This window comes from Rhinoderma darwinii, chromosome 2 (assembly GCF_050947455.1).
Source record: "Rhinoderma darwinii isolate aRhiDar2 chromosome 2, aRhiDar2.hap1, whole genome shotgun sequence".
NCBI classification, from domain to species: domain Eukaryota; kingdom Metazoa; phylum Chordata; class Amphibia; order Anura; family Rhinodermatidae; genus Rhinoderma; species Rhinoderma darwinii.
In genome coordinates, this window is record NC_134688.1 from 116,474,703 (window position 1) to 116,546,791 (window position 72,089).

A 72,089-nucleotide genomic window follows, 5' to 3' on the forward strand; every position below is an offset into this window, starting at 1 on the left:
GAAATACGTCCGTCCATTACGGACGTTAATGTGCTCGTGTGAACCCAGCCTAACTGTCATTGTGACGTGACTGTCACACTGACAGGAAGCAGAGGAGGAACGGCCGGAGGCTGTTCCTCCGAGGCTTCCGTACATGGCAACCCGGAGGTCATTATCTGACCTCCGATTGCCGTGACAAGCATCGGTAGCCCCCACGATCACTTCGTGGGGGCTGCCGATGTGCTTCAAACCACTTAAATGCGGCGACGGCAATCCGTCGCCGCACTTAAGGGGTTAACTGCCGAAAGCAGCGGCGATGGTCCGCTGTCCGGCGAGACTGATGTCTCAGCTGTCTAGGACAGCTGTCAGCGCGCGTCTGTCACTCTGTGTTTACGCAGAGTGACAGTTTGAAATGCGGACGAAAATGTACGTCATGGTGCGGGAACTAGCAGCCGACCAGGACGTGCATTTTCGTCCTTGGTCGTGAAAGGGTTAAGGCTACATGCACATGTTGCGTATTTTGTGGCGGAAAATACACAGCAAAACCGCAGAAATACGCAAGAAATTTACAGGAAAAAAATGCACCTGAAGGTTGATGCGTTTTTCGGTGCGGTTTTTACGTTTTGCTGCGTAAATCGCTGCGTTTTCATACTGCGTATTTTTGTAGAACTACAAGAATACATTCCGCAAGCAGAATCGTGAGATAAATTGACATGCCGCGGTTTAAAAAATACGCACCGCGGGTCAATTTACGTCAAAAAGTACCACAGCGTGGACATGAGATTACCTGGAATCTCATTGTCTATGCTGGTACTGTATTACGCTACGGTTTTGCCGCACGCAAATACGCACGGCAAAACTGCACGTAATAGGCATCGTGTGCATTGACCCTCATGGCTCTTACTCCTAGTTATATTACTACAATTCTGTGATTTATTTTGGTTATGTTTTCATTTCGTTCTGTTCACATTCCCACGAATATAAGGGTTATGAACATGGCGGAGCAGAGTTCACATAGCCTTTTCTTCAGTCCGATAGAGCATGCCCTGATACGTACGGTATCTGACAGAAAAAGAACATCTAGGAATCTGACAGAAAAAAGCTGCATGGACCTCTATGGAAGGCCTATACAGCCGGGTGCATAGGCCCTTATTCACATATGGTCTTTGCAGTCAATGCATTATATTTCTTTACAAAGGGATAACAAAATGTGGGCTTTTCATGTCTTCTGCTCTCTTTTGATAAAAATTTTCATTAAAAACGTGACACATATAAATATATTTTATAGATGAGTGCCCCTAAAACATTCATGGTTGCCTATAACAGTAGTGTTCTGTGTAACCGTTCTGCTGCTAATGGATGTGTGGGTGATATTTTTTAGACATTAGTGCTTCATGTGAGGACCAGGCCTCCTGCCCACTCATTCCTGCAGCAGAATGGAAGAGAGCGGGGCTACATCCGTTACTGTGGAAACCAGATGAAATCTCGCGAGTGTGGCCTGCAGCGCCGACAGGGATGGATGGAATTCCCGCGATACTTGGACCGGGTTCTTCCGGTCGGAGAGGATAGAAGAGTCGCTGCGGTAGGTGAGAGAAGAAGAAGGTGAAGGTAGGTGCGACAATTGATGGATATGGGGGCGAATCATCAATATTCCAGTGTTCGGTATCTATTTATTCAATGACTTATTAGTAGGAATTGATGTATATGTCGCCCACGCATGGAGCACGAGCACCAACCTCCATCTTACGTTACCAGTAATGAGCACTAGCACCATTCATCACCAAGTCCCGCACGCGTAATCCTTCCGTATGTTTGTCAGGAGCATGATTGCTCCGTATACCACCCGCATGATAAAGCCTGTGCTGTATATACCTCCAGCTAGTATTCCACTCACTACAGATGCCACATCACATAGTCACCTGTGTCCCCTCTGGGCTGTCACTAGTGTCACATTGATCTGTACCTGTCATGTTTTGTATTCAGTCTTCTAATATTATCTCCCAGCCATGTATTTATTTAGGCACCTTAACATTTTTTGGGTACTTGACTATTGACGTCTGTGAACACTTGACCGGCCACTTGTCTCCTAAACACTTCCTTGCAGTCGTCTTTACTCTTGACATGACACTTACCTTATCTCTTTATTAACTGATCAATATATCAGCAGTGACAGATCCTCCCCGGGTGTTATAAAATGACACAGGTAGAACGTACGTCTTCAGTTACATGAAGCTTCATGGTTGATGCCCTGTTTACAGCTTCTTCTAGGAACATCTCATGTCCATCATATCATCTGTCATCTAGAGCAATGTTTCTGAGCTAAGTGCCCTCTACTCAAGTGACATCTAAGCCCCCCAACAGTATGATCATACACTGTGCTGCACAATGAAAGCATAGCACGGGGACAGTGCAAGTGCCCCCTAGTATACATGTACCAGAGGTCGAGACAGTAGCATCTAGAGGAGGAACAGCTGTAACAAAAAAAAGTGATGATGATTGCTCCCTGACATCATGACTGAAAAAAGTGATGATGATTGCTCCCTGACATCATGACTGAATAGTCCACACTGAAGTCCCCTTTAAGAACGCAGTCCCACGTAGGGATGTCACGATACCAGAATTTGGACTTCGATACCGATACTTCGTGTAATATTGCGATTTCGATACCAAAACGATACCTTGCCAACAGTAAGGCACGAGATGTGATCAATTTTGAATGTGCCTCACATTAATAGTAATTAACCCCATCATGTTTCTCAGTCATAATGGGTTAATGTGTGAGGTACATGATGGGGTTAATTACTATTAATGTGAGGCACATGGAGATTAAATTCATCATCGCACCTCGTGCCTCACAATAAGTGGTAGAAAGCAGTTTTCATTTTATTTTTTTACAGCGTACACATCATAAATGATGCAAACAAATTGTTGTGCAGGTTATTACGGCCGCGCCAAAACTGAATGTGTATATTTTATGTATTGAGACTTATTTTAAATGTTTATTGTAAAAAAGGTGTGTGTATTTTTTTTAAATGTAACATTACTTTATGTTTTTACTTTATTTTTAAACTGTAATGTCGTGGCATATATCAGATATGTGCCAGTACATTAGCCTGTGGACGGATAGTACACAGGCAGTTGTTAGGACATACCTAAGTATGCCCTAACAGAAGATATGGTAAGACAGCCCTGGGGTCCTTCAATGGACCCTGGGCTGTCTGCCCATATATGGTATGTCCCTCAATCGCGTCTCAGGGAATTTCTGTGACGCGATCCATGGGCATCCCCCCTTCTCACTTCCTCTTGAATGCCGCAGTCCGCTGTGATCGCAGCATTCACGGGAATAACGGCGGAGATGAGAGGTTTCTCTGATCTCCGCCGTCATAGAGCGGGGCAGCGGCTGCGTAATACAGTCATTGCCCCGCTTCTGACAGGAAGTGCATGCGCGGTCAGCATGAGGTGATGCGGCCGGCGCTGCAGTAATGAGCGGCGGTGCAAGCACTGAGGAAAGAACATGGGGGTGTTTTGCAGCACGCCCGCCATGTTCTGTCTTCAGTGCCGCCGCTCATTAGTGCTGTGCTGGCCGCATCACCTCATGCTGACCGCGCATGCACTTCCTGTCAGGAGCGGGGCAATGACTGTATTACACAGCCGCAGCCCCACTCTCATGCATTCATGTGTTACTGTACTGATCTGTGCGGCCGCACAGCTAAGTATCGGAATACATGAAATATTGGTATCGAAACAGTATCGAAGTTTCGATGCAACGTGCATCCCTAGTCCTACGTAGAGGTGGCCAAAGCCCGACACGCTTGTAGTGGCCAATGGCCACACAATCGTGCAGCTATTGGCCACTGAATTGAGGCCGGGTTTTGGATGCTGTTACGTGGGACCCTACCCTAGGACTTTTGACAAATATGAATAATTTGATTTTGGACATTCAAGCTGTCGACGTGAAAGTGGATCTGTATGTGCTGGATAGACTGACATCGTGTGTTTGGGTGATGAAGAATATTTGTGTGATGAGGGGTCATGCATTCAGCATGCACAGAGCCTGTACAGCGCACGCAATAAGAGAAGCCCATCTATCTGACAGTTATGGCATAGCATATGGATATACCATAAATATATTTGGCTGGAATACCCCTTTAATTTTGGGGTGGTACTATAGACCGTACTATCAAAGAGTGGGAACGCTTCATAAAACATAACCTTTATTCATTAATATTAAAACACTCTGGTAATTCTCCTGAATGCAAATACCCCTGACACAACCAGGGTTGACTCAAATAATACACAATAATCACCTGCAGTATCCAGAAAATGATATCTAGATGGCGTAGTACCATACACCACCGAGATTACGCTGTAGATGACAGGTTACAACGAGATCACGCTTCCTCTGCTGTAACTACCACAGACAGAGTAACGAAGTGCAGAGATTGTGAATAGACATCCCGTGGAATGTCTATTCACTGTCTAAACACTTCCCTTGAAAACAGCTCCGTATTTTGAGACGTTTTTGACTCTACGTGGGAACATACCCTGAGGGTATGTTCACACGAGGGCATTACGTCCGTAATTGACGGACGTATTTCGGCCACAAGTACCGGACCGAACACAGTGCAAGGAGCCGGGCTCCTAGCATCATAGTTCTGTACGACGCTAGGAGTCCCTGCCTCGCTGCCGGACAACTGTCCCGTACTGTAATCATGTTTTCAGTACGGGACAGTTGTCCGGCAGCGAGGCAGGGACTCCTAGCGTCGTACAGAACTATGATGCTAGGAGCCCGGCTCCTTGCACTGTGTTCGGTCCGGTACTTGTGGCCGAAATACGTCCGTCAATTACGGACGTAATGCCCTCGTGTGAACATACCCTCAGGGTATGTTCCCACGTAGAGTCAAAAACGTCTCAAAATACGGAGCTGTTTTCAAGGGAAAACAGACCCTGATTTTCAGATGGTTTTTGAGCTACTCACGTTTTTTCGCTGCGTTTTTTACGGCCATTTTTAGACCTGTTCTTCATTGGAGTCAATGAAAAACGGCTCCAATTACGTTCCAAGAAGTGTCCTGCACTTCTTTTGACGAGGCTGTAATTTTACGAGCCGTCTTTTGACAGCGACGCGTAAAATGACAGGTCGTCGGCACAGAACATCGTAAAGCCCATTGAAAGTAATGGGCAGATGTTTGCCGACGTATTGGAGCCGTTTTTTCAGACGTAATTTGAGGCGTAAAACGCCTCCAATACATCTGAAAATAGGTCATGTGAACCCAGCCTAAGGCCTCATGCACACGACCGTATTTTTGTCCACCCGTAAATACTGGCGTAAATACGGGTCCTTGGTCACACGTATTCGACCAGTATTGCACCAGTATTTACGGGCACGTTTTCTCTGCAAAATTACACTGCACTAATCGGCAGCCCCTTCTCTCTATCAGTGCAGGGTAGAGAGAAGGGACAGCCCTTTCCGTAATAAAAGTAAAAGAAATTCATACTTACCCGGCCGTTGCCTTGGTGACGCGTCCCTCTCTCGACATCCAGTCCGACCTCCCCGGATGACGCGCAGTCCATGTGACCGCTGCAGCCAGTGATTGGCCTGTGATTGGCTGCAGCGGTCACATGGGCTGTAACGTCATCCCAGGAGGCCGGACTGGAGGAAGAAGCAGGGAGTTCTGGGTAAGTATGAACGTCTTTTTTTTTTTTTTACAGCTTTATCTATATTGTGATCGGCAGTCACTGTCCCTGGTGCTGAAAGAGTTACTGCCGATCGTTTAACTCTTTCAGCACCCTGGACAGTGACTATACACTGACGTCGCCTAGCAACGCTCCCGTAATTTACGGGTGCACACACGTAGTCACCCGTAATTACGGGAGCCCCATAGACTTCTATGGGCTGCCCGTGCCGTAATTACGGCCTGAAATAGGACATGTTCTATCTTTTTCAACGGCACGGGCACCTTCCCGTAAGCATACGGGGAGGTACCCGTGGCCAATAGAAGTCTATGGGCCCGTAATTACGGGAGTTTTTACGGTCGTGTGCATGGGACCTAAGACAGCACATACTGATCTAAAAGGATCCCTATGCGCTGACTAAATGAATGGAGAGGAGTGCAGGACGCTGATTGGTCACTGATTGGTCACTGATTGGTCAGTGTCATGCACTCCTCTGTACAACGCCCACTAGGTCTAAAGTAAAAATACACCCACTTGGGCATTAAGAAACTCATTAGCATAAATCTAAAATCGCTAATAAAGTGGTGAAAACAGATAGTTTTTTTAAATAAAAAGCACTGCTGTCACCTACATTATAGCGCCCATCTCCTTATGTAGGCGATAGGACACTTATAATGTGGTGACAGAGAATCTTTAATATAAAATACCATGCTTACTTCCCTGGCGTTGCCATAGCGACGGCTCCTTGTTTCCCATGCTGCTGATTTTGTGCAGTCTTTGGGACGGAATTCCCTACGGGTTCTAGGTTGGATACGGTGAAAACTTTTCCACAGTGTATCTGACCTGTGTGAACGTACCTTAAAGTGGATCAGTTCGCTTAACTCCTTGAAGTCCAAGCCATTTTTAGTTTTTTCGTTTTCACTCCCCTCCTTCCAAGAGGCATAACTTTTAAATTTTTCTGTCAATGGAGTGGTGTGAAGGCATATTTTTTTGCAGGAGGAGTTGTAGAGCTTTTTTTTTTTTTTTTTTAGAGCTAAGGTGACAAAAAAAAACACAATATTGAAAGGGTATGTGCACACACAAAATAAAAAATGTCTCAAAATACGCAGTTGTTGTCATGGGATAACAGCTCCTGATTTTCAGACGTTCTTTTAATCAAAGTCGCGTTTTTCGTGCGGTTTTAACGGCCGTTTTTGGAGCTGTTTTTCTATAGAGTCTATGAAAAATGGCTCCAAAAACGGCTGAAGAAGTGACCTGCACCTTTTTTTTCGCGGCCTTTTTGAAAAACGGCCACGTAAAAAACGCCCCGTCGGAACAATGGGCAGATGTTTGTAGGTATTCTGCTTCCGATTTTTCAGCCGTTTTTCAGGACGTTTTTTAACAACTCGTGTTTTTCGCGGCGTATTTTACGAACGTTATTGCAGCTGTTTTTCAATGTAGTCAATGAAAAATGGCTCCAAAAACGTCCCAAGAAGGGACATTCACTTCTTTTTCGCGGGTGTCTATGTACGCGCCGTTTTATGACAGCGACGCGTAAAATTACACCTCGTGGGAACAGAACATCGTAAAATTCATTGAAAGCAATGGGCAGATGTTTGTAGGCGTAATGGAGACGTTTTTTCAGGCGTAATTTGAGGCATAAAACGCCCGAATTACGTCTGAAAACAGTGCGTGTGAACATACCCTAAACGAAAAGCCAAACGGAAACCATAGCTTCTGTTTGCATTACCAATGATTTATAGCAGTTGGTTTCCGTTTGTTACCGTTCCTTGAAGTAGACAACGGTATTGTTTCCACGAAAAAAAACGGAAACCAACTGCAACGGAAGCATTACCATTGAATTCAATGGTAATGCAAACGGAATCGAAAACGGAAGTCTGACGCTGATGTGAACACAACCTTATGGGCGCGGTGAAACCAATTACCCGGCTTCTTTCACAGCAGACCCACAGGTCCTTCGACCTTGTCGTCGGGAGTTGTAGTATTACAACTGATGGAGCAGCGAAGGTTGCTTTCCCCTGATCTAGGATATATTATAAATGCTTTATAGAGTATATGTCCGACTAATAGGGAGTCTATGGTTTTGAATGACATCTTGAAGCATACGGGGGGAGGGGGGGGGTGTTGAAATGAAGTGAGCTACACTACATATGGTAATGAGCATGAGGTGGCACTCTACCCCGATTCTATTAAAAAAAGATCATGCGAGTCGATTGAGGAATAAACACAGCACCGCTCCTGTCCATGTCAGGTGATCATCTCAGTGTGACTAAGCTGCAATACCAGACACCACCCATGCACAGGAGAGGCGCTGTTTCTGAATGAAAGCAGTCATATTTTTGGAAAACTCGAAACCCCCTTAACATATGCTGCTACCTTCCCGTCAGCCCCGTTCTGAAATTAAGGATTTCACTTACAGGGGGCATTGACGTCCTGATTTAAAGAGCTCTCTACTACTCTGAGTGGCTTCAATAAGAGAATACAGCAAATATGGCTGCCATCTCAGCTCCCACGGGGCTCTCCACAACTCTGAATGGCCACTCGACATTTAAAAATTGCCATGTATAGCATCACTATATAACTAAGTAGATTTGCTCTTCAGGACCCTAGAAAAGCTGGGTGACCGCTGTAATGTGGGTCATGTTGGGTATTTTTCATTTCCCCTTATATGACTTGGCCTCACAGACTCAGACAATCCACGGGGCTGAGATCTGATGATGGATTTGCAAAATATGAAACCACATCTGAGGTAAATGGATTTTCCGTATAAAGTAACAGTAAATGCGCCTTTAGGCTGGATTCACACGAGCGTGGCGTTTTTAGCATTGCACCCCGGTATCCCTATGTAAGGGCAGCTACAGGTTCATTTGGCTAGTAGCCAAAACGGTACAAAAGAATGTTGTGTAATTTGGCTATTAGAAGTAGTGAATGAATACAACGATTTCCTAGTTATAACTTAGCAGCCTCCCCGCGCTCTTCTCTGCAGTGACTGACAGGCTGCTGTGTATACATACTATGGGCTTGTCCACACGTAGCGGAATGTCAGCGTTTTTTCTGTTCGGAATTTCGGTCGGAAAAAACGCAGCAGAATACAGTAGCAGCAAAGTGGATGAGATTGAACAAATCTCACCCACGCGCTGCGTAAATAGTGAGTGGAAAAAAAACGCTCAGAAATGGACCTGCGGTGCGGAATTTTATTCCTCAGCATGTAAATTGTATTTGCGTAATTGCTGCTTATTTTATGCGGGTTCTCCCCCATTGAACGGGGAGGTAAAACCTGCAACAAATAGCAGTTCTAAAAAAAATTTGCGGCGGTTTCACAGCGATTCTGCCGCAAAAATCACAACTCTGGAAAAAAAACAACCCACTATACTTACCTAGGTCTGTGTTTCTTCCTCCAGGCCAGCCTCCTGGGATGACGCCTTATCCCGTGTGACCTCCACTGCAGCCAATCACATGGATGAAATCTCATCTGAGGAGGCTGGCCTGGATTACGTCAGAGGGCTTTTATTAATAAATTCCCTCCACAATGTGACTTCTATATAAAAATGAAGGGATAAGAGTAGAGGATTTGCCCATACCAACCAATAATCATTTTATTTAGCTTGCACTATTTTAACCCCTTAATGACCGGCCTATTTTGGACCTTAATGACCAAGCTATTTTTTACGTTTTTCAATCGTCGCATTCCAAGAGCTATAACCTACTTATTTTTGCGTCGACATAGCTGTATAAGGTCTTGTTTTTTGCGGGACAAGTTGCACTTTTTAATAGCACCATTTTTAGGTACATATTATTTATTGATTAACTTTTATTAACTTTTTTTGGGGGGGGGGGGGAATAGAAAAAAATCTGAAATTTCGCCACTCTTTTTTGCGTCCTAAATCTACGCCGTTTACCGTGTGGTATAAATAACACAATAACTTTATTCAGCGGGTTGTTACGATTGCAACGATGCCAAATTTGTATAGTTTTGTATGTTTTACTACTTTTACACAGTAAAAACGCTTTTTTTTCAAAATTATTTGTTTTTGCGTCTCCATATTTGAAGAGCCGTAACGTTTTAATTTTTTCGTCGATGCGGTCGTATGAGGGCTTTTTTTTGCGGGACGACTTGTAGTTTTTATTGGTACCATTTTGGAGTAGATGCGACTTTTTGATCACTTTTTATTACATTTTTTTAAAGTCAGTATTCACAGAAAACAGCAATTTTTCCATAGTTTTTTATTATTTTTTTTACGGCGTTCACCGTGCGGGTTAAATAATGTAATAGATTTATAGTCGGGGTCGTTACGGACGCGGTGATACCAAATATGTGTAACTTTTTAACTTTATTTTGTTTTTTTAATAGTAAAGCAGTTTGTAAGGGGAAAAGCTGGGTTTTTCATTTTTTTTCACATTTTTTTTTTCATTAACTTTATTAAACTTTTTTTTCACTTTTTTACTAGTCCCATTAGGGGACTATAATATGCGATTCTGCGATCGCATTTAGAATACACTGCAATAGTTTTGTATTGCAGTGTATTACTGCCTGTCCGTTTGACACGGACAGGCATCTGCTAGGTCATGCCTGCAGCATGATCTAGCAGGCATTCACTCCAGGCAGCCTGGGGGCCTTTATTAGACCCCCGGCTGCCATTACAGACACAGACACTCGGCGATCGTATCGCCGGGTGTCGGTGGGAGAGAGAGGGAGCTCCCTCCCTCTCTCCAAAACCACTCAGATGCGGTGCTCGCTATTGAGCACCGCATCTGAGGGGTTAAACGTGTGAGATCGATACTAATATCGATCTCACACGGCAGAGCAGGGACGCTCCCAGCCCTCAGCTGCCTCTAGCAGCTGAGAGCAGGGAGATCTGACAGTTCCCTGCTCTGTTTACTTATTCCGATGCCGCGATGTAAAAAGTCTATGGCATCGGAATAAGGCCCGTTAGTGACCGACGTAGAAACACGATGGGCCGGTCACTAACGGGTTAATACATAAGGCCCAAATGATTAAGGGAAACATACACTGGAATCAGAACACTGGGTTTTTTTTTATGCAGGAAAAACTTGATAAGAGAGGGTGATATTATAAAGCTGACCGAAAAGGCCAATTTAGACTTTTTTTCTTCTGACTGTTGGTGACTTGAAGGAGTGTCACAGATGATGACCGAAGTCTGTGGAAAATATGATCTGGCGTGTTGGATTTTATCGGCCATTGTCGGGTGCAATCTTTGTAAAGTCGTTCATTTAAAACGACAGATCTGCATCCTATCAATAGAAGCCCAGACCAGGCCACAGAGAGCGACCAGTGATATTTCATTTTATCTTATGGAGTTGTCGCCTTAGGGTATGTGCACACGACCTATTTTCAGACGTAATGGAGGCGTTTAACGCTTCGAATTACGCCTGAAAAGACGGCCCCAATACATCTGCCCACTGCGTGCAATGGGTATTACGATGTTCTGTGCAGACGAGGTGTAATTTTACGCGTCGCTTTCAAAGGACGGCGCGTAAAATTACGCCCGCGTCAAATAAGTGCAGGACACTTCTTGGGATGTTTTTGGAGCCGTTTTTCATTGACTCCAATGAAGAACAGCTCCAATTACGTCCGTAAAAAAAAACGCCGCGAAAAACGCGAGTACATGCAAAAACGTCTGAAATTCAGGAGCTGATTTCTCCTGAAAACAGCTCCGTAATTTCAGACGTAGTTTGTGCTGTCGTGTGAACATACCCTTACTATTATCAATATCACCAGGTTACATAGTAGTGCATAGGGCCTTTACTGTACCCCTGTGTGCCTCTGGTTTCAGATGGAGGCTCCCATAGCATTCAGGGAAAATTCCTAGCATTGCTTCTAAGGGCAGAATACCGTTTAATGGAAACTGTACAGCAACACGCGGAGGCCGCACAGTGCCGTATAGCTTCCAATAAACACGGCATTACATGTCCATAAGCAATTATTCTGGGACACCATGTATTTAAACTTTCTTTCATCTCATTCCGATAAAAGACATTATATGGAAAAGTTAAAATCACCGCTGGGGCCTTACAGTCTGCAGCCAATTGACCTCAATAAAAAGATAATATAATTAACAAGAAAAACTGATCATGCCGGATCTTGAAAAATAAAAAAATGCTCATGACAGATTTAACTAAAACTAATGCACCTCAGACCCTCTTAGGCCTCATTCACACGACAGGGTTTCCCGGCCGGGTGCCGGCCGTTCATAAATCGTCCGGCACCCGGCTGCATTAGGAATAATAGACCCCTAATGGGGCTATTCACACGACCGATTTTTTGACGGCCGGAAAAACCAGCCGTCAAAAAATAGTACCCGGCCGCCCGGCTCCCATAGAAGTCTATGGGGCCGGGTAATACACGGCCATCAACGGGATGTGTCCCGAGTGATGGCCGGGTTTTCCGGAGCCTGCGCTCTATCTCCTCCTCCTCACAGCGCAGAGTGCATGTGAGGAGGAGGAGTTGATGCCATTCTGACGAATGGCATCGCTGTACACGGTGTGGCAGGGCCGGGGTGTACAGCAGGTGGAAGGGAGCGCTGCGCTGGCTCCCTTCCCCTGCTTGAAAAGCACCCTGGCCCGGCGACACCTTCAATGGCGCCGCTAGCAGCTGCAGCTGCGGCTGCTACTACTGCAGCGACGCCACTATAGCAGAGCAGGGAGGTATCTCCCCGCTCTGCTATGTGCTAGCCGCACTTTAGCTCCTTGAAGGAGCGGAATCCCCGTGTTTTCGGGGATTCCGCTCCTGGACAGAGCGCTTGATGTCTCTGTCCATATCTGGGCAGTGACATCAGGGGAAACTCCTGAAGCGGAATCCCCGAACACATGGGGATTCCCCTTCAGGAGTTGCCGCTGATGTCACTGTCCGGATCTGCCCGGCCCGGCACGGATGCAAAACTGAATGCAAACCGGCCGGGCAAAATGGCCGATTTTACCGGCCGACACTCGGGCTCGGGAACGACCCGGTCGTGTGAATCCCGCCTTACACGGGCAAATGAGCGCTCATATGAACGCTCGTCCCCAATCATTGCTCTGTTTAGGATATGTTCACATGTAGTGTTTTCAGACGTTTTTCGGGCCGTAGACGTCCCGAAAAAAGGCTGAAAAATCGGAAGCAGAACACCTACAAACATCTGCCCATTGATTTCAATGGGAAATACGGCGTTCTGTTCCGACAGGGTGTTGTTTTACGCCTCATTCTCCGAAAACGGCACGTAAAAAGACGACCCACAAAAAAGAAGTGCAGGTCATTTCTTGGGACTTTTTTGGAGCCTTTTTTCATAGACTCTATAGAAAAACATCTCCAAAAACGGCCGTAAAAACCGCTGAGAAAATCGCGAGTTGCTCAAAAAACGACTGAAAATCAGGAGCTGTTTTCCCTTGAAAACAGCTCCGTATTTTCAGACGTTTTTGACTCCGCATGTGAACATACCCTTAGACAGGCCAACAATAAGTCTTGTCCATCAGCTGATTGTATCGTTTCAAAAGCAAGAAATATTTTCATTGTTGGCAGCACGTCCCTCTGTGTAAACAGGAAGATATGCTGCCGACATGAAGGAAAGGCACGGGGACGAGCGATCAGAGTAATTGTCTCGTTGATCGGCGCTCGTTTTTAAGGTCCATATTGGCCAGTGTAGAAGGACTCACAGGCATTAGTTTGACTCATGGAAATAAAAAGGATCTGTCCACCTATCTGTCACAATCAGATTTTGTTTTTTTTACGGTTTTTATAATAAAAAGCAAGTATGAACGCGCGGTCCTTGAATCCTTCTGCTGTATGGATATTTTCAGGAATTAAACTTAATTCTGCCAGATGCAGGTGGCATTTATGGCCAGAACTCAGCATTGAAAGCTTTCTCTCCATCCAGGTCTATAAATAATTGACTACCTGCCTCGATCTTACTGGATCAGGGCACAATTCACACCATCTGTGCTAGATCTTGAGATGCATAATTTACATCCTGACCAGGATATATAGATTACAAGTTTTTACAAGTTCCCTTAGGACATATTTACTCATTCATTTTTATTAATCCAGCAATAACAACTATTCCTTATCTACTAATCAATACAGAAATACCTGTCAATGCCAAAATGAATAGTAATTGTTATACAAAAAAATAGACATAGGCTCCATTCACATTAGCATGGCTTTCTTTCTAATGGAGCCATCATAGCTATGCTAGACCTGTTTTGAAAAGGAAAGTGTAGCAGACTGCGCTATCTTTTCGTCAAATACATAGTAAGGCCTCATGCCCACTTCAGTTTTTTTCTTCAGGGTGCTATCCGGTTTGGTCACTGATCGCACCCTGAACCCATTCATTTCAATGGGCCCATGCACACTTCCGTTATTTTGACGAATGCGTTGTTCCGTTCCGTCAAAAGTAGAACATGTCCTTCTTTGGTCAGTGATTCGGTGACCGTGGGGCCCATAGAAGTCAATGGGTACGTCAAAAAAATGGACGGCACGCAGAAGGCTTCCGTGTGCCGTCCGTTTTTGACGGATCCGTTACCCTAGCAACGGCAGGGCGTGCCAAAGTTCACAGACTGGGACATGTGACAAGTTCAAATAAAGTTCAATACCTTCGGAAGCGAAACGGAAGCACAATGTCCGGAACGGATAATGAGTACACACGGAAACCACAGGGATACCAAAACGGACAGACGGATCCATCAAAAACGGCTGAGAAAACGGTGATGGAAGTGTGCATGAGGCCTAAAGAGTGGGACCAACTGAGACTCTTAACACTAGTGTGAACATAGCCTAAGTGACACATTACCATATTGCTCTTCTTTCTTCCAGATATTTATATATCCTCCATTAGACATCCAAGTGACGTATAACCACTACACCTGGACGCCCCGTGGTTCATCATAGGTTTCTATAGTGATCTAAGTTGGACTAGTAGGTCTGTGTTCTGACCATAATATGGACCCTAAAATATAGTTATTTGAAAGAGATCTTATTCTTCATAAACTCTATTCTGCTCCCAATGCTACCTTCTGCCAGCGCTACATTTTACAGTATACAGTTATTGCTAGAACTAGTCTACACACTCATTGTTACCACATTGTAAATTCTACTGGCTCCTTCTTTTAGAAATGTTTATCTAGAATGTCTTGGAATACCGAGCAGATGTAAGTAATATCAGGACGCCTTACGGAAATTATTTATTCATTGGTAGCTGACAATCTTTCCCTATCAACTGACTAAATGGGAGACATACAGTGAAGGAAATAAGTATTTGATCCCTTGCTGATTTTGTAAGTTTGCCCACTGTCAAAGACATGAACAGTCTAGAATTTTTAGGCTAGGTTAATTTTACCAGTGAGAGATAGATTATATAAATAAAAAAAAAGAAAATCACATAGTCAAAATTATATATATTTATTTGTATTGTGCACAGAGAAATAAGTATTTGATCCCCTACCAACCATTAAGAGTTCAGCCTCCTCCAGACCAGTTACACGCTCCAAATCAACTTGGTGCCTGCATTAAAGACAGCTGTCTTACATGGTCACCTGTATAAAAGACTCCTGTCCACAGACTCAATTAATCAGTCTGACTCTAACCTCTACAACATGGGAAAGACCAAAGAGCTTTCTAAGGATGTCAGGGACAAGATCATAGACCTGCACAAGGCTGGAATGGGCTACAAAACCATAAGTAAGACGCTGGGTGAGAAGGAGACAACTGTTGGTGCAATAGTAAGAAAATGGAAGATATACAAAATGACTGTCAATCGACATCGATCTGGGGCTCCATGCAAAATCTCACCTCGTGGGGTATCCTTGATCCTGAGGAAGGTGAGAGCTCAGCCGAAAACTACACGGGGGGAACTTGTTAATGATCTCAAGGCAGCTGGGACCACAGTCACCAAGAAAACCATTGGTAACACATTACGCTGTAATGGATTAAAATCCTGCAGTGCCCGCACGGTCCCCCTGCTCAAGAAGGCACATGTACAGGCCCATCTGAAGTTTGAAATGAACATCTGGATGATTCTGAGAGTGATTGGGAGAAGGTACTGTGGTCAGATGAGACTAAAATTGAGCTCTTTGGCATTAACTCAACTCGCCGTGTTTGGAGGAAGAGAAATGCTGCCTATGACACAAAGAACACCGTCCCCACTGTCAAGCATGTAGGTGGAAACATTATGTTTTGGGGGTGTTTCTCTGCTAAGGGCACAGGACTACTTCACCGCATCAATGGGAGAATGGATGGAGCCATGTACCGTCAAATCCTGAGTGACAACCTCCTTCCCTCCACCAGGACATTAAAAATGTCTCGTGGCTGGGTCTTCCAGCACGACAATGACCCGAAACATACAGCCAAGGCAACAAAGGAGTGGCTCAAAAAGAAGCACATTAAGGTCATGGAGTGGCCTAGCCAGTCTCCACACCTTAATCCCATCGAAAACTTATGGAGGGAGCTGAAGATCTGAGTTGCCATGCGACAGCCTCGAAATCGTAATGAATTCCAGATGATCTGCAAAGAGGAGTGGGCCAAAATTCCATCTAACATGTGTGCAAACCTCATCATCAACTACAAAAAACGTCTGACTGCTGTGCTTGCCAACAAGGGTTTTGCCACCAAGTATTAACTCTTGTTTGCCAAAGGGATCAAATACTTATTTCTCTGTGCACAATGCAAATAAATATATATAATTTTGACAATGTGATTTTTTTTTTTTTTTTTAGATAATCTATCTCTCACTGGTAAAATTAATCTATCCTAAAAATTTTAGACTGTTCATGTCTTTGACAGTGGGCAAACTTACAAAATCAGCAAGGGATCAAATACTTATTTCCTTCACTGTATAACGTGTTCGCACCACCCACTTTTCGCCTGGGGGCATTGAAATACAGAGAAATTAGTTGTGGAAGGAGGGCTTCATTGGGGTGTAATCACACAATGCTGATTGGTGTGTTTACATATGTTTTTGCCCCGGGTTTACCACAATTGCGTTAATCAGATTGTGCCGCTGTTTACATGGCCCATTCCACATTGTGTTAATACACACTTGGGACAGGTCCACATGTAGCAGATTTGCTGTAAAAAAACTTTTGCAGCAAATTTGCTAACAGCCGCATGGAAATCTGCAGCTGCAAATCTGCACAGATCGCGCAGATATTCCTGCGGCAAGTATCTTACAAAAACAATACCGCTATAACTCCTTGAATTGCAATGAATGACCATTTCCTACAGCAGTATCAGCTGCGGAAAAGTATGCAGTGTACCTGATCTAGAACCTGCAGGGAATTCTGGCAGATTTTCGGCCAGTATTGCCGCTGCAGATAGCAGAGCAAAAAATGCCAAAATATTAATACTTACCTCACTGGTGTTGCCATAGAGACACGTCCCTGCTTCCCGCCTCTGGTATTCGTGCAGCCCAGCCTCCTGTAATGACGCTGCAGCCCATGTGATCGCTACAGCCTGTGATTGGCTGCAGCACTTCACATGGGATAAAACCTCATCCTAGGAGGCTAGCAGCACGGAGAACAGCCGGGGAACAAAGAGCCGTTGCTATGGAAATGCCAGGGAAGTAAGTATGGGCTTTTTTTTTAGTTAAATTTAAACAGGAAAAAAAATTCTTCTTCTTTTCTTTTTTATAACATGTCTTTTTATTTTTTTTCCAAATAAAAAGAAACAAATGTACAACAAAACGTTTGACAGTACAGTGTAACAGTCAGAAATGGCAATACAAGATCTTGCAAACTATACAGAATAATATGATATGGATCCATGACCAAATTTGCCTATTCAATTTAACAAAACCCCCTCCTCCCGCCCCATGACATCCAGATAATGCAATGTCAAGGTTATAGAAAAACCGTAGGTACATAAAAGCGAAGCAGGCTCAAAATCACCACCAGGATAACGCTTCCAACAAGTACTGCTTGAATTAACCCTTCAGAGCACCCAGCGTACCCGCCACATCCCTCGTCAAGTACTAAGAGATATAATAGAAAGGTGTCATCAGGTCCTTAATCTCAGTGGGCCGGAAATGTTTGCATATGAAAGTTTTCCATTTTTTGAAAAATTTAGAGGATCAGGATTCCGCCGTACGTTCAATTTCCAGCCGATCCACATATATGCATTTTTTCATTTGAGATATAACGTCAGTTATTGACGGTACCTGTGGCTTAAGCCAAAGAGTAAGTATGGATCTTTTGGTCACTAGAAGGAAGGCATGTAAAGTGTCTGGAAGGCTTGGGATAACGGGAAATACGTGGAACAGAAGAGGTAGCGGCTCCATAGCAAGAGATAAACCCCATGTATCCCTAATGACCCCTAATATACTCCTCCAATATGTAAATAATTTAGGACAAGCCCACAACCCATGGAACAAATTTGTCTTGGGTGTATGACATCTTGGGCACGCCACCAATCTATCTGGAAACTTAGGATGAGGGGTTATGTCAAAACCATAAATAGCTTTATGTATGAATTTAAAGTGTGTTTCTCGCCATTGTTCACAGATGACTGCTTTACGTACCCGTGTCCACCCCACTAAAAGTTTCTGGGTGAGATCCGGGTGAGGGATCTCCCTATTCCACGCTTTAAACATTGTGGAAGTGGTTGCTTTGGCAAGTGCTTCTCTCAGTTTGCAGTAGAGAAAGGACAAGGAGGATTTAACGTGTGGGGCAATAATTAAGGTATCTAATAGGTTCCTAGAGCATTCAGGGGCAATGTCATGCAACTTCGACTTAAAAAAAGACAGTAATTCGCATAAGCTAAATAATGACGTGAGGAGATGTTTTTTTTAAGACCTGTAATTCTTGGAAAGTCATATAGCGACTATCAGTGGAATGTAACAGATGGCTAAGCTTGGAGATGCCCAACAAGCTCCATTCACGAAAATGCGGGTTCTCCCTCCCCTGGGGAAACTCTGGATGACCCCATGAGTTCATATGTTTGGATATGTGCTGTGGAAGACCAAAAAGGGATCTAATAGATTTCCAAGCCATGATGGTATCACAAAGTAATAGACGATGCCTAACTGCCGGTGGGATATTCCCAAAAGAAGTATGTAATAAAGAAGACAAATGCAATGGAGCCACCACCCCCGCCTCTAGGGTGTAATTAGAGTAGAAATTCGAACCTTTCAACCAATCAAGGCCATGACGAGCCAAACAAGCTAAGTTGTAGCTGCGAAGGTCAGGAACATTAACTCCCCCGCCATCCTTAGGGACCATGAGTTTCTTAAGGGCAATTCTAGGCCGCTTTCTATTCCAGATATAGGAGGAGAACATTGAGTTCAATTTCATGATGTCAGTGTGCTTTAGAAGGAGAGGAATTGTCTGCATCGGGTAAAGTAATCTTGGGAAGCTAACCATTTTCAGAAGATGACCTCTTCCCATGAAGGAAAGGGGTAAATGTTGCCAACGTTGAAGGTCCCGATTAATTTTATTTATAACAAGTGGATAGTTGAGAGTATATAATGTGTCAGGTGTGCGACCAATATGTATTCCAAGGTATTTAATGGAAGACTTGGCTATAGTAACGGGAATATTCAATGAAGACAAAGTGGGTACGATACCTTTTTTGGACAAGTCTAACAATTCACAATTAGTAACATTTACTTTGAAGCCCGAGTGACATTAAAAGGCGTTTAAGAGGTCAAATATATGATCGTGGAGAGGATCAGATAAGAACACCAAGACATCATCAGCAAAGTAAGACGCCTTAATTATTTTGGTTCCCACTATAATTTCTTTAATGTTATCATCAACCTGCACTGTGCGAATAAAGGGTTCTAAAGCAAGATTAAAAAGGAGTGGCGAAAGTGGGCAACCCTGACACGTCCCTCTAGATAATGAGATGGAAGAGGAGAGAAAGTCTGGAGTATATAATTTCGCGGACGGCTCTGAATAAAGGGTTTGAATAAAAGAACGAAAAGGTCCCACTATGCTCATAGAGTCCAATGTTCTACCCAGCCAATTCCAATTAACCATATCAAAAGCTTGTTCAGCATCGATAGGATAGCTGGGGATGAGTGTGCAGAAGAATTGACTTTAATTTCGTCAAGGACAGTAAGTATTTTACGAATGTTAGACACGCAGAGCGTCCTTTTACAAAACCAACTTGACTGGGAGAAATGAATCTAGGGAGTATAGAGGCTAATCTATCCGCCATAATTTTAGAAATTAACTTTAGATCAGAGTTGATTAAAGATATCGGGCGATAGGAGGAGGCTAATTCAGGATCTTTTCCTGGTTCTGGTAAGACCTTTATGTATGCAACATTGGAGGAAGCAGGAATTTTTTGTCCGGACAGATAACCATTATAAACAAGGTGTAATCTGATCCCTCAGGATCTTCAAATATTCGCTTGTGTAACCATCCGGACCTGGCGCTTTCTGGAGTTTTAGGGAATTAATGCATTTTTTAAGTTCTATTTCTGTAATAGGAGAGTCTAGAAGTAATTTTTCCTCTTCCGTGAGGGCAGGCAGATTCAGGGACTCAAAAGCTGGAGGGATTGAGGAAGAAATATGTGTTTGCCTAGCATATAAATCATCATAGAATTGTCTTAAAATGGAGTTAATCTGTTGTGGATGTGCATGAGATTGTCCAGCTTTATCTTTCAAAGTGGAAATATGAGACTGTGAACCAGCAGGTCTGGACAAACGGGCTAGTAATCTCCCCGCTTTATTACCATAACGAAACAATTTAGCTTCAAAAACTTTTCGCCTTTGTCCAACTACAGTTCATATTCACCCTTTGCTTTCTGCCAAGCTTCCTTAGACGAAATTCACATGAACGTGTGCGTTTTTTGCGCGTTGCAGTTTCGTGTGTCATAAGTGTTTGATGCTTGGCTGCGTGATTTTTGCGCATATGCCATCCTTATGACACGCGGTTTTGTGGTTTAGAAAAAGAAATGATAGAGGAGGTTTTATTTTTCCCTTCATTTCTTGATCTACTGTTGCGCGAATCACGCGCAGCACACTTCAATGGGTGCGTGATGCACAAAAACGCTCAAGTATAGGACATGTCGTGACTTTCACGCAGCGGACACATGTCCCCATTGCCTTACATAGGTCCGTGCGACTTGCGTGATTTTCACTCGTGTATCACGGACGTGAACTACGCTCGTGTAAATAAGGCCTTATACTGAGGAGTTGGAGTAGCTTGGAAACGGGTGGAAGCCTGTCTGAGAGCGGGGCTAAACTCCTCTATTTTTAAGTATTGAGACATACGCTATAAGATGACCTCTCATGACCACTTTTGAGGTGTCCCAAAATAATTGAGAATCTTGTGAGTGAGCCCCATTAGTAGAGTCGAATTGTAGCCACCAGCCTTTAAGTAGAGTTTGGAACGATTCGTCCGATGCCAAATTACCTGGGAACCGCCACAAAAAAATCTGTGCCCCTAGGGAAGCACTCGTGTATATCTAGAGTCACCGGAGAATGGTCCGAAATAACCATAGGTTCAATTGCACAATGATGCACCCGCTGAAGGAAGGGGCCAATACTAAGGTGTAGTCAATACGTGACTCTTCTTTTCTTTTTCAGACTTAGGGCTTGTCCACAAGTAGCGGAATTGCTGCGTATTTTCCGTCCGGAATTGCGGACAGAAAATACTCAGCAGAATACAGTAGCAGCAAAGTGGGTGAGATTTAACATATCTCATCCACACGCTGCGTAAAATTTCCGAGCAGAAATTGACCTGCAGTGCGTATTTTCGTACCGCAGCATCTCAATTCCTGCTGTGGAAAGTGGACTGAATTGCTGCATCTCCTAACATTGAAAAAACATGCAGCAAAATCCGCACCATTTTCTGCAGTAAAAAGCGGAGGAAATGGTGCAGAATTGCTACTTTCAACAGAATTGCTGCAGAAATTCTGTTACGTGTGGACAAGCCCTTGCGATTTTTGTGGCGGATATGCAGTTTTTCCTTCGCAAAAATTGCAACACTTGCTATTTGTTGTGACTTTTTCCTCCCCATTGATCTCAATGCGGAAAAAAACGCAACAAAAGTGCAATGATTCTGCAGCATAAATTGCCATGCTGCGGATTACAAATCTATACTGCAAGTCAATTTCTGCACTTTTTCTCAGCGGATTTTTTCTGCAGTGTGTGGATGAGATTAGGTCCAAATCTCATCCACTCTGCAGCCACTGTCATACGCTGTGGATTTCCTGCAATGAAATCGGTTGTGAAAAATCTGCAGCTAATCCGCCCTTTGTCCACATACTTGGCAGAGGTCTGGGACAGGCTGAACGAATGTCACTTACAATGTCATGTCAATTTGGGTACTGTAAATTATTTGCTTAATATTGCCTGACAAATTTATGGTATCTGGTGACCCAATAAAACCATTATATATATGCATTGTAATTCAAGGAGTGTCGTGGATTTCTTTACTACGGTGATACGGATTAAAGAATCCTTCCAAGGGACATCCGGTTGTTAGTAAAAAATGAGAACTAAATATGCCTGCATGAAGTCAGCCTCGCCGGAGCTCAGTAACTTCTCACTAGCCTGTTTGCATATATGTGGAAAACAGAAAAACGAACCAGCGCTCAGGATACCAATGTAGCATATGTAAATAAGTAATAAAAACCTGAATAAAACAACGGTATCTCAACTTACTCCACAGTGGGGGGTGGGGGAACGATATATCATCTACTTACCCCCCTCCAGGACAGTGTATAGGAATTGCCAGAAAGGATGTTGTAGTTCATCTTATTCATACAGATAGTGTATAATGGTCCTCTTCTTCCTATTCATATATTCCTGATGGTGTTGGTATGTTTTTTTAGGCAGATTTTGACCTGCCTGCGCTTTTTTGCAGTGGTTTTTGCCTCGTTTTTCGCCCACGGCCATTGAGGACCGCAGGCAAAAAAACGCAGCGAAAATTTTTTGGAAACGAGCGCCGCAGGTTTTTTCTGCCTCCCATTCAAAGGTGGAACCGCGGAGGTCTTAGATTGCCTCCTTTCACAAGTAATATTTACACTCTTTTAAGGCCTAGTTCACAGAGTTGAGGATCGCAGGCAATAAAACGCTGCGAAAATGCTTGAAAGTCAAGTGCCGCAGGTTTTTTCTGCCTCCCAGGTCAGAGGTGGAACCCCGGCAAGTAAGGACATGCCGCTAAAAGCAGTCCAGGTAAAAAACGCCTCTGCCTCCTATTAAAATCAATGGCTATGTATGTATGTATGTGTATATAGGAGCTGCACCGTAGCGTAGAAATGTGGGTGCTATCCTCAGGGGAAACGTGACATGAGACCCCAAACAAGTTCAACCACAATCCAAAAGAAGAGGCCTTCAATTGGAAGGTGAAACGTTGCCTGTATGTTGGGTGAATAAACTTTGGATTTTTATACCACTGGAGTTCTGCCTCTTCTTCTTTTGGATTGTGTGTATATATATATACACTACCGTTCAAAAGTTTGGGGTCACCCAGACAATTTTGTGTTTTCCATGAAAACTCACACTTATATTTATCAAATGATTTGCAAAATGACTAGAAAATATAGTCAAGACCTTGACAAGGTTAGAAATAATGATTTTTATTTGAAATAATAATTTTCTCCTTCAAACTTTGCTTTCGTCAAAGAATGCTCCATTTGCAGCAATTACAGCATTGCAGACCTTTGGCATTCTAGCTGTTAATTTGCCGAGGTAATCGGGAGAAATTTCACCCCATGCTTCCAGAAGCCCCTCCCACAAGTTGGATTGGCTTGATGGGCACTTCTTGCGTACCATACGGTCAAGCTGCTCCCACAACAGCTCTATGGGGTTGAGATCTGGTGACTGCGCTGGCCACTCCATTACAGATAGAATACCAGCTGCCTGCTTCTTCCCTAAATAGTTCTTGCATAATTTGGAGCTGTGCTTTGGGTCATTGTCCTGTTGTAGGATGAAATTGGCTCCAATCAAGCGCTGTCCACAGGGTATGGCATGGCGTTGCAAAATGGAGTGATAGCCTTCCTTATTCAAAATCCCTTTTACCTTGTACAAATCTCCCACTTTACCAGCACCAAAGCAACCCCAGACCATCACATTACCTCCACCATGCTTGACAGATGGCGTCAGGCACTCTTCCAGCATCTTTTCAGTTGTTCTGCGTCTCACAAATGTACTTCTGTGTGATCCAAACACCTCAAACTTCGATTCGTCTGTCCATAACACTTTTTTCCAATCTTCCTCTGTCCAATGTCTGTGTGCTTTTGCCCATATTAATCTTTTCCTTTTTATTAGCCAGTCTCAGATATGGCTTTTTCTTTGCCACTCTGCCCTGAAGGCCAGCATCCCGGAGTCGCCTCTTCACTGTAGATGTTGACACTGGCGTTTTGCGGGTACTATTTAATGAAGCTGCCAGTTGAGGACCTGTGTGGCGTCTATTTCTCAAACTAGAGACTCTAATGAACTTCTCTTGTTGCTCAGTTGTGCAGCGGGGCCTCCCACTTCTCTTTCTACTCTGGTTAGAGCCTGTTTGTGCTGTCCTCTGAAGGGAGTAGTACACACCGTTGTAGGAAATCTTCAGTTTCTTGGCAATTTCTCGCATTGAATAGCCTTCATTTCTAAGAACAAGAATAGACTGTCGAGTTTCACATGAAAGCTCTCTTTTTCTATCCATTTTGAGAGTTTAATCGAACCCACAAATGTAATGCTCCAGATTCTCAACTAGCTCAAAGGAAGGTCAGTTTTATAGCTCCTCTAAACAGCAAAACTGTTTACAGCGGTGCTAACATAATTGCACAAGGGTTTTCAAGTGTTTTCTAATCATCCATTAGCCTTCTAACACAGTTAGCAAACACAATGTACTATTAGAACACTGGAGTGATGATTGCTGGAAATGGGCCTCTATACACCTATGTAGATATTGCATTAAAAACCAGACGTTTGCAGCTAGAATAGTCATTTAGCACATTAACAATGTATAGAGTGTATTTCTGATTAATTTAATGTTATCTTCATTGAAAAAAAACTGTGCTTTTCTTGCAAAAATAAGGAAATTTCTAAGTGACCCTAAACTTTTAAATGGTAGTGTATATATGTATATATATATATATATATATATATATATATATATATATATACACTAGTCCTTCTTAATGAATTAGAATATCATCAAAATTTAATTTATTTCAGTAATTCAATTCAAAAAGTGAAACTCGTATTCTATAGATTCATTACACACAGAGTGATCTATTTCCAGCTTTATTTTATTTTAATCTTGATGAGTATGTCTAACAGTTAATGAAAATCCAAAATTTAGTGTCTCAGAAAATTAGAATATTATAAGCCCAATTTCTAAAATGATTTCTAATACCGAATAGGGCTTCATAGGAGATGTAGATGAGGTAATAGAAATACTGCTGTCAATTTTCTTACCAAGCTTTTTATTAGTGAATTATCGTCTCTATTCTGGTCCACCCTTGTACCATTTGATTCTGACTCCGAATCATACAGGGTCTTATGTGTGGGCCTGAAGTCAGTCTTGCTATGCATTACTATGAGACGCTCAATGTAAGTCTGATAGGAATGTATAAAGAAACTGACTTCCCGAGTAAAAGTATGTATGCAGTGTATAGAAGACATGATAGCAGTTAGGCTCTGCCCACTAGCTCAGAGAAAACATAGAATTAGAGAGAGAGCCTGCAGAGGGGAAAACGGCTAAATAAAGTCATATACTAGTCATATAATGGCCAGAAATAGTGTTATTCCTCATGTAAACACACATGACCGCCTATACTGAGAGATTTCTATGTCACCCCAGTGCTGGATACTCAGCAATACAGCCTGCAGAGGAGAAAACTGCTAAAATTTGTCCTGTACAAGTTGTATAACGGCCAGAAATAGTGTTATTTCTCATGTACACACATATATTCTAAAAGTCATCTAAAAAGTAAGGTACGCTTTAACCTTTTTAACTTTGTGTGTCATGTTTAAGACATTTTTAGTTATCAGACGTTTTATTAAATAGTCTCAAGCATTGATCTCCGGAAGGAGGGGGGTACAGTGTTTGTTCATATAATATACCTGCATCGGAGCTATCTGTATGGGTGAACCACATGTAAACAACAACACCTCCATCATCACTTCAATTCTTTGCCACTCAGAGTGGCTCTCAAAGAGCTGGCACCGAGGAGGCAGAGACTCTCTATATGACGGAATTTGTTCTGGTGAATCTAAGGATGTAGTTGTTTGTCTACCTCCTCTTCACCCGCTGGCCTGTGAGAGTGCTTTACAGTGCCAACATTTCCACAGCATGTTTATTACAAAGTGTGAACATTATATGTGCTCACATTATTTCGCCCTCTTTGTTACTGGCTTAGTAGCCGTTCAATGTGTGAATGTCATTATAGACAGCAAGAAATGTTCAGGGAATTCATAGAATCATCAAACTCTAATTTCATGTAGAAATTTCTCAGGCTACTCGCACCGGAGGCTTCTGAGTGGTGGTCTGGAGGAAACCTACAGCTAAACTTTATGCAAAAGGATATATTCAGTTGGTGCGGTCAAATCACGGTTTATTACTACAAAATTGTGAAACTTTGTGGTAATCACTGTACCTAACCATGGTTTGACCACACTGTTTAAATATTTACACAAATTGTGATCTCTTTAGACACGCAGTTAAAGGGATTTTTCTTAAGCATTATTTATCAACTATTCACAGGACAGGTGATATATGTCAGATTAGTAGGGGTCCAATGAGCTGGGACAAATCGTGATAACAGCAGACCCCAAGTGCCCTATTTAAGTGGATCAGTACTGTGCATACTCTGCCACCGCTCCATTCATTTTCTATGTGGCTGCCAGAGTTTTTTCTTTAATTTTTGTAAAACTCTATTTGGGGAGATTTAGTAAGCAAAATGTTCCAGAAATACGTCACAAATTGCACAAAAAAAGTTGAGTACATAACGTGTGCCAAATTTATTGTGTATTTTAGATACCTTTTCCACCTATACTTTTTATCTATACTTTTTATCTATACATTTTCCACCTTCTTTAACGGTTTTAAAAAGTATCCAGAAAAAGAGACATAGTAAAATGCACCAAATTTATTTATGGTGTTCGCAACCACCGGAAAAATTGTGCATTACTCAGCTACTCATGAAATTATTGGGTTACCCATGTAATGCATGGATGTGCCAGGTCTTCCAGAGCAGGAATCACTCACTGTAGTCACTTTTTGTGGCTAATAGATGAGGTTTCTGAAAAGTGTACCCCACTCCATTAACTACGAATACCCTAAACACGCAGCGTATTTTCCCTGTGCGCCGCAGGGAATTCAGGGTGAAAACTGTACCAATGTTTTTCACCCTGCATTTCCGCTACGGAGATTGCAGCATTCAGCCGGCCTGCTAGCAGGCTGGCCTCCTAGGATGACGTTTTATCCTAGGAGACCGCTGCAGTCTGTGATTGGCTGCAGTGGTGGTCAGAAGGGATGAAGCGTCATCCCAGGAGGTCGGCCCTCTGACGTCATCCAGGCCGGCCTCCTGGGATGATGTGTCATCCCATGTGACTGCTGCTACAGCCTGTGATTGGCTGCAGCGGTCACATGGGATGAAACGTCATAACTAGAAGTCTGTCTCTTCCTCCAGGGATAAGATTCTTTTTTTTTACAAATTGCGTTTTTTGCGGTGGAATAGCTGCAAATACGCCGCAAAAAAATGCAACAACTTCTATTTGTTGCAGGTTTTACCTCCCCATAGAATTCAATTGGGAAAACCCGCAAAAAAATAAGCAGTGTTTATGCAAATGCAATTGACATGCTGCGTAATAAAATTCAGCACCGCATGTGAATTTCTGAGCAGTTTTTCCGCTCTGTATTTACGCAGCGTGTGGATGAGATTTGTTCTATCTTATCCACTTTGATGCTACTGTATTATGCTGCAGATTTTCCGTAACAAACTCCTTTGCAGAACATCCGCAGTATTTACGCAATGTGTCAACTGACCCTAAGGCCTTATTCACACGACAGTGAAAAACGGCCGTTCTTAGAACAGCCGTTTTCAGAACAATGATGTTCTGTGGGTGTATTCACATGGCCATTTTTATAATGGCCGTCAAAAAATAGGACATGTCCTATTTTTGTCCGTTTTCACGGCCAGATGGCCCCCATAGAAGTAAATGGATCAGTTTTTAACGGCTGTCAATACATGTAACAACCGTTAAAAACTGATCTGTGACATGGGAATTGGAAAGGGAACTACTAGTTCCCTTGCTGGCTATCGGTGGCGCGATGACACATACTCACCGATGCAGCGCCATCCTCTTCAGATGTGTTCTCTCGTCTTCATAGGTTCTGCGAAGGCGACGCAATGATGTCATCGCGCCGCCTTGGCAGATCCCTTGCGGCCGAGAGGCCACACCTGAAGAAGACGAGAGACGGCGCTGCATCAGTGAGTATGTAGGGCAGCTGAAAGTTAAATGTAGTGTATTGTTGCGCTCACTACAAGGGTAGTGTGGCGCTAGTACAGGGGGCATTGTACATATTGGTCAACTGTAGTGAATTTTCTGGGACTATCCAGAATTTACAGAGACAGCCCCTGAAAATTCCTACAGGGAGGGTGTGTGTGGCATCATCTACATCAGGGCTGTGTGGCATCATCTACACAGGGGCTGTGTGGCATATACAGCGGGTCTGTGTGGCATCATATACAGGAAGGTGTGTGGCATCTTATACAGGGAGGCTGTGTGGCATTATTTAAAGGGCAGCTGTGCGGCATCATATACAGGGAGGTGTGTGGCATCTACAGGGGGCTGTGTGGCATCACCTACAGGGGGTCTGTGTGACATCATATACAGGGAGGCTGTGTGGCATCATCTACAGGGGGGCTGTGTGGCATAATCTACTGCGGGTCTGTGTGGCATATACAGGGGGTCTGTGTGGCATCATCCACGGGGGTCTGTGCCATCATCTACAGGGGGGCTGTGAAACAATCATGACAATGACCTTCCTTTGGGTGTTTTCATGGGGTTGGGACAAAAAAAGCCTGACAAATGAAATTCATCAGTTTTTTTTAACGGCCATGATAAACGGATAAAAAACGTATGTCAAACGGCCATTAAAAACGGACTGGAAATGGATGAAAATTTGGAGACACACTGATGCAAAACGGCCATGAAAAACTGACAGTTGATCAGTTTTTAATGGCCATTTTTTGTCACTGTCGTGTGAATATAGCCTTATGCTTTTATTTTAAAATTGTTACTAAACCAGACAAACCCTTTAAAGAGCTACTGTGGGTCTACTGTGGGTCTACAGCGTCTATGGCCATAGACGAGCAGATATCTTATGAAAGTTTTTATGTCCCTTCCTTGTTTGCCCAGTGAAGGACCATGTCCATGGAAAATATGAGTGTGTACTAATAAGTAGTCCTGGCTTCCCTTACCTAAATCCTACACACATGATTTTGGCCTGATCATTTTATTAAGGCACTACACCGCATTCCAAATTATTATGCAAATGTTATTTTTCGCTGATTTTCCTAAATAGTCGATGCAAATGACAGTCCGTATAATCTTCAAGCCATCAACCGTTGGAGTATAATGCGAATTTTATTGAACAAATCTCCTAATGATAACAGATTTTTTTTAGAAGTAAAAAACTCAAAATGCACTGTTTCAAATTATTATGCACAACAGAGATCAAAACATTTTAAAGGTTGTAAAGAGAACTAAAATGGTAATTTGTTGAATTTGCAGCATCAGGAGATCATATTTACAGAAATCAAAAGCTCTTTCAATCCAAAAAAACTTAGCAGGCCAAGTTATAGGACCCCTTCTTTGATATCACCTTCACAATTCTTGCATCCATTGAATTTGTGAGTATTTGGACATTTTCTGCATGAATATCTTATTTTGCTTGAGGATGCTCCAAAGGTTCTCAATAGGGTTGAGGTCAGGGGAACATGGGGGCCACACCATGAGTTTCTCTCCTTTTATGCCCATAGCAGCCAATGACACAGAGGTATTCTTTGCAGCATGAGATGGTGCATTGTCATGCATGAAGATAATTTTGCTACGTAAGGCACGCTTCTTCTTTTTGTACCACGGAAGAAAGTGGTCAGTCATAAACTCTACGTGCTTTGCAGAGGTCATTTTCACACCGTCAGGGAACTTAAATGGTCCTACCAACTCTTTCCCCATGATTCCAGCCCAAAACATGACTCCGCCACTTCCTTGCTGACGTCGCAGCCTTGTTGGGACATGGTGGCCATTCGCCAACCATCCACTACTCCATCCATCTGGACCATCCAGGGTTGCACGGCACTCATCAGTAAACAACACGGTTTGAAAATTAGTCTTCATGTATTTCTGAGCCCACTGCAACCGTTTCTGCTTTTGAGCATTGTTTAGGGGTGGCTGAATAATAGCTTTATGCACACTTGCAAACCTCTGGAGGATCCTACACCTTGAGGTTCGCGGGACTCCAGAGGCACCAGCGGCTTCAAATACCTTTTTGCTGCTTTGCAATGGCATTTTAGAAGCTGCTCTCCTAATCCTATTAATTTGTCTGGCAGAAACCTTCCTCATTATGCCTTTATCTGAAAGAACCTGTCTGTGCTCTGAATCAGCCACAAATCTTTTCACAGTACGATGATCACGCCTAAGTTTTCTTGAAATATCCAATGTTTTCATACCTTGTCCAAGGTATTGCACTATTTCACGCTTTTCAGCAGCAGAGAGATCCTTTTTCTTTCCCATATTTCTTGAAACCTGTGGCCTGCTTAATAATGTGGAACGTCCTTCTTAAGTAGTTTTCCTTTGATTGGGCACACCTGGCAAACTAATTATCACAGGTGTCTGAGATTGATTACAATGATCCAAAGAGCCCTAAGACACAATACCATCCATGAGTTTAATTGAAAAACTAATAATTAAATGTTTGACACTTAAATCCAATGTGCATAATAATTTGGAACACGGTGTATTTGGCTGAGTTCACATTGGTCTTTATTTTTCTTCTCGTTTTTAGGCCTTATTTACACGAGCATGTATGGTCCGTGATATACGGTCCGCATTTCGGCCGGATTTCCCGGACCGAACACAGTGCAGTGAGCCGAGCTCCTAGCATCATAGTTATCTATGACGCTACGTGTCACTGCCTGTCCGCGGAACTACTGTCCTGTACTGAAAACATGATTACAGTACGAGACATCTATTCCGCAGCGAGGCAGTGACATCTAGCGTGATTGATCACTATGATGCTAAGAGAGCGGCTCCCTGCACTGTGTTGAGTCCGGGAAATGCGGCCGACAATCGGACCGTATATTACGGACCGAACACGCTCATGTGAATTAGGCCTTAGCATGTGTTTTTTTAATTTTGGTTGATGAACTCCCTTTGAGAAACATGCGAGTTTATCTACAAAAACAAAAAAATGCTAAAATTGCACAGTGTGAACCCAGCCTTAGGCCTCATGCACACGAACGTGTCCGATTGACGTGAAAAACGCATGTGAATCGGGTCCGTGTGTGTGGCGTTATGCATCAGTGTTCTTTTCAACTGAATTGATGCGTACATCACACATCGAACTCGCATGCGTGTGCAGTGCGTGGTTTTCACGCACCCATTGACTTCAATGGGCGCGTAGGTGCGTGATAACGCACCAATATAGGACAGGCAGTATCTTTCACGCAGCGGACTCGACGCACAGCACACGGACGTGATTCACGCTCGTGTGAATGGGGCCTTAGGGTGTATTCATAATTTGTGGTTAAATCACGCATTTTGCTGAAATTTTGTGCAAAAACTCAGTAAGAACAACACAGTTTTGTAAAGCCGTGATTCGACCACAATGGGTGAACCCATCGTACACCCTGACTTTTATGCAGCAGTCCATCACTGGAGGTGGCTGCGGCATATGACAATGTTATATTCTGATGTTATGGTTTTATCTTCAAATTTTGTGTCTTTAGGAAGAACCACAAGCCACCAGTTTACTTCACCTGATAACAACTATCATCATAAGAACCATGGGAAACATCTTTGGAAACCTGCTCAAAAGTCTGATTGGGAAGAAGGAAATGCGAATACTCATGGTGGGACTTGATGCTGCTGGAAAGACCACCATATTATACAAACTGAAGCTTGGAGAGATTGTGACCACAATCCCAACTATAGGTACAATTCTCAGAACCCTGTGTTATAATAAAGGCACTTCACCTTATAATAAAATTGTGCAATGTAGTGTCCTAACTAGTAAAATCCCTGTCGTCATAATGAGCTTTACTTCAAAACAAATGTCTGTATGGCAAAGCATTATTAACCCCTTGCCGCAGCAGCCATTTTTTGCGTTTTCATTTTCGTTTTTTCCTCCCCAAGTTACAAAAGCCATAACTTTTTTATTTTTCTGTTGATAAAGCCAGATGACAGCTTGGTTTTTGCGTGACAAGTTGCAGATTTTCATGCCACCATTTATTTTACCATATAATGTACTGGGAAACTGTTAAAAAACAAACTGTTAATAAATTTTGTTTTGTGTCGCCACATTCTGAGAGCCATCATTTTTTATTTTTTCGTCGATTGAGCGGAGTGAGGGCTTATTTTTTGCAGGGCGAGATTTAGTTAAAATTGGTAACATTTTGGGGTGCATGCAACTTTTTGATCACTTTTAGGCCTCATTTACACGAGCGTAATATACGCGCGTGCTTTTCACGTGTGTCGTACGCACCTATATTACTCTATGGGGCAGTGCAGACGATGCGTGAATTTTGCGCAGAGCGAGTGCGTTGCGTAAAACTCACGACATGTTCTATAAGCGTGCGTTTTTCGCGCATCACGCACCCATTGAAGTCAATGGGTGCGTGAAAACAACGCATGCCACACGGACGCTCCTTCGTTGCATTCGCGAAAATCACGCAAGAGCTGTTATGTCAATGCAAAAGAGTCTATAAAGCTGGACAAAGCAAACCCAAACCAGGAAGTGCCTGCGTTTCCACTGCGAGGGGGCAAGCCTAGTGAGTGCCTGGAGACTGTGTCAAGGTAGCTTCCTGTTTGTGAAATCATCTTCTGCCATGCCGCGCGGGATGGACATAGAGCGCCTCATCCTCTTTGTCCAGGAACATGCTGCAATCTGGGACACGCGCTCAGAGGCGTACCACAACAGGACGGCCAAGGAGGACGCCTGGGAGGTGGTCGCCCAGAACCTTTTTGAGCAGGAGTGGGAGAGTGGCCGGGACCGCAGTCGGTTGGGTGAGTACCACGCATTTTCTGTCAATGCCTGTCATCCCTATAGAAGACCTGGGGCCCTGTATGTGTATTCTGCGCATTAGCACGAGGAACTTTGGTGGAGCAGGCGCATCACCGTGTCCCACGTCATCGGCACTGCAGGGCCCTTCATTTAGAAGTGAGTGGTGATAGTTCTGATGGCGTGTTATGTGTTTTTTAAATCCAACAGTCCAAGATATCAAAACATGGTGGCGGAGCTGCCGTGACCAATTTCGCAGAGAAATGGGTGAAAGGGGACGCAGCGGGGATGGCGCATCTCGCAAGCGACCCTATATCTATACCAAGCAGCTGATGTTCTTGAAGGACATCATGGAGATGCTCAAGTAAGAGTTTATGCCTTTGCATGTGTCTAATGTGTGTTTGCCCATGTCCTGTTTGCCAACGTGTTGCTGTGGGCATTGTTCAATATTGTGTTCTTACGTTTTTTTCTCCTTCTAGAACCACCGACAATTTGGAGGACACCGCAGAGGAGACTGACGTCGGCGAGTCTCTGCAAGAACCTCCTGCTCCCAATGTCCTGCCGCCCAGCCCAGAGCCGACACCCCAGGAGCCCGCACCTGGCCAGTCTGCAGGGGCCGTCGCCTCTCCAGCAGAGGAGCGCCCCGTGCGTGCCCGCACTCGCCGTGCCCGTGCTCCACAGCCCTCCACAGCTGCCCAGGTAGATACTCGTGTCCTGGAGTATCTAAGGCGAGCCGCTGAAGAGGACGGGAATGACGCGTTTGGCCGAAGCATAGTTCCCCTCCTACAGCTGGTGCCCATGGACCGTATGGGCCGTCTGCAGGCGTCGATCGTAACATTGATCGACGCTTCCAGACCGCCCTACAATCCTAACGTCTGCTTCACGGCCATAGAACAATGGCGCAGTTCAGCCATGCCGGCCACCACGCCCCAGTTGCCTGGCCCATTCCACCCTGTCCCCCAGATGCCACGCCCGCATCCGTACATGCGCCCTATGGCTCCCCACTTCCCTGGGCCAACATACCACCCCCAACATCAGCACCACTATGCTGACGAGGAACAACCTACCCAGCTCCAGGTCCAGCATAGTGGTGCTGAAATGCAGGCGTATTCCTCCCCGGGCCACCAGTACCAACACCTATGAGTGTGTTGGTGGCATGAGTTTTGGACGCCACAGTTGTGTGTGGTGCAGGCCTGCCAACGTTTCATTCTTTATAGTTTGTTGGATGTGTATTTAAAGAGGCTCTGTCACCAGATTTTGCAACCCCTATCTGCTATTGCAGCAGATAGGCGCTGCAATGTAGATTACAGTAACGTTTTTATTTTTAAAAAACGAGCATTTTTGGCCAAGTTATGACCATTTTCGTATTTATGCAAATGAGGCTTGCAAAAGTACAACTGGGCGTGTTGAAAAGTAAAAGTACAACTGGGCGTGTATTATGTGCGTACATCGGGGCGTGTTTACTACTTTTACTAGCTGGGCTTTCTGATGAGAAGTATCATCCACTTCTCTTCAGAACGCCCAGCTTCTGGCAGTGCAGATCTGTGACGTCACTCACAGGTCCTGCATCGTGTCGGCACCAGAGGCTACAGTTGATTCTGCAGCAGCATCAGCATTTGCAGGTAAGTAGCTACATGGACTTACCTGCTAACGCCGATGCTGCTGCAGAATCATCTGTAGCCTCTGGTGCCGACACGATGCAGGACCTGTGAGTGACGTCACAGATCTGCACTGCCAGAAGCTGGGCGTTCTGAAGAGAAGTGGATGATACTTCTCATCAGAAAGCCCAGCTAGTAAAAGTAGTAAACACGCCCCGATGTACGCACATAATACACGCCCAGTTGTACTTTTACTTTTCAACACGCCCAGTTGTACTTTTGCAAGCCTCATTTGCATAAATACGAAAATGGTCATAACTTGGCCAAAAATGCTCGTTTTTGAAAAATAAAAACTTTACTGTAATCTACATTGCAGCGCCTATCTGCTGCAATAGCAGATAGGGGTTGCAAAATCTGGTGACAGAGCCTCTTTAAGATACACCATGTTGGTGTTTTTCTTTTGATGCCAAATGTTTGTGTTGTGGACAAACACAGCAGTAAAAAAAGTATTGGTTAAATGGTTGGATTTCGTGTTGTTATTCATTGATACCACACAACACAAGGTTTGGCACACATTTCCTTTGCCTAGACTCTCACACACTTCTGGCCTTTTGGTCCAATGCATACACACGTGATATGAGGTTTTAGTTTATCTATCGGGGTTTGACATGGATTGCAAGCGGTGCGAACGTTTAGGTGCTGGCATGGAGCCCTAAGCAAACTAAGTACACTTGCAATTGGACTTTCATAACTTTAGGCCGCACAACATTATATCTCCGGACAGAAAGTTGGCAACTGACAAAAGTCCTGCTCAAACCCCGACAGATGTAAGCTCGCAACCCGCGTCAAGGGTCCTCATGTTTTGTGAGTCCCTGACCAAACACGAACCCCCCAAAAAAAGGAAATAACTGGTAACATGTGACGTGTGGAGTGAAGCCGCCAAACAACAGACAACCCTTCAAAGGTCATCACCCCCCCACGGTGCGGCTCCTGATGGGCACTCAAAATATGCCGCCAAAGTATCCCGCACTCGAAGGCCGGAAGAGAGAGATCGGCCGGGAGGAATCACTGGGCCAGTGTGACTGGTGCCTGCATGTGTTAGGATATATTCTGCATCAAAGGTAGCATCATTAATGCGGCAGAAGTTATGCAGAACGACACATGCTTGTATAACACGTGTGACAATCTGCATGGACAATTGCATTGTTGTCAGAAAGACACGCCACCTGTTCGACATAATGCCAAAGGCACATTCCACACATCGCCGAGCTCGGCCAAGGCGGAGATTGAACATGCGCCGACGGTCATCCAAGCCCCTTCTGGCAAAAGGACGCATGACTTGCCTTGTGAGTGCAAACCCCTCATCCGCCACGATGACACGGGATTGGGGGTCCGCTGGAGCCCGGGAGGATGGAAGGTTCCGGCACCGCCAGTCGATTATTCACGAGTCGCTTCCCCATTCTTGATGAACGGAATATGCGTGCATCTGCCGAGCTTCCATACGAGCCAATGTCAACAATAGTGAAGCAATAATTAGTGTCCGCCAAGGCTAACAATACCATCGAAAAATACTGCTTGTAGTTATAGTATTGCGAGCCACTGCGTGGGGGCTTTCTCACACGAATGTGTTTGCCGGCCGTCTAGGGCACCAATGCAATTTGGAAATTCACTTGCTCTAAGAAATCCCTCTGAAATACTTAGCCACTGTTCTGTCGTGGGCTGAGGCATGACCGTGCTCTTTAACCTCTGCCACAACACGACACAGGTGGATGTGACAATGAACGAAATGGTGGTCACTCCCAAAAGAAATTCAAAATGTATCGAATGATAACTATTGCCTGTGGCCAGAAATCTAGAATACAACAAGAAAGAAAAAGAAAGCCACAACACATGTTAGGGGGGGGGGGGGGGCTGGTGAAGCAGACAGTGTCATTTACTAAGTAATAGCAGCTGCACACATACCTCAAGGTCACAAGCAGCCGTTCCTCGGCCGAAATGCAGCGTCTCATGTTGGTATTCTTGTAGGTGAGACCAGAGCGAGTTTGCTCAAGCAGAAGGTCAAATGTGGCCACAGACATGCGGCAGAAGGCTAGAAATTTTTCTGGATGCCGTCGTAAGTCCTCATACAGGGTATGGAAATGGCCTTTTATCGTACGTTGGGCCACAAGTGGATGGACCCAAATGCAACATCTTACAGGCGTCTGGTGCTGCAGCATGGGTCGGCGCTCCCCAAACCGACGTGAGATCCTCCAGAAAAGAAGCACACGTGCCAGCGACTGAGAAGGCATAAGTGTTGTGTGTCAAGGCGATTCCAACGTCAAGGGAGAAACACACACTGGTTTCTGCAAAGGCGGAAATAAGGTTCAAAACAGGCTTCTCCCAGCAAGCAGGGGTTGGGCCAGCTGGCCTATTTGTAGGCTGGCGTCGCATTAATCCCCTCTGCGTTTTTTACGCGCGATGCAAACGCTAGTCGTGCGCGCGTTTTAAACGCAACAACGCTGCGTATACGCAGTGCATGCGCAATACCAACGCGCGCAAAACGCAGCGTTTTTTGCGCGCGCAAAACGCAAACGCTCGTGTAAATCAGGCCTTATTCCATTTTGTTTGTTCACCATGTGGGTTAAATAACGGTGAATTGTAATAGTTCAAACAGATGCCACAATACCAATTATGTATGTTTAACTTTTTTTACAATGCTTTAGGGGGAATATGCGAACACGGGGGTTTTTGAACATTCAATATTATTTTTCTTGGGCTTTATAGGAGTACAAAGATGGCAGACCTGGAGACCTTCATTAGACCCCCAAGCTGCCATGACAACCATCGGCACCCCACAATCACGTAACGGGGAGGCGACGGGCTGTCAGAGGGGGCCGCCCCCTCTTTCTAACGGGTTAGAAGCAGCGGCTTATATAGAACGCTCGTTGCAGTGAAGGGTTGGCTGTTTAGTCTACACCCTTTTAGTATGGAGCAGGCTCAGCCCGTGAGCCCGCTTCATACTTCCCTTTGCCAGCTATGACATAAATATATGTCAAATGTTAGCAAGGGGTTAACACATGCGCCCCTATAAAGTGTATCTGTCACCAAAATGTTTCTGTGTTTTTGCACAAATCATATTAGAATGATATAATGAATCTATTCTGCACTATGAAAAGGATATTGTCTTCATATAGCGCAAACTGTTATTCTCCTGAAGTCACTGCGCTTAATCAAAATGGCTACTCATGAATCTTCATTAGGGTTCTGCCATTTTTATATTCATAATTTATAATCTTCCTCTACAAACTGACAGCCGATTGGCATTTGATTTTTGAAAGCAGCAACCCAACAACCTCTGACTCAAATATTAAAGGGATATTACTAACTTAGACATTTATGGCTTATCTACAGGACATGCCATAAATGTCTGATAGATGTGGTGGTCATCCAACCCCTGCTTCGCTTGATACGGCGGGTGCAAGCTTCCCATTTCAGGCGTAGACTAGTGGAGAGCGGGCCTCGCTTTCGCAGCTGTTTCCGTAAGGGTATGTGCACACGTAGTGACCAAAAACGTCTGAAAATACGGAGCTGTTTTCAAGGGAAAACAGCCCCTGATTTTCAGACGTTTTTTGAGCAACTCACGTTTTTCGCGGCGTTTTCGCAGCGTTTTTTACGTCCGTTTTTGGAGCGGTTTTCATTGGAGTCTATGAGAAAACGGCTCCAAAAACGTCCAAAGAAGTGTCCTGCACTTCTTTTGACAAGGCTGTATTTTTACGCGTCGTCGTTTGACAGCTGTCAAACGACGACGCGTAAATGACAGGTTGTCTTCACAGTACGTCGGCAAACCCATTCAAATGAATGGGCAGATGTTTGCAGACGTATTGGAGCCCTATTTTCAGACGTAAAACGAGGCATAATACGCCTCGTTTACATCTGAAAATAGGTCGTGTGAACCCAGCCTAACTCTCATTGAATAGAATGGAGAGAACCGCACACATGAGCATCCCTCTCTCTATTAGTCCTTGCCTGCGGCCACCACTCCAGGTATAGCAGGGGTCGGGTGACCCCAGTTCTCGATGTAGGTCTGGGGTCCAGAGCTGAGACCGACATCTATCAGACATTTCTAGCATATCCCGTAGATATGTCATAAATGTTTAACTTGGGAATACACCCCTAAGGATTTTTCTCCTGATGACTTGTTAGTCATGTTCTTAAACAGAATACAGATGATATTTATTTTATGCTCTCAATGAATGATTACAATTGCCTTTACCCCAATCATATCAAACACTTGTAATTCTTTATTCTTCACAGGGTTCAATGTAGAAACGGTAGAATACAAGAACATCAGCTTCACAGTATGGGACGTTGGTGGCCAAGACAAGATCCGACCACTGTGGAGACATTATTTCCAGAACACTCAGGGTGAGCTCTCATGTAGTCTGGCCTGTTAAGTGGCTAATTAGAGGGTCTGAATCCATTAAATTTCCCATATTTTTCCTTGGAAAATGTAACGTTTATCACCTCCCAAAAGCACTTAACTTGCTGCATGGTTTCGACAAAGTACTTGCTCACCTAATTGCATAGAAACAAAATTCAATTATTTGTCCAGTTTAGAATGACTGACAACGTCATGCCTAAATGATTGTACGCATTCTTTTTTCATACCTGCCTTTGTGAATAGCAGACAGATATATATATATATATATATGTATATATATATATATATATATATATATATATATGTATATATATATATATATATATATATATATATATATATATGTGTGTATATATATATATATATATATATATATATACAATGCAAAAAATAGGCAGCACTCCGTTATTTTTAGGTGAAAAAAAGTGGGTACTTTATTGCCCCATGTGCAAAAAATAAAGTGCTCTGTATTCACCGCAATGGCGGCGCCGTGATGAAATGACTCCAGGAGGTGATTTTCATTTTTAATAACTTTTAATAAGCACACATGCACTACACAGATGTTTGCACTTTATTATATTGGATACTTTAGGGTAAACACTATCTACTGGCTATGTACTCTGGGATATCCATCTTATTTACACTTGGCATGTTTGCACTTTACCTATTTATGAGATATGTTTTGAACATTGCTGTTTTATGATTATATTCATGCATATTTTTATCTTATTGGAATGTTATTGGATTGTTGATTGGCACCATGATTTATATGCTGTAATATCCACATGTTAGTTGCTTGAGAAAGGCTCCAGGGGAAGGAGCTGAAACGTTAATGCACATGGGGCAATAAAGTACCCACTTTTTTTCACCTAAAAATAATGGAGTGCTGCCTATTTTTTGCATTGTATAGAATTGGGATCTTGGTCTGCTCCCTAGGGCTTGCACCCACACTATACCGGTGCTGCTGGATCCATTTGTTTGTCTCTCTCTCTCTCTCTCTCTATATATATATATATATATATATATATATATATATATATATATATATGATATACAGTTAGATCCAGAATTATAATTATTTGGACAGTGACACAAGTTTTGGCATTTTAGCTGTTTACCAAAACATATTAAATATATACAGTTATATAATCAATATGGGCTTAAAGTGCAGACTCTCATCGTTAATTTGAGGCTATTCACATCCTAATTTGAGGAAGGGTTTATGAATTACAGCTCTTTAATATGTAGCTGCCTCTTTTTCATGGGACCAAAAGTAATTGGACAATTATCTCAAAAGCTATTTAATGGGCTGCATGGGCTATTCCCTCGTTAATCCATCATAAATTAAGCAGGTAAAAGCTCTGGAGGTAATTCCAGGTGTGGCATTTGCATTTGGAAGCTGCTGCTGTGAACCCACAACATGAGGTCAAAGGAGCTCTCAATGCAAGTGAAACAGACCATCGTTAGGCTGAAAAAAATGAAGAAATCCATCAGAGAGAGAGAGCACAAATGTTAGGAGTGGCCAAATCAATAGTTTGATACATTCTTGAAAAAAAAAAAAGCAATGATGATCTCGTGAACTCCAAAAGGCCTGGAAGTCCAGGGAAGACAACAGTGGTGGATGATCGCAGAATCCTTTCAATGGTGAAGAAAAACCCCTTCACAACATCTACCCAAGTGAAGAATGCTCTCCTGGAAGCAGATGTATCAGTATCTAAGTCTACCATAAAGAGAAGACGTCATGAGAGCAAATACAGAGGGCTCACCACAAGGTGCAAACCATTAATCAGCCTCAAAAATAGAAAGGCCAGATTAGACTTTGCCAAACAACATGTAAAGAAGCCGGCCCAGTTCTGGAACAGCATTCTTTGGACAGATGAAACTAAGATCAACCTGTACCAGAATGATGGGAGGAAGAAAGTATGGAGAAGGCTTGAAACGGCTCATGATCCAAAGCACACCACATCCTCTGTAAAACATGGTGGAGGCAGTGTGATGGCATGCACGGCTGCCATAGTCACTGGGTCACTAGTGTTATTGATGATGTGACTGAAGACAGAAGCAGCCGGATGAATTCTGAAGTGTTCAGGGATTTATTTTCTGCTCAGATTCAACCAAATGCAGCAAAGTTCATTGGACGTCACTTCACAGTACAGATGGACAAAGACCCAAAACATACTGCGAAAGCAACCCAGGAGTTTTTTAAGGCAAAGAAATGGAATATTCTGCAATTTCCGAGTCAATCTCCAGATCTCAACCCGATCGAGCTGCATTTCACTTGCTTAAGACAAAACTTAAGGCAGAAAGACCCACAAACAAGCAACAACTGAAGACCGCCGCAGTAAAGGCCTGGCAAAGCATCACACATGAGTAAACCCAGCGTTTGGTCATGTCCATGGGTTCCAGACTTCAGGCAGTCATTGCCTGCAAAGGATTCTCTACAAAGTATTAAAAAAAAACAACATTTTATTTATGGTAATGTTATTTTGTCCAATTACTTTTGAGCCCCTGAAATGAGGAGGCTGTGTAGAAAAATGGCTGCAATTCCTAAACGTTTCACAGGATATTTTTGTTCAACCCCTTGAATTAAACCAGAAAGTCTACACTTCAATTGCATCTCAGTTGCTTCATATCAAATCCAATGTGGTGGCATGCATAGCCCAAATCATGAAGATTGGGTCACTGTCCAAATAATTCTGGACCTAACTGTGTGTATATGTGTGTGTGTGTGTGTGTGTGTGTGTGTGTGTGTGTGTGTGTGTGTGTGTGTATATAAGTTTAGGGTCACTTAGAAATTTCCTTATTTTTGAAAGAAAAGCACAGTTTTTTTCAATGAAGATAACATTAAATTAATCCGAAATACACTCTATACATTGTTAATGTGCTAAATGACTATTCTAGCTGCAAACGTCTGGTTTTTAATGCAATATCTACATAGGTGTATAGAGGCCCATTTCCAGCAACCATCACTCCAGTGTTCTAGTGGTACATTGTGTTTGCTAACTGTGTTAGAAGGCTAATGGATGATTAGAAAACACTTGAAAACCCTTGTGCAATTATGTTATCACCGCTGTAAACAGTTTTGCTGTTTAGAGGAGCTATAAAACTGACCTTCCTTTGAGCTAGTTGAGAATCTGGAGCATTACATTTGTGGGTTCGATTAAACTCTCAAAATGGCTAGAAAAAGAGAGCTTTCATGTGACGCTCGACAGTCTATTCTTGTTCTTAGAAATTAAGGCTATTCCATGCGAGAAATTGCCAAGAAACTGAAGATTTCCTACAACGGTGTGTACTACTCCCTTCAGAGGACAGCACACACAGGCTCTAACCAGAGTAGAAAGAGAAGTGGGAGGCCCCGCTGCACAGCTGAGCAACAAGACAAGTACATTAGAGTCTCTAGTTTGAGAAATAGACGCCTCACAGGTCCTCAACTGGCAGCTTCATTAAATAGTACCCGCAAAACGCCAGTGTCAACGTCTACAGTGAAGAGGCGACTCCGGGATGCTGGCCTTCAGGGCAGAGTGGCAAAGAAAAAGCCATATCTGAGACTGGCTAATAAAAGGAAAAGATTAATATGGGCAAAAGCACACAGACATTGGACAGAGGAAGATTGGAAAAAAGTGTTATGGACAGACGAATCGAAGTTTGAGGTGTTTGGATCACACAGAAGAACATTTGTGAGACGCAGAACAACTGAAAAGATGCTGGAAGAGTGCCTGACGCCATCTGTCAAGCATGGTGCAGGTAATGTGATGGTCTGGGGTTGCTTTGGTGCTGGTAAAGTGGGAGATTTGTACAAGGTAAAAGGGATTTTGAATAAGGAAGGCTATCACTCCATTTTGCAACACCATGCCATACCCTGTGGACAGCGCTTGATTGGAGCCGATTTCATCCTACAACAGGACAATGACCCAAAGCACACCTCCAAATTATGCAAGAACTATTTAGGGAAGAAGCAGGCAGCTGGTATTCTATCTGTAATGGAGTGGCCAGTGCAGTCACCAGATCTCAACCCCATAGAGCAGCTTGACCGTATGGTACGCAAGAAGTGCCCATCAAGCCAATCCAACTTGTGGGAGGGGCTTCTGGAAGCATGGGGTGAAATTTCTCCCGATTACCTCAGCAAATTAACAGCTAGAATGCCAAAGGTCTGCAATGCGGTAATTGCTACAAATGGAGTATTCTTTGACGAAAGCAAAGTTCGAAGGAGAAAATTATTATTTCTAACCTTGTCAATGTCTTGACTATATTTTCTAGTCATTTTGCAACTCATTTGATAAATATAAGTGTGAGTTTTCATGGAAAACACAAAATTGTCTGGGTGACCCCAAACATTTGAACGGTAGTGTATATATGACATTTCCATGTCTTTAACTTTAATGTTTTTCTAGGCTTAATTCTTGAGTTAAATTCGTTCATTGAGGCTCATTTTCCGCAGTATGTGTGGCAGTTACCTGATAATAGTACTTGTTTTCTTGTTGTGTAGTTGCATGTGGTTTATTATCATTATGTTATAATGGATATTGGTTCTTCGTACACTAACATGCTAGTGAGCGTGTGCTTATACTTACAGTTACAGTGTAAAACATGGGGGAGGGACAGAGCACCAGCTTGGCAATGTTATCAAAAAGGAGGTGGGCCCTAGGCTACCCTAAACTCCCATTAGACAACACAGGTAAGGTCTAGTCACTGATTATATCTATGCCCTTATTTAGAACAGCAAAAAAAGCCTCTAAGTTGTTAAAGGGGTATTCCCAGAATCAAAAATTATCACCTATCCACAAGATAGATGATAATTGTTTAATCGCTAGGAGCCCCACCGATCGTTAGAACGGGGATTTTGCACCTTCTATTCCTCCTTACTGCTTGACTGCATTGAGGAGGACATTGAATGGAGCTCTGTACTCGGCTGTTTCCATCATTCCCATAGATATTATGGAGCAGCGAGGAACAGGGTTGTTCGGGTCCCCCATTCTAACCACCGGTGGGGTCACCAGCGATCCGAAATTTCTTACCTATCGGCTAAGTTCACGTGTAGCGTTTATACTGCAGAATTTCTGTCCGGACTTCTGTGTGACAATTCCACAGCGTATTACAGTTGCAGCAAAGTGGATGAGATTTGAACAAATCCCATCCACACGCTGCAGAAAGAATATGAAGAAAAAAGTGTGTAAACTGACAAGCCGTGCGGATTCTCAATCTGCAGCATGAAAATTGCTCTTGCAAAGAAAGCCGCGGAATTTCCCAAGACAAAATGCGATCTGACATTCTGCAGTGTTTTACCCTATGTGTGAACATGGCCATCCTGTGGATAGGTGATCGTTTTTGATTCTGGTACAACCCCCCCTTAAAAATTATATGCAAGCCAGTAAATGCTTACCTGGTATATTTGAAGACCAAAACTGCACTTCTTTAATGACTGGTATTATACCAGTTAAAATGAATATATTTGTTTTTTATCTGATTATTTCAGGGTTAATATTTGTGGTTGACAGTAATGACCGAGAACGGGTTAACGAAGCACGTGAGGAGTTAATGAGGATGTTGGCAGAAGATGAGCTTCGGGATGCTGTACTGCTTGTATTTGCAAATAAACAGGTCTGTGTAGCAATTTTCAGTGCATTGTGACATTTATGTTCATTGCATGTTCCTAATCACATCACTTTCCTAATAATCTCTTCACAGGACCTTCCCAATGCTATGAATGCTGCAGAAATCACAGACAAGCTTGGCCTTCATTCTCTGCGTCATCGCAACTGGTACATTCAGTCCACCTGTGCCACCAGTGGAGATGGTCTCTACGAGGGCCTGGACTGGCTAGCCAACCAACTGAAGAACAAGAAGTAACGATTCCCAGCCCTACCTCTGCCTCCCCAGCGTGCACCTGACTATGCCTACCCCATCCCCTCAATTCAAAATTCCCACTTCAGCCAGGGCAGGTTGGGGTTGGCTACCGACACAGACCACCCTATCCCTCCTGGTTCCGCACTCGCTTACTTTGCCGTTTTTGGTTTGGGGTGTTTTTATTGGGTGCCATGTTTCTTCTGACTCATCCAGCTGCTCTTACTTGCTCTTTATTTGTCCTTTGGAGATTTTGGGTGGGTGAGGACTTGTGAGATTTGGCAGTACGTGCCATAGCAATCTACCCCCTGTAGACAGGGTTGGTAAAAAAAAGGATTTGGGAGCTGTGCTGTTTTGTGTCTGTATGTTCTGTGGAAGCTCCCTATGCTGAAGATTGAGATATATATTTGGCTTATTGCGTTTGTTCTTAAGACAGGTTGTATTCAGTGCTTCATACAAGAATACTAAGTACACCAACAAAGTGAACTTTTTTTTTTTTTTTCTTTAATTCAAAGAAAGGGTACGTTACCTTTTGGGTCCGAAAATGATTGACTGGTATTACTGCAATTATTTATTAACATTTCATATATTTCAAGGCTGTATAATCTGTACTGTACTTAATTAGGATCTCATTCCGTGTGGTATACTGTGGTCTATATTGGCATAAATCTTTCAGGATTGGTACTGAATTCAGATTCCGTTGCTCTTGTGCTTCATTTATATCAGATACACACAAGAGCTGGCTTCTTTACTGTGTTTGAAGTGTAGTGCAATGAAGATCCCATTCCTATTAGCTAATCCCATGTACTCTGGTGATGAAAAATGACTGCAAAAGCCATAGTATTATTTCCTTTTCAACTGTCCTGAGCCAGTGGGAAAGTTCAATGTATATGAACTGTGCATGCGGGTTGTGCTTTTCATTTCTTAACACCTGCTGTAATGAAATAAGAGGTTATATGAGCACATTGTGCTCCAGCTTCACCACCCTTATTTATAATGACTGGAGCGGCTCCCAATGAAGTCATTGTGGCAATCTACACTCCTTCTGTCAGTTACATCACTGGGAGTCCATCCAGCTGATGAAATTCCAATAGCATCCTATTTGCATTAAATCCTCTAAATAAAATGAAGGGTTTTGTATAATCGGCACTGACAAACGTATTCGTGGTTAAATATTTTTTTGTGGAATTTTTATATATTTTGTCATGATAATTCTGCGAAATGAAAAAAAACAGACCATCGCACTCATGGTTTTAAGATTAATACTTTTGCAGCTTGTTACTCTCGCTGAAGCAAACAGTAAGACGAGGATTTAGTGTTAAGGTGATTCATCTTTACATCATAGATTCGAAACAGATTTTCCAAGTGACCTTTTTCTGTCTGCAAAATGTTTTCAGATGGAATAATAGGAATTCTTGAAATGACAGTAGTGTTAGATACCAAAATCATCCCTCGTATCTTTTTCTTTTCCTAAAGAAATTTGAGGTTTAGAGAGATTGCACTTCTTGTGGACCCAGGATGGGTAACTCTTGGCCCTTGGCATTTCGCACAGCATCATGGGAGATTTGATTCAGAAACGGTTGTTATTTCTTGCTGCTGTTCTTTTTTTTTTTTTTTCTAGAGAAAAAGTTATTTCATGTGTTCCTATCTCCTGTCTTCTCTGAGAGAACATCTGCTACTGCAGGATTTGGGGGAACAGAACATCAAACATGAGGCACAATGTGGTCAATATTGGTAAATATGCCATGTCTATAGTGTTAAGAATTTTCAAAGACTGTGGGCATCACTATGACATTCTTGATTATTTCATTTAATACCTGTACTAAGCTTGAGTGTAAGATCGTAACCCCCCCCCCCCACATATCTTTACTAACGTTGGCAAACTAATCTGCTGACTAACCAATGCTTACATGTGCTTATATTTGAATGAAGCTTAAAGAGGACCTGTCCGCTCTTATGACATGTCTGTTTTAGGAAATACTAATAAAACCATTCCTTATAAATTTAAACTTAGAACTATATGTTGCGCCGTTTCTTTGTTATTCCTTTCGGAAATGTGTAAATAAATAGACAACTACCACACCCCCTGTCAAATGGGCGTGACCCTATGGAGTCTGACACTTTTCAATACTTTTTAATCAGTGATGACAGAATAGGGGCACACCCTAGTTGTCAATTTATTCATACATTTCCAGGAGGAATAACAGAGGAACGATGCAACGCAGAGTTCTAAGAAAAGTTTCTCCAGCATTGTTATTTCATGGGAAATACAAGTCTGTCCTAAAACAGACCTGTCAGGAGAGCGTACAGGTCCCCTTCCAAAGTGGTTTTTTTTTGAATGCGAAGAATTTGTGGGTGCCACACCGAACTACATCTCAGTAGTAATCAGTTGAATTTTATTGATAGGGCTGAGGAGGACGTCTACACTGGAATTCTGCCATTTGTAGGTAGGGATTATGCAATTAATGACTCCTAGAAGCTACGGTGGTTGCAATAACAGTTTTTTATAGGCAATTCCAAACTAAGATCGGGACAGTGCCATAATTCAGTATTCAGAATGACTCAGGAAGTCATTCTACAAGAAAGGCAGAAGAGCCGCAGCATCCCGCATAAACCAATATTTATTTTTCTCGTGTCATTTCGTAATAAGAAAACAACAAAAACTTGTGCTGCTGTCCTTTTAGCCTTTCATGTGGTTGCTATGGGCCGTACAACATTTTCTATACTCCACAGCTCTTTTGATGAGGAAAGCCTAAAATTCAGCTTTGTCTACCAATTATAATGACGCCAAATACTGGTAAACCTCTTTTTAGACATTTTACACATGTCATCATTGAAGGGCTATTGCTACTATTGCTGGACTTTTTAGGGGAAGTACACAGGGAATGGAAAAGCTGAAGATTTTATCTGCGGATTTGTGCAGGTAAAATCTGCAGTGGATTACAGTAGCAGGTAAATGGAGGATATTTTATAAATCTCATCCACACGCTTTGGAAATCTTTCTGCATGGAAATTAACCTGCGGTGCGGATTTTATAAATCACCAGCATATCCATTTTTGTGGAGCACAAATTTGTGCGGGTTCTCCCCAGTGAATTCGATAAGGACGAAGAATTCTGTAGTGAAATCCACAACTAATGCAATGTTGCAGATTTTGCTTCTAATTACCCGCGGATCTGTACCAAAAAACGCAAATGCAAATTTTAAATCCAATTTTTTTTTATACTCCACAGGAAAATCCACAGTGGCAAAACTGCATCAAAATCCGCATGATTCCGTGCAGATTTGTCTAGCAGATTTCCTCACGGATTCTTGGTCGGATTAAATCCGACCCGTGTGGACCCGACCTTACAGAGATGTATGTATTAAAGGGAAGCAGCTCCTATAAGGTTTGGCTGGTTAAGAACCAGCAGATACACAAAGGTATGTGACAGCATTACCAGGGAAGACAAACTAGCAGTATTTTGCTAAAATATCAAATAAAGAGATGTAGTTCTATAAGTTTCTCTTTATCGTACAAGTGCTGTTTACTTTAACCCTTAAGTGAATTTAGCTGGTACCATCATTGACTTGCCCGAAGATGAATCCGTTACCCTGAGTTGCTGCTGTTACTTAAGACTCTTGGGTGTTTATGACTATATCCCTGTGTTGGGAAGAAGTGGGATTAATAAACCTGAGCTGCCGTTCTCCTCTTTCAAACCATGCAGTGCACTTTTTTTTTTAAAAATAAGGGTCCATTTTATTTTCTCCAGTGATGGTTGATTTGCTATTTATTGATAGTGTTTGGTTGTAATCAGGTTATTTTTCTCGTGTTTCTTTCCTTCTCATAACTTGATGAGTTGATGCTGTTGCCTCAATAGACTTTTTCAACTGTACTCTCTTCTCTTTTACCTCCGGTCTGTGTGGTGTATGGTTTCAGCTGGTTATTCTCTTTTTTTTTTTTTTGTATATTTTGGAATGTAAGCTGTATGTGTTTAAAAAGAAAAGAATTAAACCACTGGAAGCAAAACACAGCGTTGTTTCTTTTATTTTGTCCAGGTTTCTTGGTGGCCATCCTCCATATTTCATATTAGCAATGTGGACAAAATACCGCAGCTACATGTCAATGACAGATTCCAACCTGGACTCGCTGCTACTGTTATAATAATCCTGGCGCGCCGTCTCACAATTCTACACTAATCTCATTTAGTCTGAAGTATTGCAATATTATAACTTTGAACTTTGTTTAATTCTGTCAGTCCTTGACTGTGAAGGGGAAAAAAAAAGTAAAGTTGATCTGAATAACAATGGATTTTATAATCTATTTACAATGCAGAGAAAATGACTTTTCTTCATTAGCTGTTTTTCTTTTCATCTTTGCTAAAAATTTGTAATGACCACCAAGTAGGCAGACACTTTCCATTGTTCATGTTACGGTGTTGTTCATGTGTTGCAGTTCAGAGCTTATTACATGAGATACATTTCCCTATGTGCCCTATACTATAAAGTGTATTTTTGCAAGAGATACAGATTTCAGCATTCTGCCTGGCTGTTTCCTTACCACCCTACCTACAAAAGCAACTCTGCTTGAGGAGAATCCATCAGCTTGGTGGTGGTTTCTCCACAGAAACTGAGAACCACTGTCCTCCAGGTTCAAACTGGATGAAAAGTTAGGAAACGAAAGGTATTTTTTATAAGTAGTATACCTTCACACTGGCGTTATGGCTCCCGCTTTTACAGTAGCGATGGCCGATATGATGGATTCATTTAACCACAGCTCCTTATAGATACTATTAATTTACAACGAGTCTGTCAGTTTTAGGTTTTTTGTTTTTTACCGCTTAGAACAGTGCAGCATTTTATGCTATTCTTAAAGAGCAATGGAAACTTCTTGGAAACGAAATAACACAAATTAGAATAAAGTATTCGAGATCCATGGTAAAAACAGAAGCTCGATGCTATTGCGTACAGAGACTTCCAAAATGGTTCTTTTGTGTGCTCTGAATTGGCAGACTTTGTGGATATTTTGTTTGAAGGTATATGAAAGATTGCTTTAATTTTATACAGGGAACTTGATTCTGCACCCTGGAATACCGTAAGTATAAAAGCCTAATCCAACTGCATCCCAATCACTCTACAGTGGTACTCCTCCGGTACTTGGACTTATAGATACAAAAATCACCTATAAATTACAAGTTTCACTGTTCATCTGTCGAAAACCACAAAAATTAAATATAACATTTACATATTGATCATCTTACATTTGTTAGGCATTAGGAAATATAATACTTCAAATTATTATCCATATTATGGCCCAAAATATTAATGATATCAATTCATTAATATTATAAAGTTTACAAACCAATTGCAGCTTGTTGAACTTGACTGATACTTTAAAATTGCAGTGGGGAATATTTCGCACTTCAGCTTTGATATCTTATTAGATGCAATAGCAAAATGCCACACAGAGTAATCCTTCTGGGTAATGAGTCAACTGTTAACATTTCAAGGCAGTATACAAACTTCAGCACCTAAATACTTGTAAATACTAAGTAATTGTAAATCATAAATTGCTTAAAAAAGCAACTTGTCACGATCTCGGGGTCTGTGGACCCACTAGACCGCTCCATCGTAGCGGAGGGGCATCTGGCTAAACAACAGTCTTATAAATCTTTAGCACAGGAGTACCTGCAAGAGTCCAGACAGTAGCAGAGGCTTTGGCACGGATGGAGGTTGACGTGGCAGATGATACCAGAAGTGGGTGACTCTAGGCGTGGCGGATGACACAATACGACTCCAACACTAGATAAGACACAGAAACAAACAGTGCGGGATACAGGAAGCAGGATACGGGAACACTGGGAATAGGATACAATTAACCCCTTCCCGACGTAAACAACTTTCAGATTTTCATTTTCGTTTTTTCCTCTCCACATTCCAGAAGCCATAGCGTCTTTATTTTTCCGTCGAAATAGTACTATGAGGGCTTGATTTTTGCAGGACGAGTTGTAGTTTTTCGTAGCACCATTTATTTTGCCGTATAATGTACTAGAAAATGGGAAAAAATTTATTTGTGGGGTAGAAAATGAAAAAAACAGCGATTCCTCCATGGTTTTTTGCGCGCTGTTTTTACGGAATTCACTGTGCAATTAAAACAACATGTTAACTTTATTCTGCGGGTCAATACGATTACGGCGATACCAAATATGTATAGTTTTTTATATATTTTACTATTTTAACAAGTGTAAAAAAGAAAATGTATTTTGCGTTGCCAAATTCCGAGAGCCATAACTTTTTTATTTTTCCGTCGATTAAGTGGTATGAGGGCTTATTTTTTTCGGGATAAGCTGTAGTTTTTATTAATACCATTTTGGTGTACATGCGACGGTATGATCACTTTTTATTTCATTTTTTTTTGTGGGAGATGAGGTGACCAAAAAAAATAGACATTCTGGCGCTTACAAATTTTTTTTTTTTACGGCGTTCACCGTGCGGGTTAAATAATGATATATTGTAATAGTTCAGACTTTTACTGACGCGGCGATACCAATTATGTATATTTATTTTACTATGCTCTAGGGGGAAAATAGAAAAAGGGGGGTTTTTTTAACTTTTAATTTTTGTTATTTTTTTTTACACAAAAAAAAACCGAACTCATTTTTACTTTTTTTATTAGTCCCCCTAGGGGACTTCAACCAGCGATCGTTAGATCGCTTGCACGATATACTGCAATACTAATGTATTGCAGTATATCGTGATTCTGACAGGCATCTATTAAGCCCTGCCAGAGGCAGGACTTAATAGGTGTACAAAGATGGCGGACCTGGGGGTCTTCATTAGGCCCCCAGGCAGCCATAGCAACCATCGCCCCCCCCCCCTGCGATTGCGTTGCGGGGGGCGCGATGAGCTGTTAGAGGGGTCGCCCCCCTCTTTCTCACGATTTAAATGCTGCGGTCGGTATTGACCGCGGCATTTAACTAGTTAAACTACCGGGATCGCGCTCAAGCACGATGCCGCTAGTTACTCTGAAGTGTCGGCTGTAACATTTGCTAAGACTAACATGGGAATACAACAACAACGCTCAGGCAAGGTGTGGAAGGGCAGAGCCCTTTTATAGTCCAGAGAGATCTGGGGATAATTGGATAATTTAATGCATGTGCGCGTGTTGGCCCTTTAAGGAAGGGGATAACCTGCGCGCCCAGCCTAGAGGAAACCACAGAGCGGTGCGGCCGCGTGTGCTGCCGTCTCCTGGGAAGGAGATGTCGGCAAGAAGATAGAGGTCTCGGCCGCCAGGGGGTGAGGAGAGGCGGTGGTCCACGTCCGCAGTCATTACACATCTGAGTTGGAAAACATTTATGTTTGGTTAAAAATGATCTTTAGCATCAAGACATCCATTGGAGGCACTGACCAAAATAGCATGCAATAGCGAACAAATAACAAAACAGGGCAATGATTCGAGAAGTCACCCTCAATGTGATCATGGCATATGTAAAACGTTGCAAGACTTTTCCAATAACTGAATTATAATGTAAAAAATATATATATTTTTTATAATAAATGAAGAAAAAAAAATTCCAGCATCATAATGACTTTCTGCCCAATGGACGTATGTGTACTGAGTAACTAAGTTTGGGGAATGACCATACAATCGTCGTAGCTTGTAAATATCGGGATCATAGAGAAAATTAATCGGATGTACTAAACATTTAGCTTTTTTTTTTTATTTATTTTGTTTAATTTACAAATAAAGTTTATTGTAAAACATCGCATTGAGATGTGTAGACAACAGCAGTGTATCCTGTAATTTTACACTCCTTGAATATTTATAATCCAGAGTGTAGTCAATCACTGCCTAATGCATAATACAAACTAAACACAAACTGTTTCCACATGTAGAGATGCATAAAAATAGAACATAAACATGTCAGGTAATATTTAGCGAAAGATCAGGACCTATATCTATACCACGTTGAAAGTAGAGGTCCATAGTGTGTAATGTATACAGTCTGTGTTGGGGGGAGTAGACAGTATCAGGAGATTGCAGCCATCCCAAATGTTGGTGAATTTGAGAGGACAGTTTCTATGTTGGAATAACAATTTTTTGTGGGGTAACATACTACCAACCAGAGACAGCCATTCTGCAAATGTTGGTGCACGACAGGACAAGCAAGTTTTGGCTAACAGTTTTTTAGCATAACATAATGTCTCCACAATAAATGTATGGATATGACGGGAGTCATAATCTGCCGGGTCAGGAGTGAATAGAAAGGTCTTAGGGCACAGCGGGACAGGAGACCCCATTTCATCGTTCAGAAACTTGATCCCAGAATCCGGCTATCTTAGGGCAGGACCACACCAAATGATAAAAGGAACCCGAAGTAAGCCCACGTTTAGGACATTCGTCAGGTTAGTCAGGACAGAAGCGATGTAATCTAGAGGTGGTTTTATACGCCCTATGCAGTATGTAAAATTATGTGAGTCACTCATTATAGTTGGATGATATAAGTTTAGGGGAGGAGAGGGCTCTGTCCCACTCATCCTCAGTCAGTGGACCCACATAACCTTCCCGTTTTGCCTTCAGAAGGATGAGCCGGATAATAGGCTCATCCCTAAGTTGGAAAATCAAGTGTTTAACTGGGGGAGAAAGCAGAAACTTAGGAAGATGGAAGCTTTCGTACGTTATTTCCCCAGGCCCAGCTTTGTCTCAAGTGCATGTTTGACCCTCAAATAGAACAATTGGGAGGAGGGGAGTGCAATTTCCTCCTGCAGTTCAGGGAATGTCTTAATACCAGAGTCAGAATACATATGGGAGAGATACCAAATACCATTCTTATGCTAGGGGGTATCAAAGGAAAGCTGCAATAATTCTGAGAGAGCTTTACAGTGCCACAGAGGTGTGTGACTAGTGATGCCAGTGGAGTAGAACATACGCTGAGAAACGTCCCACACCAGCAGGGCCTGATTCAGGATCAGGTGGTCATGTAAGTTTCCACCGGTATGTAGCCGGCCACAAAACATAATATGCAAAGGGTGAGCATAGTGTGTACTAAATGGGGAAATAATTAGAGTCTGAACTCTCACATGCTCGGCCGCTCCCCATCTTGCCAGGTGGGATAACTGACTAGCTACATAGTACCATTTAACACTGGGGAAAGATACACCACCCTCATCCAATGGGGCGTATAGACGCCGGCTAGCCACCCTCAATCTACCATTGTTCCATACAAAAGAAGTGAGTAATCTTTCAATACGCTGTAATAAACGGGCTGTAAGGTATATGGGAAACTGCTGGAGAATATACAGGATTTTAGGCATTAAGGTCATCTTAACTAAACTCACTCTTACAGCTGTAGATAGGAGCAATTGGTTCCATCTGGCAATCTTGGCACGCAGAAAGGAAACCAAAGGGGTGATATTTAATGATTCAAAGTCAAAAACTGATCTGGACATCGGTATACCAAGATATGTAATAGAGGTCGACCAGAAGAGTGGGGTAGAGATCGCCGAAGCAACAGGGACAGATATATCCAATGGTAAAATATGGGACTTAGACCAATTAATGGTTAAACCATACATCGAGCCAAAACGTGTAATTATGGAAAGCACTATATGCAGGGACACCCCAGGGTCAGCGAGATCTTAGAGGGTGTCATCAGCATACATGCTAACCTTTTCTTTTACAGGAGGAAGTTAAAACCTATAATACAGGGTTCTTGAATGAGTATTTCAGCGAGGGTTTCCACTGCCAGCACAAATAATAGAAGGGAAAGAGGGTAATCCTGTCGGGTACTTCTATACAAAGGGAAGGGGTCCGAAGTCCGGCCATTTACTGCCACTCGTGAGGATGGGGCAGAGTATAATAATTGAACCCATTTTATAAATTCTGGTCCGAATCCAAATTTGAATCCAAGTGTTAAAAAAAAGGAAATTCCATTCTATTGAGTCAAAGGCGGCATCCAGGGAGACTATGACACGAGCGCCAACATCCTCATGAGTGGACTGCAAATTATTGAACACTCGGTGAAGGTTAATGGCCGTGGCTTTGCCAGGCATGAAGCCCGTCTGGTTCGGATAAATAAAAGACCGTTTTACCATATTTAGTCGTCTAGCCAGAAGTTTCACCGTGATTTTAATGTCAGTCTGGAAGAGTGAGATGGGGTAGGAATCACATAATCTAGGTTTTTTTTTAGGCAATACTACTATAGTCGCCTCCCTCATTGAACTGGTCAGTTTTCCAGAGTCCAAAGCCGCCTGGTAAACATCCAAGAGACGTGTAGCCAAAAAAATCTGCATGGGCCCTGTAAAATTCAATAGGCAGACTACCGGGTGATTTAGATGTCTGGAAGGAGGCCATGGACTCCAGAATCTCCTGTACAGCAATGGGAGGGAGCCAGAGATACAGCGTCTTGGCCAGGGCGGGGGAACTTGTCTAAATGCTTATCCCAGGTGGAGTTAAAATCACCAAGCCAGATACTAAGTACAGACGGATGTCTGGCTATAAACGACAGAGTGGCATTGAATAGTGGCAAGGGAAAAGGGCGGGGGAACATAAACCCCTATCAGGAGAAATGGTTTATGATAAAGGAGACAGTGTATCAGAACAAATTTACCACTCGGGTCCGAGAACATATCTATCAGATGAAAGTGGATTGTCACGTAGGGTTCGTGGACTAATTCATATAGGGTACCTGTGGCAGCTCGGACGGTAGCAAGGCAGTCTTGGCTGGGACTAGGCAGCAGGTAGACGTCAGGCGTGGAGTAGCAGGACAGGCGTGGTATACAGCACGGCTACAGCTCAGCACGGCACTAGATCAGGATACAGGTTGCAGGATACAGGATCAGGGAACACTGGGAGCAGGAAACACTAGAGGACTATTTGCAAGACAGACTTATTATACGACAACAATGCTCAGGCATAGAAGCAAGGGGCTGAACCCTTTTTATAGTCCAGGGACTTATGGGCTGATAGTTCATTAAAGTCCGGTGCGCGCTGCCCCTTTTAAGAGCAGGCACGAGCGTGCGCGCGCACCCTACGGGATCCGGCTGTGGTGAGACTGGGGCCAGTGCTCGCCGACTCGTGGCTGCGGCTGTCAGGGAGAGAGTGGAACTGACGGCCTGCAGCCAGGGACATGACAGTATCCCCCCTCTTACGCTCCCTCTTCTTTGGACCAAAGCGAGGGAAAAACTTCAGAAGAGTAGGAGCATTTAGGTTCTCTGGCTCCAAGGACCTCTCCTCAGGACCAAACCCCCTCCAATCCAACTAAAAAGTCTTTCCTCTCACTCTCTTGCTGTCCAAGATCTCCTTAACCTCGAAGGTGTCTGATGGACCGCTAGAGGCAACTGCAGGGCTAGGAGTCCTGGTAAAGCGATTCAGGACCACCGGTTTCAGGAGAGTGACATGAAAGGAATTGGGGATCTTGAGGGCAGGAGGCAGCCGAAGCTTGTAGGCGACAGGATTGATCTGTTGCAGGATCTCGAAGGGTTCGAGGAACCTTGGAGCAAACTTGAATGACAGCACCCTCAGTCGAATGTTCCTGGAGGACAGCCAGACCTTTGTGCCAGGAAGAAACTGAGGAGGTTCTCTTCTCCTTGTGTCCGCCTTCCGTTTCATACGGTCAACCGCCAGCAGGATGGAGGATCGAGTCTGCTGCCAGATCTGTAGAAAGTCTGTAAAGGCCGTGTCAGCAGCTGGTACCTCAGACGTATCAGGAACCGGGATAGGTATTCGTGGGTGTTAGCCAAGGACAATGAAGAACGGTGTGTTCCTTGTCGACTCGGTGGTATGATTGTTGTAAGAGAACTCAGCCCACGGAAGCAACTGCACTCTGTCATCATACTGCTTAGAGATGAAATGGCGCAGGTAGTTCTCCAATATCTGATTGATCCTCACGACCTGACCATTGGACTGAGGATGGTAGGCCGAGGAAAAGTCCAACTTCACACCTAGGAGTCCGCAGAGGGCTCTCCAGAACCTCGACGTGAACTGCACACGAACGTATTTTTGCGGCCGCAATTCACCCGCAAATCTGCGGGTGAATTGTGGCCCCATTAATTTCAATGGGCCCATGCACATGACCGTGGTTTCCACGGTCTGTGCATTGCCCAGGAGCCTGGACCGCAAAAAGATAGGACATGTCTTATAGAAATGAATTCACGCGGCCATGTGCACAGCCCGCGATTTGGGCGCGGCCCGCGGGTGACACTCCACGGCCGTCCAAGTCGCAAATCAAGGCCGTGCACACCACAACGGTCGTGTGCATGAGGCCTAAGGCCACGTTCCCACTGGTCGGATACGCTGCGTAAAAACGTTGCAGTGTATCCGACTTAGAACCCACAGCACCTTCCATCCGAAAAACCGCACCACGCTGTGGTGCGTTTTTTTGATCGGAATACATGCTGCGGAAAAAAGCGCTCATACATACCCCCTTCGTCTTCTCTGCACGTAATCCGGCCTCCTACGATGACGTTACAGGCCATATGATGCTGCAGTCTGTGATTGGCTGCAGCGGTCACATGGGATGAAACTGCAGGAAGGAAGAGAGCAATCTGGTTAAGTATGATTTTTATTTTTTAGCTTTTATTTTTCAATTAACTTTATGTATGTTTTGGTGTGTAGGAGGAACCCGGTGTACCTGCAGAAAACTCATGCAAACACGGGAACATACAAATTCCACGCAGCTGTTGTCTTTGGATGGATTTGAATAGGACCCCAGGGCTGCAGGGCAGGAGTGCTTAAAGGGGTTATCAGGGTTTTAAAAATAGTTTTTTACAGACGGACAAACAGGGAGATGAGCTCAGAGTGAAGGGCTCCCACTTGAAGCCTCAGCGGCTTGGTCACAGACAATATTGGGTCGGGCAGCGGCAGTCCATCTACCGAGGCAACGAACAGCGGCTTCTCCAGAAGGGTAATGGGCAAGTGAAGAAGATCCACAAGGTCTTGGTGCATGAAATTGGCTGCAGAGCCAGAGTCCAGGTAGGCAGAAACCGGATGGGGCCTCTCGCCAGCGACAATGGTCACAGGGATGAACAGCTTGGAGGAGAGTTTTCTATCAAATGCTGTGTCACCCAGGGTTGTCTCTCCAACCAATCCTAGGTGTTGGAGTTTTTTAGCTTCTGGGGACACAGACGCACGACATGGCCAGCGAGGCCGCAATATAGACAGCGTCCAGAAATGCACCTGCGCTTTTTCTCCTGGAAGTCAGTTTAAGCCGACCCACTTGCATCGGGACCTCGTATGGAGCAGTAGATGAAGGCAAGAGGGGTTGCTGGAAGTTTGGGGCCAGTCTAGGAAGCCTTCTCTCTTGTCGAACCTCTTGGGATATTTCTCTGAGCCTCATGTCCACTCGGATGGCAAGTAGAATTAGGTCGTCCAAGGAAGATGGAGCAAGTTCGTCTTTGATCTCGGATGATAGGCCATTCCAGAAGGAAGCTACTAACGCCTCGTTGTTCCAGGACAGCTCTCCTGCCAGGGTGTGGAACTGGATGGTGTACTCGCCCACGGAGGCGTCCTCCTGACGAAGGTTCAGCATGGCAGGCTCCTCGAACCCAGTGTGGAATAACCGCACGACCCCTGGAAGTCTCGGGTCCCTGTCATTCCCAGATTGGGTTCGCCCATGCCAGGGCCTTACCGGCAAGTAACAAATTAATGAAGGCGATCCTGGCTCCGTCTGAAGGAAATGCTCTGGCGTGCCGGGTGAAGTGGATATGACACTGGTTCAGAAATCCCCTGCACGTGCTTGTGTCTCCATTGAAATGAGGTGGCAGTGGCAGCAAGAACCGAGGATCAGAACCGGAGCTGCCAGGAGGCGTAGCAGGAGGATCATTTGGAGAGGCTGGAACAGGAGCAGAGAAGGAAGCAGCTAGCGCCGTTAGCTGCTGTGCCATAGAGTCTACTGCCACCAGAAGTTAATCCTGTCATGCTCGTATGTCCTGCAGGTCCGCCTGCATGGCTTGGGAGGATGACAGGCCCTTGAATTGACCAGCGGGGTCCATGGCCTGAGCGTACTGTCATGATGCGCGGTGTCGTCCCACTGGGCCGTACTGTGTAGCGGAATAGCAGCTGGCCAAACAGGTACAATGCAATGTCTATAGTCAAGAAAGGGTACCTGAGGCAATGTAGACAGTAGCGGTGGATTCAGGCTAAGATGAGGCTCTGACAGCAGACAGACACCCGGCGGGGTGCGACACAATAGATGCAGCGGAAGACACGACTCGACACGGGATATAGGGAACAGGCAGCAGGAACGGGTAACACTGGGAACTGGAAAACACTAGGAGACCATTTGCAATGAGAAACTTTAGGTAACACAACAATGCTCAGGCAATGATCAAGAGGGCAGAGCCCTTTTTATAGTCCAGCAGCATTCTGCGGGAGACAGTGTCAGAACCAGGAAGTTAGTGCCGGCTTCTCTCAGGAGGGAGATGCTGCCGAGAACTCACTCGTCCATGGCCGCGGCTGTCAGAGGCGTTACAATGCACAATAAATTGGTACCAATAGAAACTACAGCTCACCCTGAAAAAGTAAGTCCTCAATATTACTCAATCGACGAAAAGTTATGGCTCTCAGAATATGACGACACAAAATAAATTTTATTTTTCCAAATTAGTTTTTTCCTTGTAAAAGTAGTAAAAAATATATATATATACACTACCGTTCAAAAGTTTGGGGTCACCCAGACAATTTTGTGTTTTCCATGAAAACTCACACTTATATTTATCAAATGAGTTTCAAAATGACTAGAAAATATAGTCAAGACATTGACAAGGTTAGAAATAATGATTTTTATTTGAAATAATAATTTTCTCCTTCAAACTTTGCTTTCGTCAAAGAATGCTCCATTTGCAGCTATTACAGCATTGCAGATCTTTGGCATTCTAGCTGTTAATTTGCTGAGGTAATCGGGAAAAATTTCACCCCATGCTTCCAGAAGGCCCTCCCAAAAGTTGGATTGGCTTGATGGGCACTTCTTGCGTACCATACGGTCAAGCTGCTCCCACAACAGCTCTATGGGGTTGAGATCTGGTGACTGCGCTGGCCACTCCATTACAGATAGAATACCAGCTGCCTGCTTCTTCCCTAAATAGTTCTTGCATAATTTGGAGGTGTGCTTTGGGTCATTGTCCTGTTGTAGGATGAAATTGGCTCCAATCAAGCGCTGTCTACAGGGTATGGCATGGCGTTGCAAAATGGAGTGATAGCCTTCCTTATTCAAAATCCCTTTTACCTTGTACAAATCTCCCACTTTACCAGCACCAAAGCAACCCCAGACCATCACATTACCTCCACCATGCTTGACAGATGGCGTCAGGCACTCTTCCAGCATCTTTTCAGTTGTTCTGCGTCTCACAAATGTTCTTCTGTGTGATCCAAACACCTCAAACTTCGATTCGTCTGTCCATAACACTTTTTTCCAATCTTCCTCTGTCCAATGTCTGTGTGCTTTTGCCCATTTTAATCTTTTCCTTTTATTAGCCAGTCTCAGATATGGCTTTTTCTTTGCCACTCTGCCCTGAAGGCCAGCATCCCGGAGTCAGCCTCTTCACTGTAGACGTTGACACTGGTGTTTTGTGGGTACTATTTAATGAAGCTGCAAGTTGTGGACCTGTGAGGCGTCTATTTCTCAAACTAGAGACTCTAATGTACTTGTCTTGTTGCTCAGTTGTGCAGCGGGGCCTCCCACTTCTCTTTCTACTCTGGTTAGAGCCTGTGTGTGCTGTCCTCTGAAGGGAGTAGTACACACCGTTGTAGGAAATCTTCAGTTTCTTGGCAATTTCTCGCATGGAATAGCCTTCATTTCTAAGAACAAGAATAGACACGGTCGAGTTTCACATGAAAGCTCTCTTTTTCTAGCCATTTTGAGAGTTTAATCGAACCCACAAATGTAATGCTCCAGATTCTCAACTAGCTCAAAGGAAGGTCAGTTTTATAGCTCCTCTAAACAGCAGACTGTTTACAGCGGTGCTAACATAATTGCACAAGGGTTTTCAAGTGTTTTCTAATCATCCATTAGCCTTCTAACACAGTTAGCAAACACAATGTACCATTAGAAACACTGGCGTGATGGTTGCTGGAAATGGGCCTCTATACACCTATGTAGATATTGCATTAAAAAACCAGACGTTTGCAGCTAGAATAGTCATTTAGCACATTAACAATGTATAGAGTGTATTTCTGATTGATTTAATGTTATCTTCATTGAAAAAAACTGCTTTTCTTTCAAAAATAAGGAAATTTCTAAGTAACCCTAAACTTTGAACGGTAGTGTATATATAAATTTGGTATCGCTGTAATCGTATTGACCTTCAGAATAAAGTTAATAAGTAATTTTTAATGCACGGTGAATGCCGTAAAAACGAAAGTGGAAAACAATGGAGAAATCACTGCTTTATCCCATTCCACCCCACAATAAATTATTTCCAGTTTCCCAGTGTCACAATCTGTCGGTATGTGGACCCAAAGGCCGAACCGCCGTAGCAGGATAGCAGCTGGCCAAACAGTTTACCAAGTCAATGTCTATATAGTCCAAGCACAAGTGTACCTGTAGCAGTTCAGACAGTAGTAACGGCTAGGCTCAGATGGAACCATGGCAGCAGACAGCAGGCGTGGTGTAACACAGCAGGCGTGACCGATGGCACAACACGACTTTCTAAGGCACAGGAACAACGGTGGCACAGGATACAGTTAGCATGTACGGGAATACTGGGAACATGATAACACTAAGCGGCCATTGGATGGTATCCGGGATGGCAGGCGACAGCAGGCATGGGGTATTCCAGCAGACGATGCAAGGCACGGCTCAGGTACGATAGAGGCTCGGGGCAAAACACAGCACGGGATACTAGAAATAGGAGGCAAGATTTAGGAACAGTGGGAGCAGGAAAACACTAAGGGACTGTTTGCAAGACAGACATGGGAAAACAACAACGCTCAGGGAGTGGAAGGGCGGAGCCCTTCTTATAGTCCAGGATGGACAGGCGTTAATTAGGGGATTATTAACATGTGCGCGCGCTGGCCCATTAAGGCAGGGGCCGAGCGCGCGCGCACCTTAACAGGAAGAGCAGGGCCGGCCGCGAGTGCTGGCGCCTCCTAGGAGGGAGACACCTGCAAGAAGTCAACGGACTGTGGTCGCGGCCGTGACAGTACCCCCCCTTATGCCCCCTCTTCTTAGATCCGGAGCGTAAGAGGAACTTCCTTATGAGGGTAGGAGCATTGAGGTTCTTTTCTGGCTCCCAGGACCAAACCCCCTCCAGTCCCCTAGATGGAAGGTTCTTCCGCCTATTCTCTTATAGTCCAGAATCTCTTTTACATCGAACACATCAGACAACCCACTGGGGGCAACTGCAGACCTAGGAGCTTTACTGAAGCGGTTCAGAACCACAGGCTTACGGAGGTACACGTGGAATGAGTTGGGAATCTTGAGAGTGGGAGGCAACCGAAGTTTATAGGATACAGGGTTAATCCATTGCAGATCTTCGAAAGGACCGAGGAACCTGGATGTAAATTTGTGGGAGGGCATCTTGAGACTAATGTTTCTCGAGGATAGCTAGACCTTGACACCAGGAGGGAACTGAAGAGGAACTTTTATCGGCATGCTTTTTCATGCGGTCCACTGCTTGGAAAATTGCAGACTTAGGCCTCATGCACACGTCAGTATTCTGGTCAGTATTTTGCTTCAGTATTTGGATGCCAAAACCAGGAGTGGGTGCAAAACACGGAAGAGGTGTAAATCTTTCCATTATAGGTTTTCTCTCTTTATGTTCCACTCTTGGTTTTGGCTTCCAAATACTGAAGCAAAATACTGACCAGAATACTGACGTGTACATAAGGCCTTAGTCTCCTACCAGTTGTGAAAAAATAATTGGCTGCTGGTACATGAGTCATGGCTGGCACAGGGAGAGGAACTCGAGGATGCTGGCTGTACACGATACATATTAACTTATGTGTATTGTGGTATACTGATACTATACTGTGAATATTTACTGTGTTTGGTGTATTTTATATTTAAGAGTAATTACTGTTTGTATTAATAAATATTACCCTTACAGTGAAGGAAATAAATATTTGATCCCTTGCTGATTTTGTAAGTTTGCCCACTGTCAAAGTCATGAACAGTCTAGAATTTTTAGGCTAGGTTAATTTTACCAGTGAGAGATAGATTATATAAAAAAAACAACAGAAAATCACATAGTCAAAATTATATATATTTATTTGCATTGTGCACAGAGAAATAAGTATTTGATCCCCTACCAACCATTAAGAGTTCAGCCTCCTCCAGACCAGTTACACGCTCCAAATCAACATGGTGTCTGCATTAAAGACAGCTGTCTTAAATGGTCACCTGTATAAAAGACTCCTGTCCACAGACTCAATTAATCAGTCTGACTCTAACCTCTACAACATGGGCAAGACCAAAGAGCTTTCTAAGGATGTCAGGGACAAGATCATAGACCTGCACAAGGCCGGAATGGGCTACAAAACCATAAATAAGTAAGACGCTGGGTGAGAAGGAGACAACTGTTGGTGCAATAGTAAGAAAATGACATACAAAATGACTGTCAATCTACATCGATCTGGGGCTCCATGCAAAATCTCACCTCGTGGGGTATCCTTGATCCTAAGGAAGGTGAGAACTCAGCCGAAAACTACACGGGGGAAACTTGTTAATGATCTCAAGGCAGCTGGGACCACAGTCACCAAGAAAACCATTGGTAACACATTACGCCGTAATGGATTAAAATCCTGCAGTGGAGGGGCGTGGCTTGGACATGGCGCTGACCAGACGTGCTGCTTGAAAGCTCCGTTCCTGCACTTCCCTAACCCGATCATAAGCACATTAATAAGCATAATTTTATCACCCTGATGGTCAGGAAATCCAAGGCCTCCACGGGAACTCCTTACTGTACACGGCAGATGTCTTCAGCCGTCTCCATCCAGAGATTTCTGACCGACGCTGCAGCTGGAACATCATCTAAGATGGCGCCGCTGGAGGGGAGGCGAGATGGCGCCGGGACTTCGCTTCCAGAGGGGCTATCATCTGCGGCTGGCGCTGCTGCATCAGGTACCGCTAGTACCTTCCCCTCGATATCGGGCTCTCAGGGGCAGTTTCCCTCCCTGCTGGATGGGATTCAGCCGTGCTCTTCTGGGGCTGAGATGGCGCTGCCTGCGCGGGTCTGCTCGCCACGTGGTGCCTGTCATGGTGGCCGGGTTTCTCCCTTATCCTCCCCTCATGTGCTGGGGCCTGCAATGTTGCCTTCTACCTCTCCCAGAGATATGGCTGTTCATCCCTCCTCTCATATAGGTGGTTCTGCTGTCCTAGGGGATGATTTACAGGGCCTGAGACGACAGTTATCAGCATTGCCCACTAAACAGGACATGGAACGTTATGTAAACCGTCTTGAGACGACGTATAAATCAGAGATACAATCTCTTACTACCAATTTATCTCAGTTGTCCGATCAAGTACAGCGGATGGAAAGCGATGTTTCCGGTATTACACAGCAAGTTTCTCATGCCGACCGATTGGATCAACACTCTCATCAGATTCACGCATTATTTAACCTTGCTGAGGATCATGAGAATCGGAATCGCCGTAATAATATTCGGCTTCGGGGCATCCCTGAGGATATCTCTCCGGGTCAACTCATTCCTGCTCTACAGTCTCTGTTTAATTCATTACTCGGGCGCCCTGCTGATGATCCTCTGGAGCTGGATAGAGCTCACAGGACTCTAGGCCCGCGTAACCCGGATCCTGATAGGCCTAGAGATGTGCTATGCCGTGTCCATTTCTTTTCTCTTAAGGAGCAGATTATGAGGAAGGCACGGGATAAAGGCGAGGTTTTATTACAGGGAGTCAAGATCCAGCTGCTGTCTGATTTGTCCAGGATGACTCTGGACAAGCGCCGAGTGCTACGTCCTTTGCTGGATGTCTTGAGAGAACATGAGATCTCCTATTCCTGGGGTCACCCCTTTCAGTTGCAGGTTCGCAGGGACGGGGCACTGCTGAGTGTTCGTGACCCGGGGGATGTTCCGGATTTCTGCGCTGCTCTCCGTTTGCCTAGAGTCTCTCTCCCTGATTGGCCTTATGTTCCCATCCCGCCGCCGCGTCCACGATCACGCAGGCGAGGTCGTTATCCTGCTTCTCCTATGAGGCGTCATGATGGTCGTCCTGTGGAGCCGATGTGATGCCCTTTTAATGTCTCCTAATTGCAGCCTGCTGTCGGAGCCTAATTACAATGGTTATTGTGTTCATCAGCTGAGGCAATTATATTCGGAGTTACATGTGGTCATTACTGTGTGGGTCTGCATTATGTTTTAGGTGATTGCTGTTGGAGACCTGGTGGCTACTGATGTCGGTTGATTGCTGTTAATATGCCACAATCGTGAATGTTTATTTTTATTATTTTTCTTTATTGCTAACCTGTCTGTACATTTATGCTGACAATGAATGTATTCAGGGATGTTCTCTGCTGGGGTTTCTTTAGGGCCCTACTAACAATGTATATTCCTATTTAATTATTTTTGGGTATTATACTAAGTGCCTTGGTTTTCCTTTCTTTTCTGTTATATCGTTATTTGCTATATAAAAATTGCTGGGTTGGGGGGTGCGGGGCGCTGGCTAGACCTTGTCCTGACACTTCCCATGTATGGGAGGTAGAGTGTGACCCAGCGGTATAGGATAGCGCCCCTATACCGCTGGGTCACACTCTACCTCCCATACATGGGTAAGTGCATACATTGGATCTAAATTTGGCGTTTTTGCCTTTTCTTCAGGCACTAATTACTTACTCTTTAGTCACCACAGGCCTTTTTAGAGTTAGGCATATTGTCTTTTTTCACACAATTTATACTTTGCAGTCCTCCCTATGTTGATGCACCCCATGTTGGAGTTACATTGAGTTACAGTAACTGTGTATACCATCAGTGTATTCAAATATATATATAGACTCAATGTATACATCTGTGATCCGTACAAGGATTATTTTTAGATTCTCTGTCTATGTCATTTAATGTATTTTATTCTTGTTCTTCAATAAAGATATTTAGTTGTTTCATACATTGATATATATGGACTCTGTTTCTCTGGTTTATCATATCTTGTGTCTGTGTTAGTCTGACGTATAATGTGCACTTATATGCGATAATTTTTATCCAACTGTGGGGACTGGCTTCCCTAAATAATGCACTATCTTTGCTGCACTTATGGTATTGTTATTCTCATTGCATTCTTATTTAGTTTTTGCTTACTGATTAGGAGGTTACCTCCTACTGTTGTTTCTATGTCTTTGTATATTTTATGCAATATTGAAGTGGTTATATTGCACTGTGTGTGAATTTTGCAAATTTATGAAACCATGTGTATGCTGTTATGTTTTGTATATTTTCAAAATAAAAATATTTGATAAAGAAAAAATAAATAAAAATCCTGCAGTGCCCGCAAGGTCCCCCTGCTCAAGAAGGCACATGTACAGGCCCGTCTGAAGTTTGCAAATGAACATCTGGATGATTCTGAGAGTGATTGGGAGAAGGTGCTGTGGTCAGATGAGACTAAAATTGAGCTCTTTGGCATTAACTCAACTCGTCGTGTTTGGAGGAAGAGAAATGCTGCCTATGAGCCATAGAACACCGTCCCCACTGTCAAGCATGGAGGTGGAAACATTATATAGTTACATAGTTAGTACGGCTGAAAAAAGACACATGTCCATCAAGTTCAACCAAGGGAAGGGAAAAGGGAAGGAAAAATTTCTACACATAGGAGCTAATATTTTTTTGTTCTAGGAAATTATCTAACCCTTTTTTAAAGCCATCTACTGTCCCTGCTGTGACCAGCTCCTGCGGTAGGCTATTCCATAAATTCACAGTTCTCACTGTAAAGAAGCCTTGTCGCCTCTTCAGCTTGAACCTTTTTTTCTCCAGACGGAGGGAGTGCCCCCTTGTTTTTTGAGGGGGTTTTACAAGGAACAGGATTTCACCATATTTTTTGTATGTGCCATTCATATATTTATATAAGTTAATCATGTCCCCCCTTAGTCTTCTTTTTTCAAGGCTAAATAGGTTTAATTCTTTCAATCTTTCCTCATAACTTAAATTCTCCATGCCCCTTATTAGCTTCGTTGCTCTTCTTTGTATTTTTTCCAACTCCAGGGCATCCTTTCTATGAACTGGAGCCCAGAACTGAACTGCATATTCTAGATGAGGCCTCACTAATGCTTTGTAAAGTGGCATTATTACATCCCTGTCTCGCGAGTCCATGCCTCTTTTAATACACGACAATATCCTGCTGGCCTTTGAAGCAGCTGATTGACACTGCATGCTGTTATTGAGTTTATGATTTACAAGTACACCCAGATCCTTCTCAACAAGTGAATCCGCCAGTGTAGCGCCCCCTAGGACATATGATGCATGCAGGTTGTTGGTACCAAGATGCATAACTTTACATTTATCTACATTAAACCTCATTTGCCAAGTGGACGCCCAAACACTTAGTTTGTTTAAATCTGCCTGTAATTCATGAACATCTTCCATAGTCTGAACTATATTACATAGCTTGGTGTCATCTGCAAAAATAGAAATAGTGCTATTAATCCCTTCCTCTATATCATTAATAAATAAGTTGAATAATAGTGGTCCCAGCACTGAACCCTGGGGTACACCACTTATAACTGGGGACCATTCAGAGAAGGAATCATTGACCACAACCCTCTGGATACGGTCCTTGAGCCAATTCTCAATCCAATTACAAACTATATTTTCTAAACCTATAGTCCTTAATTTACCCATTAGGCGTCTATGGGGGACAGTGTCAAATGCCTTTGCAAAGTCCAAAAACACTAAATCCACAGCGGCCCCTCTGTCTAGACTTCTGCTCACCTCTTCATAAAAACATATCAGGTTAGTTTGACAACTTCTGTCCTTAGTAAAACCGTGCTGGCTGTCACTTATAATGCTATTTATTGTCACATAATCCTGTATATTATGTTTTGGGGGAGTTTCTCTGCTAAGGGCACAGGACTACTTCACCGCATCAATGGGAGAATGGATAGAGCCATGTACCGTCAAATCCTGAGTGACAACCTCCTTCCCTCCACCAGGACATTAAAAATGGCTTGTGGCTGGGTCTTCCAGCACGACAATGACCCGAAACATACAGCCAAGGCAACAAAGGAGTGGCTCAAAAAGAAACACATTAAAGTCATGGAGTAGCCTAGCCAGTCTCCAGACCTTAATCCCATCGAAAACTTATGGATGGAGCTGAAGATCCGACTTGCCAAGCGACAGCCTCGAAATCTTAATGATTTACAGATGATCTGCAAAGAGGAGTGGGCCAAAATTCCATCTAACATGTGTGCAAACCTCATCATCAACTACAAAAAACGTCTGACTGCTGTGCTTGCCAACAAGGGTTTTGCCACCAAGTATTAAGTCTTGTTTGCCAAAGGGATCAAATACTTATTTCTCTGTGCACAATGCAAATAAATATATATAATTTTGACTATGTGATTTTCTGTTTTTTTTTTTATTTTATATAATCTATCTCTCACTGGTAAAATGAACCTAGCCTAAAAATTCTAAACTGTTCATGACTTTGACAGTGGGCAAACTTACAAAATCAGCAAGGGATCAAATACTTATTTCCTTCACTGTATTTACTATACAGTCATATACACTTACTTAGCAGCAAAGCAAGTAGACTAACGTTAATAGAAGAGAAAGGTAGGGAAGGTAGGCATAACCCTAGTGACCCTGATATAAAGGAGGTAGTATTAGTGGGCGACACGAGCCAGTGAACCCCACTATTACACTAGCCCTTTAACAGGAGGAATGTGATGTCTCTCCAGAGATGATGGTCACAGGAATAGATAATTTGGAAGAGGTTTTGATGTTTGGAGTTGTTCCCCCTAGAGTTGCCTCTCCAACCAAGCCTAGGTGCTGGAATTTCCCGGCTTCTGTGGACATTGGCGCACGAAATGACCCTTAAGTTCACAATACAGACATAAACCAGAAGAGCGTCTGCAGTGTTTCTCCTGCTTGGATAACTTGACTCTGTCTACCTGCATCGGTTCTTAAAGTAGTGCAAAAGGGGAAGGCAATAGTGGTCTCGGGAACAAGGGTGCTAGTCTGTGAAACTGTCTCTCCTGCGGAACCTCCTAAGTGCGTTCCTGGTTCCTCATGTCGACCCGGGTGGCCAACATGATGAGGGCATCCAAGGTAAAAGGAAGGTCGCAGACTTCTAGCTCATCCTTGATGTGTGAGGACAGTCCCTGTTAAAAGGCCGCCGCCAACGCCTCATTGTTCCATGCCAACTCTGCTACCAGGGTATGGAAGGAGATAGCATACTCTCTTACTGTGGAGCCTCTTTGTTTGAGTGTTAGCAGAGTGGCTGCGGCAGAAGTTGTTCGGCCCGGCTCCTCTAACACGGCACGGAAAGACTGCAGGATCAAGGCTAGGTCAGAGAATTCAGGTCCCTGTTATTCAAAGATGGGGTTCGCCCATGAAAGGGCCTTGCCAGCAAGGAGAGAGAGAATAAATGCTACTTTGGCCTCCTTAGAGGGGAAGAGATGAGCTCGTAGTCTAAAATGAATGGTGCATTGATAGGAAGAAGAGGCAGCGAAACTGTGGATCCAGAACAAACAGGAGAAGTAACGGGCAGTGGAACCGCAGCAGTCTATGGAGGGGGAACATGGAGTTTATCCAATCGGGCCATGATGGAGTTTACAGCCTCAAGGAGTTGATCCTGACATGCTCATAGGTCATGCGTATCCGTCTGTATTCCCTGAACTACGGTCTTAGGCTGGCCAGCAGGTTCCATGGCCTGAGCGTACTGATCTCGGAGCTAAACGAGATTTGTTTTCACTTGCCGGAATCTCACAAAAAAAGATTCAGAAGTGTCAGGATTCTGAGTACACATGACGTCCAGGCTGGATTTCATGTGTATTCATTATCAGGACACTAGTAATGTTAGGGCTTGTGTATGAGGCTGCACATAGCGATATATCTATATCGCTAGTGCAGTGTAAATGAATGGAGAGGAGTACATGATGCTGATTGGTCAGCGTCATGCACTCCTCTGTACAACGCCCACTTGGTCGAAAGTAAAAGTACGCCCACTTGGGCATTAAGAAAGCCCATTAGGATAAACTTAAATCGCTCCTAACTTTGTAAAAAAAGATCGTTTTTTTAAATAAAAAGCATTACTGTCACCTATATTACAGCGCCCATCTCCTTATGTAGGAGATAGGGCACTTATAATGTGGTGACAGAGTCTCTTTAAGGCCAAAACAAGGCTGCGTCCTTAAGGGGTTAAGCTCTATATAGCAAACAGGTTTATTCTAGCCATTAGGACACTTCGAGACTTAGCTAGATATATCATTCTGCAGTACAAGTGGTCAAGAACGGCTTGCATGGACCTAGGTGCTATCCTTATATCTATTTCCTTAGTAAAAATAAAACTTGACTATGGAGACACCATATCAAATTGTTGCTTTTTACCTATAAACTGAAAAAGAGCAATTGTACTCAAGGTAAAGCTAACATATAATCAGTTTACAAGAGTGACAGTCTGTTTCTGGGAAGCTGTCCGATCTGTCAGGACTTGACTTTAAAGTTACATTTTCTGACCTCACATAAAATGCCTGGTTAAGGCGAATGACTAATGTTTTTATTTTTTTATTTTGGCATGCCACACTTGGTGGAGACGAGGGATGATTTGCCATCAATACATGCCGTTCAACCATAAGGGTATGTTCACACGGCCTATTTTCGTAAATACCGAAAAACGGCTGAAAAATAAGAAGCAGAACGCCTCCAAACATCTGCCCATTGATTGCAATGGGAAAAATGGCGTTCTGTTCCGACGGGCCATTTTTTCAAAACGACCGTGTAAAAAAACGGCCACGTAAAAAAACAGCCACAAAAAAGAAATGCAGGTCACTTCTTGGGACGTTTTTGGAGCCGGTTTTCATATACTCTATAGCAAACAGCTCCAAAAATGGCCATAAAAAACGCTGTGAAAATTGCGAGTGGCTTAAAAAACATCTTGAAAACAGCTCCATATTTTCAGACGTTTTTGAGTTTGCGTGTGAACATACCCTTACGGTATGGTCACACGCTTAGCAAAATACGTCTGTAAATTACGGAGCTGTCTTGAGAAAAACAGCCTCTGAATTTGAGGCGTTTTGGAAGCGTATTTGCGAGCGTTTTTCGTGTCGAGGCGTATTTTGGGGCGTTATTGCACGCGTAAATGAGCCGTTTTTGGAGACGTTTTTTGAGACGTTTTCTGAGGCGTATTCCAGGCGTTTCAAAAACCAGCCCACTAGGGGCTGTACTTCTATTCCAGGCCTATAACTCATTCCAAAAACAGCAACTTCCCTTTTTTGGCTAAGCAGTGGTTGGTGAGTGTTTTTGGAGAGAAAAATGAGTTCACCGAACTTAGCAGGGCCATCTCAGCAGAAGCAGCAGGGACAACATTTTGGGCAAACACGCATGAAAGTTCACTGCCGCCATATGGCGGCATTGATGCAAATTGTCCTCAATGTGATTCGACGGAGAACAATTCCTGAGGTATGTTTTGAAATTAATGGATTATGTTGTGAATGTTTTAAGAATGTACATTATAATGGACATTTGGTCACACTTGATGTTTCACAGCAGCATGAAAGGCGCTGGAGGTATTGGGTGCACCCCATTAATCTGCTCAGGAATGAAAGGGGACACATTGGGCACCTTTACCAAGAATTAAGACGGTGAGTTTTGTTTTGGTTGTTTGAAGCAAAAGTACATTGATGATATGTCTTTTCAAATTAATCTTTGCTAATGCACATATTGGGTTATTTTTTCAGGTAAGGTGTGTTGCATCAGACTGTTTTTTTGATTATAAAGACAAATGTGTAAGAAATGAAGCTTCATTTGTTGGCTTACAACAGTGGTTATGCTCAACTACCTTATTTTGGGGTTAACCTATCATTTAAAAATGTCATGTGCTTTTAACAAGATATATTCTCTTTTCAAAATGTGCGTACATGTGGTTCATTTTGTAAGCATTCATGTATGTATGTTGCACATGCTATGTTATTCAATTTGGATTTTAATGTCCCTTTTTTAGACAAGCTTAGTTCTGTATCTTGTTACCTTTTGTGTCTCTGTATGTGTTATAATGTGTATGTATCTACAGGTACCCAGAGAAATTCTACAAATTCTGTCGCATGTCAATCCCAGCATTTGACAATCTGGATGTGATTCTCGCCGTTCACCTTAGGAGGCAGGGTACCGTGATGCGGACGGCCATTCCTCCTGTGGAGAAGCTGCTGATCACGTTGCGGTGTGTTTGTATTTATTTAAAGGCTTGGTTTCAACATTGGACAGTATGGAGGATGTGATTCTAATTAAAAGTCATGTATGTTTTTGTAATATAGTTGTGAAAGTTATGCTGTTGTTCCTTGTAATTAGTTGAT

At 43.5% G+C, this 72,089-nt stretch overlaps 1 protein-coding gene across 2 annotated transcripts; it reads left to right on the forward strand.

Moving 5' to 3' along the window:
* Positions 1-1,480: 1,480 nt before the first annotated feature.
* Positions 1,481-48,382, forward strand: ARF3 (ARF GTPase 3). Of its 2 annotated transcripts, XR_012881383.1 has the most exons (6): positions 1,481-1,587; positions 31,535-31,739; positions 38,697-38,807; positions 44,297-44,421; positions 44,509-47,111; positions 47,897-48,382. XR_012881383.1 is itself a non-coding variant. In XM_075852192.1 (5 exons), the coding sequence occupies exons 2-5, from the start codon at positions 31,592-31,594 to the stop codon at positions 44,668-44,670; spliced, it is 546 nt and encodes a 181-aa protein (XP_075708307.1). In that variant the 5' UTR covers positions 1,481-1,587; positions 31,535-31,591; the 3' UTR covers positions 44,671-48,382. The 2 variants fall into 2 exon arrangements, 1 of the variants encoding a protein (XP_075708307.1); XM_075852192.1 differs by having other exon boundaries at positions 44,509-48,382.
* Positions 48,383-72,089: the final 23,707 nt, after the last annotated feature.

What these genes read in the sequence shown, in the direction of transcription:
- ARF3 (XM_075852192.1), top strand. Translation starts at nt 31,592, where the DNA reads ATGGGAAACATCTTTGGAAACCTGCTCAAAAGTCTGATTGGGAAGAAG. An exon ending in TTATTTCCAGAACACTCAGG is followed by an intron (nt 38,808 to 44,296) that starts GTGAGCTCTCAT and finishes TGATTATTTCAG; the next exon opens with GGTTAATATTTGTGGTTGAC. An exon ending in TTGTATTTGCAAATAAACAG is followed by an intron (nt 44,422 to 44,508) that starts GTCTGTGTAGCA and finishes ATCTCTTCACAG; the next exon opens with GACCTTCCCAATGCTATGAA.